The sequence below is a fragment of the Chiloscyllium punctatum genome, chromosome 1, assembly GCF_047496795.1.
Source record: "Chiloscyllium punctatum isolate Juve2018m chromosome 1, sChiPun1.3, whole genome shotgun sequence".
Taxonomy (NCBI): Eukaryota; Metazoa; Chordata; class Chondrichthyes; order Orectolobiformes; family Hemiscylliidae; genus Chiloscyllium; species Chiloscyllium punctatum.
The window spans coordinates 101,568,403-101,640,491 of record NC_092739.1 but is presented as its reverse complement, the minus strand read 5'-3'; the positions used below and the strand labels follow the sequence as shown (position 1 = coordinate 101,640,491).

The window sequence follows — 72,089 nt, the reverse complement described above, 5'->3', positions numbered from 1 at the left end:
TTTTTAAGACAGGTAAATTCTTGTTAAACAAGGATTGAAAGATTTTCAGTTGTTGGCAGGAATGCATATTGATGCATTTGAGGTTATGATCAAATCAGACATGATCTTATTTAATGGGGTTTAGGTTTGCTCGCTGAGCTGTAGGTTTGATATCCAGACGTTTTATTACCTGGCTAGGTAACATCATCAGTGGCGACCTCCAAGTGAAGCAAAGCTGTTGTCTCCTGCTTTCTATTTATATGTTTGTCCAGGATGGGGTTCCTGGGGTTTGTAGTGATGTCATTTCCTGTTCGTTTTCTGAGGGGTTGATAGATGGTATCTAGATCTATGTGTTTGTTTATGGCGTTGTGGTTGGAGTGCCAGGTCTCTCGGAATTCTCCGGCATGTCTTTACTTAGCCTGTCCCAGGTGGTCCCAGTCGAAATGGTGTTTTTTTTCCTCTGTGTGTAGGGCTACGAGGGTGAGAAGGCCGTGTCTTTTTGTGGCTATCTGGTGTTCGTGTATCCTGGTGGCTAACTTTCTTCCTGTTTGTCCTACATAGTGTTTGTGGCAATCCTTGCATGGAATTTTGTAGACGATGTTGGTTTTGTCCATGGGTTGTCCATGAGAGTTTTGGTGGGTTTGTGTGCTACTAGGATTCCGAGGGGTCTTAGTAGTCTGGCTGTCATTTCTGAAACTTCTTTGATGTATGGTAAAGTGGTTAGGGTTTCTGGCTGTGTGTAGTCTGCTTGTCGTGGTTTGGTTTTGAGGAATCTGCGGACTGTATTTTCAACACTCTCAAGCAAAAACTAACAAACTTAAAAGACCCAGTACAACTCATGGACAAAACCAATGTCGTCTACAAAATTCCATGCAAGGACTACCACAAACACTACGTAGGACAAACAGGAAGAAAGTTAGCCACCAGGATACACAAACACCAGCTAGCCGCAAAAAGACACGACCCTCTCTCCCTCGTAGCCCTACACATGGAGGAAAAAAACCACCATTTCGACTGGGACAACACATTTATCCTGGGACAGGCTAAGTAAAGACATGCCAGAGAATTCCTAGAGGCCTGGTACTCCAACCACAACGCCATAAACAAACACTTAGATCTAGATACCATCTATCAACCCCTCAGAAAACAAACAGGAAATGACATTACCACAAACCTAGTAACCCCATCCAGGACATACATATAAATAGAAAGCAGAAGACAACAGCTTCGCTTCACTTGGAGGTCGCCACTGATGATGTTACCTAGCCAGGTAATGAAACGTCTGGATATCAAACTACAGCTCAGCGAGCAAACCTACACCCTAAACCTCAACCTGAGCTACAAACCTTCTCAAACCTTGCATCTTATTTAATAGTGGAGCATGCTCAAAGGACTGATTGGCCTACGCCTGTCATTAATTAATCTGTTCATGTTTGGTGAAATGTAAAATCTTCAATTTGAACAGGAATCATATGCCTTCATGGATTCCATGAAGTTCATAAATATGACAAATTAAACAATTCAGATATAAAGCCAGAATATATGTTTTTTATTCTTCCTTAATTTTGTGCATTGTAATATAAATTGCTTTATCACATTATATATTTCTACAAAATCATAATGTGAAAATTACTGTGTGCAACATTATCATACAAACACTTAATACACTTACATTTTTTTTACTCTGCATTATTTAAACCAGGTGTCAATTTGTTTAAAGGAACCTGATTAAAATGACAAAGAGAAATATTTGAAACAAGTTCAATAACATTCAGATAATTTCACTTCCAACGTTGCTTTACAGTGAGACGTATGGTTTTTGCACCAGGAAGTAAATCATCTTCTTATCGTTTATGTGATTTTACCAAATAAAACCTCTCACATCACTCATGGAACGTTGTATCCTTGGCCAATGAATGAGGAAAGACATAATCATCAGGTGTCTCCAGTTCACTCCTAATTTTCACTATTTAACAGAATCTGAAGACCCAATAACGTTCAATTTAGGTGTCTCATATTATTTTCTTAACAACTCTTAACACCTTTATAACTGAAATCTCCATCAATTGTATGAATAATTCCATTGGTGAGTCAGAAAAATAGCATTTAAATTAATTCAAAGGGGCGCGGATAAACAAAGGCAACATAAATATGGAAAGAATCTGAAGAGTGTTAAAAGTCCTTTCAGCCCATCAGCAGTTTTTGTCTTGGCTGAAGAAGCTTGGGATTAAGAGGTAACTGGAAATGGTGAAGCAAAAGGAGTCTATTGGGTGCTGTGCTGAGAGTCCAATAAATGACACTCACTTGTGCCTCTTTCATTCTGCCCTACTCTATTTACAGCTCATAATATCATCTCTTTTATATTTGGAGGACCACTGGATGACTGCTTTGTGAAACACCTCTGTTCAACCCGTATAAATGACCCTGACCTGCCAGTTGCTTACCATTTCAATTAACCAATGCTGGCACAACCATAGAGGATGCTAGAGAATCTGAACCCTCCCTCTCAGTGTTGGAAAACAGGATATTAATATAATCGCAGAACATGTAACACTTACCTAATCATCTCCTCCACCCTCACTGTCCAAGGTGCCAAACACACCTTCCAGCTGAAGCAGTGTTTCACTTGTGCTTCTTTCAGTTGGCTCTAATGTATTTGTTGTTCACAATATGGTCTTTTCTATATTGGCAAGATCACTGGATGACTGCTTTGTGGAACACCCCTGTTCTATCCATGCAAATGACCCCAACCTGCCAGTTGCTTAGGGGGTGTGATGGATGGTAGTTGCAGGAAGAGAGATAAACTGACGATGCAGTCAGGAAGGTGGGTTACCTCCAGGAAAGGCTGGGAATCTCCTGCAGCTATCCCCATCTCAAACAAATATGCTGTTTTGGAAAATGTATGGGGCGGTGGAGAGTCAGGGGACATAGCACTGACAGCCTGGTTTCTGGTACTGAGTCTGGCTTTAATGTAATGAGGGGTATGCCCGGTTCCAAGCGATTGATTGTGATAGGGAACTCTCTAGTTAGAGGCACAAACAGATGTTTCTGCAGCTGGAAGTAAGACAACAGAATGGTGTGCTGCCTCTCTGGTGCCAGGATCAAGAATAACTCAGAGAGGGTGCAGAATATTCTCAAAAGGAAGTGGGACCAGCAAGAGGTTGTTGTACACATTATAACTAATGACATAGGAAGAGAAAAGTACAAGCTTCTCAGGAGAAAATATAGGAAATTAAACAAGAGTTCAAAAAGGAATTTCCTCGAGGTTAGTAATATCTGGATTATTCCCAGTGCAATGAGCTAATGAGGGTAAGAATAGAAGGAAAGAACAGATGAATACATGGCTGAGGAGCTGGTGCAGGAGAGAATCTCTTCTGGGGTAGAAGTGATCTGTATATAAAGGACAGATTGCACCTGAATTGGAAGAGGAATAATATACTTGCAGATTTGTGTGAATTAGTAAGGAGAGGGAGGAGTGGGACCCAGGGAGATAGCAAATAAATAGACTAGACTGAGACTGGTACAGTTGGGAAAAGGGGCAAGTCAAACAGACAGGGCAGGCAGGAATGAAGTAGAGAATGAGGTAGGACTGATAATTTAATCTGCCATTATTTCAATGCAAGAGGCCTAACAGGGAAAGCATGGTTGGGAACATGGGACTGGGGTACCATAGCAATTATAGAATCATGCCTAGGGATGGACAGGACTGCAGTTTAATTTTCCAGGGTATAGATGCTATAGGAAGGATAAAAAGGGGGGACAAGAGAGGAGACGGAGTGGTATTTTTGATAAGGGATAACATTATGGTTGTACGTAAGGAAGATATTTCTGGGAATACATCCAGAGAAGTTATTTGGGTGGAACTAAGAAAGAAGAAAGGGATGATCACATTATTGGGATTGTACCACAGACCCCGAATAGTCAATGGAAAATTGAGGAATAGATTTGTAAGGAGATCACAGGTATCTGTAAGAATAATAGGGTAGTTATAGTTGGGGATTTTAACTTTCCAAACATAGTCTGAAGTTGCCATAGTGTTAAGGACTTGGATGGAGAGGAATTTGTTAAGCATGTTCAAGCAAATTTTCTGATTCAATATGTGGATGTACCTCCTCGAGAAGGTGCAAAACTTGACCTACTGTAGGGATATAAGGCAGGGCAAGTGATTGAGGTGTCAGTGGGAGGGCACACTGGGGCTAGTGACCATAATTCCATTAGTTTTAAAATAATGATGGAAAAGGATTGGCTGGATTTAAAAGTTAAAGGTCTAAATTAGAGGAAAGCCAATTTTGACAGTTTTAGTCAAGAACTTTCAAAAGCTGATCGCAGATAAAGGGGCGGCTGGAAAATGGGAAACCTTCAAAAATGAAATAATGAGAGTCCAGAGAGTGCTCCTGTTTTTTTTTAATATAGAGATTTTTATTGAAAATTTAACATGTTTTTACACGTTTACAAAAGAAAACTAAAAAAAAACCTCAAGTATAAACATTGATATACAATTAAATCTTAAATAAATAATAACCAAAATCTATCAAACTGAAAAAAAGAAATACCGAGAGAAAAAAAAACTCAACTAACTACTCATCTAGGAGAAAGTAAGGACTGCAGATGCTGGAGATCAGAGCTGAAAATGTGTTGCTGGAAAAGCGCAGCAGGTCAGGCAGCATCCAAGGAACAGGAGAATCGACGTTTCGGGTGATTCTCCTGCTCCTTGGATGCTGCCTGACCTGCTGCGCTTTTCCAGCAACACATGTTCAGCTCTAACTACTCATCTGCAGTCCTCACTTTCTCCTAGATGAGTAGTTAGTTGAGTTTTTTTTTCTCTCGGTATTTCTTTTTTTCAGTTTGATAGATTTTGGTTATTATTTAATCATATGATTAAATCTCTTACATTATTCAAGAGAAAAAAAGAATGACAAGTAACACAGAAATTGAGTCGTGAGATACATGCTCGGAATGTGTGAACATCAGATCATAACAAAACCCGTATTAGTGCGGGATTCCTCTCCCAAAGGGCCCGGGACCAGCCAGGTTCACCCGCTCAATTAAATAAAGGCCCTTGTTAGGATGACCGAAATATCTGTATTTGTGTAATTCAAGAAGGGCTGCCATATTTTATTGAATAATTCGTTTTTTTTGGTGCACCATATTTGTAAGGAAGTCGGGGAATATATTCTGTAATTATTCTGTGCCAATTCGTAGGTCCATGAGGGCCCTCAGCCACCCAGTTTATCAAACTATTTTTCCTTGCACACAAAGAGAGAATGGAAAATAATCTCTTCCCTGTCATAAATTGAGGTGTTCTTTATCCAATAAGTGTGTCTCCTATAGGAGAGCTATATCAACCCTTTCTTTCTTGAGGTTTGATAATATTTTCTTCCTTTTGATTGGTGAATTACTCCCCGTGACATTCCAGGTGCACCATTTAATTGATTGATTAACCATAATCACTGGGCAAGTCCGAGATCCCTCGGGAGAAGAAACCCTTATCCAAAACATCCGGAGCATAGAACATATCAAATTCACAAAAATAAAGGCTCTTTAATACACTCAGATCAATATAATAAAAAACTATTCCTAATAAAAAAAATAAAATGTATTTTAATGAAGATTTTACCCCTTGTTCCTAGGGGGCATCACTTCCTTTCCAAAAGCCCATCATAGCCTCTCTCAACCAGTGCCCCACCCTTGACCCAGGCACCCCACGATAGGATAAAGAAAATTAAAATATACTACTGAGTTAGAATTAACAATGAGTATCCTACCCCCCACCCACCCCCACCCACACAAACACCTGGATATATTTGGTAATGTTAATACCATGTATGAACATATATAACTATAAATTTACAGTCTCAGCAAATAATAATCAAATATAGTAATACAAAATAACAGGGGAAAACAACCCCGCGCCTAAGAACAGAGATAAAATAGGATAAGGTAATTACCTCCCCCCCCCACCTACATTAACTAGACCCCCTGGCCTATATATATATTAAAAAAGGGGAGGAGAAAATCGCTAAGTGAAGAATAAATAAATAAACCCCTCTCCCCACCCCCAGAGATAATATTGAACAATAAGGTAAAGAAAGGGAAAATAAGGGGGTAAACCCGGGTAGGGGAGGGCAAAACAACATCAACTAACTCTTACAATTTATCTAAGAGAGTTCATAAATTCCTTGGCCTTCTCCGGTGATCCGAAGTTATACATGGACCCTTCATGGCTGAAGCGTAGCGTGGCTAGGTAGCGCCAGGAGTACTGAATGTTTAAGTCACTTAAATGCTTCTTCGCTTCGTCAAACGCCTTCCTCTTTCAGACCAAAGCTGGGGAAAAGTCCTGAAATAACATAATCTTGGATCCTTTATAAATCATGGCTTGGGGATCTTTCCCAAGATTTCTGGAAGTTTCCAAGAGCATCTGCCTCTCCTTGTAGCTCTGCAGCCAGAACAGGACCGGGCAGGGGCGCTGGTTCGAGCCGGGCCCACGCACTGCAACCCAGTAGGCCCATTCCACCCTTACCTGGCCTGATCCAGCCTCCAGATTTAACAGCAGTAGAAGCCACTGCTTGAGGAACGCTGTAAGCTGGCCTTCCTCTTCCCGGTTGGGAAGGCCCAGCAAACGAATGTTTTTGCGACGACCTCGATAATCGAGGTCGTCAATGTGATTCTCTAAGGTCCGGACTTGCTGTTCGAGAGTCTGGACCCAATCCACAGCCAATTCTGCTATAGTCTCGGAGGTCGCGGCCTTTAGCTCTGCCCCTCTGACTCAGCGCTCGATTTCCTCGATGTCTCGGTCGTGCTTTTGTAGCGCGGCTAAGAGTGAATTCCATCTGCTCCCGGACTCTTCGATGAAGGCGTCGATCTCCGTGTCAAGTTTGGAGATTATTTCCACGAGGCTTGCCACTGTAGGTAAGTCCCCCGGGTAAGTCCTACAGATGCCTCTGCTGCAGCTGGAGAGAGTGGGGGAGGGCTCCTGCCTGCTGAGAACTGCGGGCTCCTTTCCCCCTAGTCATTTTGACAGGAGACTAGACTGTTTAAATTTAGTACTGAGCAACTAATTACATTAAGTAAAAAGTATTTTAAATGATTTAGTAAGTGTGGTAGAGGCGGGTGGCCCACTTTGCCCAAGTCTTGGGAGGAGCACTACAGACTCAGACTTGCTGAGTCGCCACTATCTTGGATCTCCGAGAGTGTTCCTGTTAAGGTGAAGGTCAAGGCTGGTCGGTGTAGGGAATGCTGGATGACAAGAGGAATTGAGGGTTTATTAAGAATAAGAAGGAAGCATATGTCAGGTATAGGCAGCAGAGATTCAGTCAATCCCAAGAAGTATATAAAGGCAGTTAGAGAATATTTAAAAGGGAAAGCAGGAGGGCAAAAAATGGGACATGAGATAGCTTTGGCAAATAGGGCTAAGGAGGATCCAAAGGGATTCTACAAATACATTAAGGACAAAGGGAGAACTAGGGAGAGAATAGGACCCTTTAAACATCAGCAAGGCCACCTATGTGTAGAAATGCAGGAGATGGGGCAGATACTGAGCAAATATTTTGTATCAGTGTTTACTGTGGAGAAGGAGATAGAAGATAGAGGATGTGGGGAATTAGATGTGAAATCTTGAAAGATGTCCATATTACAGAAGAGGAGATGCTAGAAGCCTTAAAATGCATAAAAATGTATAAAGCTGAGACGTGATCAGGCATCTTTGGGAAACTAGGGAAGTGACTATTGGGCCCCTTGCTGAGACAATTGGATCAAAATTGCCATAGGTGAGGTGCCAGAAGACGGGGGGTTGATTAACGTGATGTCACTATTTAAGAAAGGTGGTAAGGAAAAGCCAGGGAACTATAGACTGGTGAGCCTGACATTGGTTGTTTGACAAGTTGTTTGAGGGAATCCTGAGGGACAGGATTTGCATGTATTAATAAAGGCAAGGACTGCTTAGAGATAGTCAGCATTGCTTTGTGCATGAGAAATCATGTCTCATAAACTTGATTGAGTTTTTTGAAGAAGTAACAAAGAGAATTGATGAGGGCAGAGTGCTAGATGTAATCTATATGCACTTCAGTAGCATTTGACAAGGTTCCTTATGGTAGATTGGTTGCCAACATTATATCAAATGGAATATAGTGCGAACTAGCCATTTGAATACAGAACTGGCTTAAAGTTAGAGACAGAGGGTGGTGGTGGAGGGCTGGTTTTCAGACTGGAGGCCTGTGACCTGTGGTGTGCCACAAGAATTGCTGCTGGGTTCACTACTTGTCATTATTTATATAAATGACTTGGATGTGAACAGGGGAGGTATGGTTAGTAAGTTTGCAGATGACAGCAAAATTGAAGGTGCAGTGGGCAGCAAAGAAGGTTGCCAATAATACAATGGAATCTTGATCAAATGGGCCAATGGGCTGAAGAGTGTCAGATAGTGTTGAATTTACGTAAGTGTGAGGCGCTACATTTTGGAAAGACAAATCAGAGTAGGACTTTTTAACTTAACGGTAAGGTCCTGAGGAATGTTGCTGAACGAAGAGACCTTGGAGTGTAAGTTCATAGTTCCTTGAAAATGGAGTCATTGTAGACAGGATAGTGAAGAAGGTATTTGGTATTCTTTGCTTTATTGAGCAGTGAATTGAGTAGAGGAGTTGGGAGGTCAGATTGCAGCTGTACAGGATATTGGTTAGGCCACTTTTGAAATATTGCATGCAATGCTGGTCTCCCTGCTATAGGAAGGACGTTGTGAAACTTGAAAGGGTTCAGAAAAGATTGACCAGAATATTGCCAGGGTTGGATGATTTGAGAGAGGCTGAATAGGCTGGGGTTATTTTCCCTGGAACATCAGAGGCTGACGGGTGACCTTATAGAGGTTTATAAAATCATGAAGGGCATGGAAATGGTTAATAGCCCGGGTAGGGGAGTTCAAAACTAGAGGACATAGGTTTAAGGTGAGAGGGAAAATGTTTTAAATGGACCTGAAGGGCAACATTTCATGCAGAGGCCATTGTGTGTATGGAATGAGCTGCCAGATGTAGTGGTGGAAGCTGGTACTGTTACAACATTTAAAAGGCATCTGGATTGGTATATGAATAGGAAGTGTTTGGAAGGATTTGGGCCAAATGCTAGCAAATGGGACTCAATTACTTTAGGATATTTGGTCGACATGGACAAGTCAGATCAAAGGGTCTGTTTCTGTGCTTTACCACTCTATGACCAGCGGAGTGTAAATTAAAGACAAGTGTAACCCCATTATTGTCCGGAAATGAAGGGAAGGGGTGACAGCAGATGTGCAGGGGATGGTCTGACATGTTTGAAGCACCTGTCAAATGCAACTGGGTTTGGGGGGGGGGTGTGAGGACTTCTTGATGAACAAAAAAAGGAAATCAAGTCAGAGGCAGCCCAATGGAAGGTGGCGTAATCTGAAAAAGGTTTGGTGCTGGGCCCATTTGTTATCTATATCCATGATTTGGATGAGAATGCACAAGGCATGATTAGTACATTTGCAGATGACACTAAAATAGGTGGCATCGTGGACAGTGAGAAAGGTTATCAGAAAATGCAGCAGGACATTGATCAGCTGGGAAAGTGGACTGAGAAATGGCAAAGGGAGTTTAATACAGATAAGTGTGAGGTCTTGCATTTTGGAAAGTCAAATCAAGATGGGAGTTTCATAGTGAATGGTAGGGCGTTAAGGAGTGTAGTGGAACAGAAGGTTCTTGGAGTTCAGGTGTGAGTTCTCTGAAAGTGGAGTTAGGCAGGATGGTGAAGAAGGCTTTTGGCACACTGACCTTCATCAGTCAGGGCATTGAGTATCAAAGTTGGAAAGTTATGTTGCACTTGTACAGGACATTGGTGAGGCTGCACTTGGAGTATTGTGTTCAGTTTTGGTCACCTTGCTATAGGAAAGATGTTATTAGACTGGATGGAGTGCAGAAGAAATTTATAGGGATGTTGCCAGGACTCAATGGTCTGAGTTATATGGAGAGGTTGGACAAGCTCAGACCTGTTTCTTTAGAGCGTAGACAACTGAGGGGGTGGAGGAAATCTTATAGAAGTGTGTAAGATCATGAGGAGCATGGAAAGCGTGAATGCACTCAGTCTTTTTCCTAGGGTTGGAGAATCGCAAACAAGAGGGCTTCAGTTTAGAGGGGAAAGGATAAACGGGAACTTGATTACAAAGAGGGTGGTTTACATATGGAATGAACTACGGGCAGAAATTGTTGAAGTGTGTACATTAATAACATTTAAAAGGCATTTGGACAAATACATGGTTTGGAAAGGTTTAGAAGGATATGGGCCCAGTGCAGGGAAATGGGATTAGCGTGGATGGACATTTTGGTCAGCATGGATCAGTTTGGGTTAAAGGGCCTGTCTCCATGCTACAGGATTCTATGACTCCATGTGATGGAGACAGAGAAACAAGGAAAATGGAATTGAATCCTTGCAGCAAGCACAGGGTGAGGATATATGTTTGGTGGCTTGCAATGGATATTGATGGAAAGAAACATCATGGGAATGCTGGTATTTATGTTCCACTTGAGACTACTCCCATCTTTTCTCATCTCAATCTAACATTCCAGCTTTCTGTTCCCTTTTTCCTCATATCCGCATCCAATTTCCCCTTAAATACATTTATGCTATATACTTCAATAAAGTGAGTTCCACATTGCGTTTATTTAATTCTTTAATGTGGTATAAGAATTACTCATTATGCCAAAAATTTGTTATTCATCCATAATGCCACTTTTTTTTTTAATCATTGTAGTTATTTGCTGAAGGTACAGTGCAGTTAGGAATGAAGATGTTAACACAGCAACAGTGAAGTAATGGCAATGTCTTTCCAAATGCGATTGTTAACTTGAGTCTCTGGTGATCCCATGTATCTGCTACCCTTATCCTGATCATTGATAGAGGTTTGGAAGCTGCTGTCCAAGGAACTGTGATGAGTTGCTACAGTGCAGCATGCATATGGTGTTTTGCAAATATGAGATGTATAAAACTATTATGTTTGGGATTACGCTTTTCAATTTAGGATAACAGAGAGGGTTAAGGAGTGTTGAGTAACCTGTACTCAATTCTGCAGGCTTCAAGCTTGGGTGGTTTTGTTGTTCGCTGTCAAAGATTGGGGCAGAAGCTGGGGATTACAGTTTGTGACCAGTTTGTTTTACTGGGAAGAAAGTGCAAGGCATTCTCATCTGTCAATAACAATGATCAGGATAACTGGAAAGATTTTGTGTAGTCTGTAAGTCTTCAAGCTTCAGGGACATGTTAGGAATGTCACATTGTGTCCCATCGTGATTCACATTTCACAGACATGAGAGCAGGAGGTTCTGTAGGAAAGTACTGTAGGATTGGGTTCCAGACTTTCCGAAAGATATGCCTAAATTTCACAGACAGTCAATTTTCAAAAGTCCAAGAAAGAGAGAGAGAGAGAGAGAGAGAGATAAAACATTCTCACAGCCAGTTTCTATCATTCGCCACACAAAATGTGAATAGGTACTCATGGTTGGACTGAAAAGATCAAAGTCATGAGGTTTGAAACGTAGTTTCACATTGGCTAGACAGAGGAATCTCTAAAACGAAACCACCCTGTGAATGTCAATTAAGGATTAGAAGTAATCTAGCTGAAAAAGGAGAAACTAAAGCTAAGAATCACTTTGGACTAGTTCCTGATGAATAAATTGCTTACATAAGAGACAGAGTTAAGTACAACTATGGTGGGAGATTTTGGTCATTTTAAAAGTTAAGTGTAGTTTTGATGTTCTGCCTAACAAAATATTGTCCAGTTAATGTTGCTTCTAATGGTTTGTTCAAGTAAAATCTAAAAATTTGTAATCTGGTCACCTAATTTTTTTCAGTTAGTCATTATGAAATCAAATTTAGAAGTTACCCAGATTCTTTCATGTTGTGGGGTCACACTAATCAATGGAAATAAGGAGTTCCAACATATTCCTTATTTTTTTTAGATTTTGAGTAGGTGTTTGAAATTCAGGAAGAGAGTTAATTAGCACAAAAATTCTTGCCTCTGACCTACTCTTGCAGACACAGTAAGTTAGTGCCTCATTCAGCCAAGTTTCCTGTCATTAGTAATCCCAGGATGTTGATGGTAGTGAATTCAGTATAGTAATGCCATAGATTATCAAGGCATGATAGTTAGATTCTCTCTTGTTACCTGTATGGCATGAATGCTGCTTGCTATTTAGCAGTACAAACTTATATGTTATGCTGTATTTGGATATGGACTGATTCAGAATCGAAGGAATCATGACCCACTCATTAAAGACTGTGAAATCATCAGCAAATGTTCCCACTCTAACCTGAAGATAGACGGGAAGTCTTTGATGAAACGGCTGAACCTGGTTGTACTGAGGACACTACTCTGAGAAACACCTCTGGCAATGTCCAGGGTTTGACCTCTAATAATCACATACATGATTCTATTGCAACTGACATAACATTTTCTCCCTAATTCTCTTTGACTTCAAATTTACGAGGATTTCTTGATTGCCAACTTGGTTAAGTGTTGTCTTGATGTCAAGGATTATAACTCTCACCTCAGCTCTTTGTCTACATTTGAACTGAGGCTGTCATTAGGTTTGGAGCCCAAGTTGTCCTGAAAAAACCCAACATGAGCATTGGTGAACAGGTTATTATTGTGGAGCAGTCAGTTGCCAACAACAGTTTGCAATACTTTGCTGATGATTGAAAGTAGATTGATTGGAGGTAATTGGCCAGATTAAATTTGTCCAGTTTCTTGTGAACTGGACAAATGTAGGCAATTTTTTGAAGTTTTTTGGATAGATCCCAGTGCTGTGACAGTATAAACCAGTTTGGCTAGGACTACAGTTAGTTTGGAATCATTTATCTTTAGTGATACTGGAGGAATGTTGTCAGGGGCAATAGCCTTGTTATAGTGGTTTCAGTTGTGTCACGTAGAGTGAATCAAATTAAATGATGTTGAGAACCTGAGGAGAAGATCAAACTGTGCCTTCCACTCAACTGGTGAACTGTTTCAGCTTTTCCTTCTGCATTGATTTGCTGGGTCCCCCATTATTGAGGATGAGTATACCTGCAGAGTTTCATGTTCTAACTGTCAACCTCCATTCAAAATTGATGGTGGCAGGAATCCAGAGCAATTAGTTGATCTATTGGCTGTTGGTTCACTCATTTCTGTCTGTCTCATGTTGTTACATAGATTGGCCGACAGATTGTCCTGTGTTATAGCTTCACCAGGTTGGCTACTAATTTTTAGATCTACATGGTATTGCTCCTGGCATACCCTCTTGCACTCTTCATTGAACCAGGGTTGATCCCTGTGTTTGATGATAATGGTAGAATTGCTGGGTCATTGGGTTATGTATTGTGGATAATTACAATTCTGCTGCTACCGATAGCCCTCAGAGCTTCATGAATGTCAAATCTTAACCTGCTAGATCTGTTTTGAATCTATCACATTTAGCATGATTGAAATGCCACACAACATGCTGGATGATATCCTCAGTATGAAGATAGTGAAGATGACAAATGCTCATAAGTAAACGTCTTTCTCTCAAATCAATGCCATATTGGTCCACAATCATCTCTGATATACAAGCTGCAAATGGGGTGAACATGCACTTCTTGCTTTCTCCAAGGAGACAGAAATGAAGAAGAAACAGCACAATTTGCTCTTTGTCACCACCGTTAGCACAAGCTAAATTACTGACTTTGCATATATTTTGCTGAATACTTGAGATGGAAACTGCATGTGGTGGAACACACAGACCCAGACCCAGCTTGCAATCAGGCTCGAGTAGTACAGGTGCAAGCTGACAAAACTTGAGAAAGCACACAAGTTCTGCTGCAGAGGATTCAGATAAAGACTTTGACAGAGTGCTATCTTTTGTAACACCCAGTACAGCCAGCCACTCAGAGTCCTTGTTCATCTCCTACCAGCTGTCCTCCTCTTTATTGCTTCTGCTCAGTCTCTTTGTCACGCTGCAAGCCAAGAGGTTGAGAAATGACTGCACCCATACATGAGACCATGTGGTCTGAGCAAACCTTTTAAAAGTCAATGCTTTCAGCATGGCTAACACAACTCCCTGCACACTTCAGCAACTTTAAGTAGCAAGAGAAAACACTTGTACATACAGTCATAGAGTCACAGGGATGTACAGCATGGAAACAGACCCTTCGGTCCAACCCGTCCATGCCAACCAGATATCCCAACCCAATCTAGTCCCACCTGCCAGCACCTGGCCCATATCCCTTCAAACCCTTCCTATTCATATACCCATCCAAATGCCTCTTAAATGTTGCAATTGTACCAGCCTCCACCACTTCCTCTGGCAGCTCATTCCATACACGTACCACTCTCTGCGTGAAAAAGTTGCACCTTAGGTCGCTTTTATATCTTTCCCCTCTCACCCTAAACCTATGCCCTCTAGTTCTGGACTCCCCGACCCCAGGGAAAAGACTTTGCCTATTTATCCTATCCACGACCCTCATAATTTTGTAAACCTCTATAAGGTCACCCCTCAGCATCCGACGCTCCAGGGAAAACAGCCCCAGCCTGTTCAGCCTCTCCCTATAGCTCAGATCCTCCAACCCTGGTGACATCCTTGTAAATCTTTTCTGAACCCTTTCAAGTTTCACAACATCTTTCCGATAGGAAGGAGACCAGAATTGCATACAATATTCCAACAGTGGCCTAACCAATGTCCTGTACAGCCACAACATGACCTCCCAACTCCTGTACTCAATACTCTGACCAATAAAGGAAAGCATACCAAACGCCTTCTTCACTATCCTATCTACCTGTGACTCCACTTTCAAGGAGCTATGAACCTGCACTCCAAGGTCTCTTTGTTCAGCACACTCCCTAGGACCTCACCATTGAGTGTATAAGTCCTGCTAAGATTTGCTTTCCCAAAATGCAGCACCTTGCATTTATCTGAATTAAACTCCATCTGCCACTTCTCAGCCCATTGGCCCATCTGGTCCAGATCCTGTTGTAATCTGAGGTAACCCTCTTCGCTGTCCACTACACCTCCAATTTTGGTGTCATCTGCAAACTTACTAAATGTACCGCTTATGCTCACATCCAAATCATTTATGTAAATAACAAAAAGTAGAGGGCCCAGCACTGATCCTTGTACAAACTCAGCAAATGCCAGTAGAGACCAATAAGCAACTAACATGAAAATAGCAGATGATCCATTTGATCTCTTTAATTTGAGACATCCTTCCGGTTGTGGAATGCACTTTCAGGTATGTGGGGTTAAGAGGGGGCATCAGCTGGAGCACTCAGATCAAAAATAGCGCCACTATTGTAAAATCAGCATCACACATTGCCAGTATCATAATCTGTATAATCTGAATATTTCCAATGCTTGCTCCCTACATCCAGACTAATTGGTTTAGCAAAATGTAACTGCTCAACAAGATAGCAGGCAAAAACTGGGGCTTGAAATGTCTGTTGTGGTATCACAAAATTGGATCCTGTGGACCAATTGCTTTTTCTGAAAAAATGGCTTCAAGAATAACCAGGAAAAGCAGGCACTTGAGTATGATACTCGGGGAGATTTTGTGCCCATGATCAATATCAGAGTGTGATTTAGCCTGCTTGAAACATAAGAGGAAACAACTGGAGTAATAAACTTTGTTATACTGGATTAGTGGTGCTGGAAGAGCACAGCAGTTCAGGCAGAATCCAACGAGCAGCGAAATCAACGTTTCGGGCAAAAGGTTGCCCGAAACGTTGATTTCGCTGCTCGTTGGATGCTGCCTGAACTGCTGTGCTCTTCCAGCACCACTAATCCAGTATTTGATTTTCAGCATCTGCAGTCATTGTTTTTACCTAATAAACTTTGTTGTCATTTATAGCAAAGCACTATTAGAACATAGAACACTACAGCACAGGAACATGCCCCTTGGCCCACAATGTCTGTGCTGACCATGGATTATGAGGCAACTTTCCGTAATTCGGAATTAATAACTCAGAATTTACTAATTCAACTAGTTAAAAGGCAAAAACACATGATTCACTTTGTTTACGTAAGAGTCCAGAAGATTCTTAATGTTCCCAAATAAAATTTGAATTGCTTACTGTTTTCCTTTAGTGTTGCATTCACTTGTATTGGATGGCAAATGTAATTGTTTCATAAATGGTTATTCCATATGACAATTTATTAAAACTACTGGATTAAATAGAATAAATCTGAACAATGTAGCCTCTCTGAAGAGCATGTAAAGAGGGAGTTAACAGAAATATTAAAACTATTTTTAAAAATCCAGTGATGTAGACAAGGACATGAGGCACCCTTGAATTAAACCTTAACACAACAAATTTATTGCACTTTTATTGAATATTTTCTTTTATTCTGGGACAGGCACGTACATTCTCATATTATTGAAATAATGTGATGAGAGTTAGCATTTTCCTGAACAATTCATACATGAACCAATCAGTGTAACACAGACATCAAGTCTATCTAATATAAGATTGGGGTGGAATTATTTCCAACTTGACAGTGTAATTGTCCCAGGTAATATAAGGTTACTCGTATGACAGTGTAATTGCTACATGATGATATAAGGTATTTCTGTGTTTCTCCTTAGATTGTGTTTAGTCTAACAGAGTAACAAACTGTATCACTGCCATCATGCTATATTTTGTTCTTCATTACAGGTATCAGAAAGATCTAAAATAAGTTTTAGATTTAAGATAATTTTAAACAAAAATTGTATTATTTCAATGAAAGAAACCGCAATGGAAAGTGAATATGTAAATTTTATAGAAGTTGAATTATAAAAAAACATGCTGGATAAGACAATTACTTATTGTTCATAGAATTTTGTGTCCTTAACTGAGTATTTATTTTGCTGCTCTGTCAGTGGAATGTAGAATCTTCCTCCCTCTGCAAAATATTGATACATTTGATTAACCTAATCAGATTTCTATGAGATACATCTCATACCATATTTTCTAAATTTGTCCAAACTCATAAAACATGATTTCTTATAAAATACTTAACTAATTTACACAAAGAAGTATTATTTACATTTCACAGGAAGGGTCACTGGACCTGAAATGTTAACTCTGATTTGTTTCACAGATGCTGCCAGACCTACTGAATCTTTCCAGTAACTTTTGTTTTTGTTTCTGATTTACAGTATCCACAGTTCTTTTGGATTTTATAAAATATAATTTAAGTTTTATTTGTAATTACTGGATCTTCAATAATTGAATGACAATTAACAATCTGCAAATGTCTCAGTTCCAAAATATGTAACATTTTTATTCAATAAAAGATGGGCTGAGATGGCGAAAGAGAAACATTCCTTCTGATGAAACAGATGTGGGTGAAGGTAGGTGTAGAAATAAGTCATTCATACTTGAAAAGATTTTATAAACTATTCAGAGTTAACCCATTTTATCTACGATTGTAGTCAGGTAATTGCCAGCTTACACAATAGTAGTTCATTCTAATAAAGGTTTACTTTGCCAACTGTTATTCAGTATCTGGGCTGGAATTGTTAATTCATGGACAAAAGTATTAACGCCGTTGGATTCAACTGTACTTCCTCATTCAGTCAAATACTGACCAACATTCATTGTTCAGACTCACCCCTATAAATAACAGCTATTTGTATGAAGTACCAAAAGCTTGTTTCTGCATGTGAAGTCTCTAGGTTATCTTGATTCACCAACTTCAGTGGTATGTGAAATAACGCAAGTTGGGACAAAGGCATATTTTAAGAGTTTGGGTCAAATCTTCCACGAGTGAATTTAGGAACACGTCTACACACAAAGGATGGTAAAAGTTTGGATTTGTTCTGCAAACAATGTGCTAGATCAAGTATTAATTTTGAATCTGTGACAAACATTTTTAAAGCAAAGTCATTAAGGGATATGGGATAAAGGCCAGAATGTATGAAAATGAGACTACTACAGATGCTGGAAATCTGATGCAGTAACAGAAAAAAAATTGGACAAAACTCAGCAGGTTCGGCATCATCCGTGTCAACAGAGAAACAAGGAAAATGGTTCAGGTCTTTATGTGGAATAGTAGAAAGTGAGGACTCCAGATGCTGGAGATCAGGATCGAGAGTGTAGTGCTGGAAAAGCACAGCAGGTCAGGTAGCATTCGAGGAGCAGAATTGGCAATTCGGGCATATGTCCTTCATTAGGAATTTTCATCATCATTCCTGAAGAAGGGCTTATGCCCAAAATGTTGATTCTCATGCTCCTCAGTTGCTGCCTGACCTGCCGTGCTTTTCCAGCACCACAGATCTTTATGTGGAGTTAGGCCAACAGGATGTTATTGAATGACAGAGCAGACTTGATGGGCTAAATTGACTGCATTTTTTATTAAAGTTTAAAAATTTGTTGGAAGATTCAGGACACAAACAAAATAGGTGAGAATATCAAGCTTTTCAATCACAAATAAAATCTAACCTCTTTTTTCATTTCTCTATGGGAAGCCTTAACTGCATCAAAAACTTCAGCCATAGTTATATTGTACGTATTGTACATATATCCTAAAATTACATATTACATAGAATGAAGAACCCTTTTTGCTTACTCATACTGACAAGCCAACTAATTGCTTTATTTTGTAATCATTGGGAAATTATGATATACTCTATGTCAAATTTATTATTGTAAGTCATTCCTCAAATGTGTGAGAAGATTAAGAACAAACATTTGTTACATTTGATCTGGGTATTCCTGCTTTATTTGCTTTCTTTCCTTCCATACTAAAATGGTACTTAAATATGCAGCGAAAAGGAACTACATACAAGATGTACATATATGGACATTGCTGTATTATGAGCAGGATGGGTACAGAGCAAAGCATACATGGAATTTGTTGCAAGAGGACAATGTTCTGTTGCACACTCAATGAGTCGCCTTTGTATGCACAAAGCAAGAATTTTAAAGCACTGCTGGAGCTACTTAAAGCACAGCAGCAGCAATGCACTCCATTAAATTGATTGAATCTTTAATTGTTTGTTGGGATCAGTTGCAACACAAATATGTGCCAGCTTATTATATTTGAAATCTTAAAGGTAATAATTAAAGATCAAGCTAAGCATTGAACATATTTCATAGCCTTTAGAGCTTCATAGTTATTGATAGTAGACTGTGCTGGCTGCTGTATTCATTTTAGAATAACAAATAGCTGATATACAAGGATAAATGGCTATACAGAAAGAAATTGTTTCCAAGGCTTACATGTATTAAAGAGAATGACAAATGCCAAGGCTAAGAATATGGTAAACAAAGACATTTTGCATTTCAACAATTCTGAATATTCAGCATTCTTTAATTGGTTGACATCACAGGGCTTATTTTATGAAATGACTTTTCTGGCGAGGAACCTCACCTGCTGAGAGTTGATCTTTGGAATCCGTGCTGGCCACAATTCTGCTCCAGAAATAAATGCAAAATTGTTGTTAGCACCTGTCAGCATTTCCAACTCAATAAGGACTCACATTGGGCAGAATTTCATATCAGAAGAAAAACTTTGAAACCAGGCTCTATTTCTTTCTATTTTGCAGAAGCAGATCCAGATGTCTCAAGAAATATTGAAACTAGTATTTTTAACTAAATAGGGATAGCAATAAGTTCTGACTGCAAATAATCAGCAATCTGGAAAAAATTGACATAATTTTTTGTGCCCTTTGAAAATGGTCCTGCAAGTGTTGATGGGTGTAAAAGCAATGGGTAAGAATTGGAAAGTAACAAAGATGTTATCACATTAGTCCTGGATTTTGCACAAGACAGAGGGCATAGCAAAATGGATGCGCCACGTGAACAGACAAAATGTTAATTAAACCAATTAAGGGGCCATGAGAAGCTGATTTTGAAGTTATGGCTGGTCCATGGGTGTGTTAGGTTATCGGAGACCTGGCAAGTAAATGAAAGCAACAAATGTGCAGCATTCCAAGAAGGCAGCTCATCACCACCTTTTCAAAGGCACCTACACGTGGGAAATTATTGCTGGCCCAACTAATGCAACCACATCCCATGAATTGATACGTTTTTAAAAACATGACACTGTCTTTGTCTGGCAGCCATTGGGTGAGATTGTGTGCCTTGATGCACAGGATAGATAAGCATTAGCACTGTCCTATTGTCCAAGGGGTTCAGATGCCACAACACTGGGGGAATAAATGCCATCAGAGTATAAACTGGCAACTGGCATTACTGTGAATTAAACAGATGGAGAGGGATATGCATGTTGGAGAAAGCATGACACAAAGTGCAAGATATGAACTGAGCTGCAAAGTTTCCCTGGAATAAAGGCCTGCCAGCAGAGGATGAATTAGCTTCAAATGTCTGCACTGCTGTGCTGTCAGAGATTGTGCCTCTCCCAGCGTCCATCACAGATCTTTGTGCTATGATGGAGGTCTAGCTGAACCCCGTGTCATTGTTGACCACCTGATTCTAATGGCAGTGAAGGTGTTAAAGGTGTTTAACATCTGAGCATCCAGCTCTTGCCAGGCTATGGGGAGTGTTTGGGAAAGGAGAGTTGAAGCTGAAAATCAGCCACAGTCATGCTGAAGTTTTGACTGGTCATATAGACAACTCTTGCTCCTATTTCTTATGCTGTAGTGTTCATGAGTCTATTGGAGGCCTGTGTGAGATCTCTTAGTCTGTGGTATATCAGCTTCTCTTCAGGATGACCATTGATCCAACAATGGTAGAGACACAGTGAGAGAGCCAGGGGATTCTGTGCCATTACTGGATTCCCACTGGTGTGGGGCATTAAAAACAGCATACCTATGATCATCATGATTCCCACAAGCTAGCCATCAACAGAAATAATTCCAATTCCATCAGTGTCCAAATGGTCTACAACTACTGCCAAACATTCTATGGATACAAGAACAAAATATTGCAGATGTGAAAATCTAAAACAAAAACGAAACATTCTGGAAATTTTCAGCAGGTCAGGTGGCCTTTGTGGAGAGAAACTGTTAATGTTTTAGATCAATGAGCTTTCATAAGAACAAAAGAAGGATAGAACTATAATATGTTTCAAACAAATGGGATGGTGAAACTGTAAACAAATGGGAAGGTCTTTGATAGAGTTATACATTATGAGGTCCAACTCTAACCAGATATCCTAAGCTGATCTAGTCCCATTTGCCTGCATTTGGCCCATATCCATCCAAATCCTTCTTATTCATATACCCATCCAAATGCCTTTTAAATGTTGTAATTGTACCAGCCTCCATCACTTCCTCTGGCAGCTCATTGCATACACACACCATTCTCTGCAAGGAAATATTGCCTTTCAGACCCATTTTATATCTTTCCCACCTCACCTTAATTGCCGCCTAGTTTTGGACTCCCTTACCTTAGAGTCACCCTATTCACCCTATTCATGCCCTGCATGATTTTATAAACCTCTATAAGGTTAACACTCAGCCTTCAATGCTCCAGGGAAAATGGCCTCCGCCTATTCAGCCTCTCCCTATAGCTCAAACCCCCCAATCCCAGCAACATCCTTGTAAATCTTTCCTAAACCCTTTCAAGTTTAACAACATCTTTCTTTTAGCAGGGAGACCAGAATTGAATGCAGTCGCCTCATCTTCACCATGGATATCCAATCCCTCTACACCTCCATCCACCATGACCAGGACCTCCAAGGCCTCTGTTTTTTCCTCTCCAGATGTCCCTAACAGTACCCTTCCACCGACACTCTCAATCATTTGGCTGAACTGGTCCTCACCCTTAACAATTTCTCCTTTGAATCCTCCCACTTCCTCCAGACCAAAGGGGTAGCCATGGGCACACGTATGGGCCCCAGCTATGCCCGTCTCTTTGTTGGCTACATAGAGCAGTTGATCTTTCGTAATTACACCGGCACCACTCCCCACCTCTTCCTCCACTACATTGATGACTGCATTGGCGCCACCTCGTGCTCCCGCGAGGAGGTTGAGCGATTCATCAACTTCACCAACACATTCCACCCTGACCTTAAATTTACCTGGACTATCTCTGACACCTCCCTCCCCTTCCTGGACCTCTCCATCTCCATTAATGACGACCGACTTGACGCTGACATGTTTTACAAACCCACTGACTCCCACAGCTACCTGGATTACACCTCTTCCCACCCTATCTCTTGCAAAAATGCCAAACTGTATTCCCAATTCCTCCGCCTCTGCCGGATCTGCTCCCAGGAGGACCAGTTCCACCACAGAACACACCAGATGGCCTCCTTCTTTAGAGATCGCAATTTCCCTTCCCATGTGGTTAAAGATGCCCTCCAATGCATCTCATCTACATCCCGCACCTCCGCCCTCAGACCCCACCCCTCCAACCGTAACAAGGACAGAACGTCCCTGATGCTCACCTTCCACCCAACCAACCTTCGCATAAACCAAATCATCCGCCGACATTTCCACCACCTCTAAACAGACCCCACCACCAGGGATATATTTCCCTCCCCACCCCTTTCCGCCTTCCGCAAAGACTGTTCCCTCCGTGACTACCTGGTCAGGTCCACGCCCCCCTACAACTCACCCTCCCATCCTGGCACTTTCCCCTGCCACCGCAGGAACTGTAAAACCTGTGCCCACACCTCCTCCCTCACCTCTATCCAAGGCCCTAAAGGAGCCTTCCACATCCATCAAAGTTTTACTTGCACATCCACTAATATCATTTATTGTATCTGTTGCTCCCGATGCGGTCTCCTCTACATTGGGGAGACTGGGCGCCTCCTAGCAGAGCGCTTTAGGGAACATCTCCGGGATACCCGCACCAATCAACCACACCACCCCGTGGCCCAACATTTCAACTCCCCCTCCCACTCTGCTGAGGACATGGAGGTCCTGGGCCTCCTTCACCGCTGCTCCCTTACCACCGGACATCTGGAGGAAGAATGCCTCATCTTCCGCCACGGAACACTTCAACACCAGGACATCAATGTGGACTTCAACAGTTTCCTCATTTCCCCTTCCCTCACCTCACCCTAGTTCCAAACTTCCAGGTCAGCACTGTCCCCATGACTTGTCCGGACTTGTCCTACTTGCCTATCTCCTTTTCCACCTATCCAATCCACCCTCTCCTCCCTGACCTATCACCTTCATCCTTCCCCCCACTCACCCATTGTACTCTAAGCTACTTTCTCCCCACCCCCACCCTCCTCTAGCTTATCACTCCATGCTTCGGGCTCACTGCCTTTATTCCTGATGAAGGGCTTTTGCCCGAAATGTTGATTTTGAAGCTCTTTGGATGCTGCCTGAACCGCTGTGCTCTTCCAGCACCAGTAATCCAGAATATTATAAAAGTAGCCTCACTGATGTTCTGTACAGTCGCAACATGACATCCCAACTCCTATACTCAATGCACTGATAGATTGGATGGCAGCAGCAATTAAATTACTAAAAAAAAAATTCCATGATACAAAAATCTAAAGGAGTGGTAATGGATGCAGTAAAAAAAAGAGGTATCCAGGTGAGGAACGTGGCTACCTTCTGGACTCAACATTGAGCTCAATGAGGGAAAAGTGAGGACTGCAGATGCTGGAAATCAGTCTAGATTAGAGTGGTGCTGGAAAAGCACAGCCGGTCAGGCAGCATCCGAGGAGCAGGAAAATTGATATTTTGGGCAAAGGCCCTTCAACAGTCCTTTTCCAGCACCACTCTAATCTAGACATTGAGCTCAATGAGTTTAGATCATAATTCCTGCCTCCATTTAACTTATTTTTCCTTGGTTCGCATTTATCTATTTTTTTATTCAATCATGATTCCCGCAGACATTTTCCCCAAAGGCATTCAAACTTCACCTGAACACATTCCTATTACCACCCAGTCCTGCTGGTTAATGCTTGGAGCCCTAGAAGTAGTCACAACATTTCCACACTCAGGGACTCTGAGATGCCCAAACGTTCCCGCAACAACCTCCTGGTCCCACTGCACCTTCACTATTGGCTTCTGGATGACAACATCTACCTACAACAGAGATTGCTGCTTTCTCCTGTGAGGGCCCAAGGATAAATTCTGAAATCCTCAGCACTGGTGCAGGAACCTCCAGAGTTGGGCTACTTGCAACATTAATCTTACTGATAGAGAGGCTGAGGAGTTGTTGACAAGGAATATCCTGAGAGGAGACTCAGAAACATAAGGCAGCTGCTCCTCATTTCTACCTAGACACACTGTGCCTCCCTATTGACCAAAATAGACCAAAGATATGTTGAAGAGTACATACCTCTCTTCGATCTGAAAACAAGCATTCACTCAATGAGTGTTTTGGGATCTGGAACACAATGTCTGAAAGTGTCATGGAAGCAGGTTCAATATAAGCATTCACAGTGATTCACTGATTATTTAAGTAGAAACAATGAGCAGAGTTATGCAGAAGAAGTGGGAGAATGGCATTAAGTCATGATGCTTATTTTGAGAGCTGGTGGAAACATGTTGAGGTGAATAGTCTCCTTCTGTATCATAGTTATTCTCGTTCTTCTATGGAAAGGTGCTGAAAATACTCAGCCAATTGGATCCTATCTATTGAGATAGAAACCGAGTTAACAAGCATGTACCCTCCATGATGGTGAGTTTGGTGACAGGATCATTGAAACCTGAGATTAAGAGAGATTGGTGGGCTGGCTCCCTGCTAGCTGTCTGTATCCTCGCAGATCAAACCCATGGTCAACAGGCCTGTGGTTGGCTCTGTAGTCTTGCCATCAATTGAGACCTCAATGACAGATAAGAATGACAGATTTCCTTCCCAAAAGGACATTAATGAACCAGATGTGCTTTTTATGATGATTGAAAGCTGCTAACTTTAGGCTAGCATTTTGATGTCAGATTCTTGTTGAATTCAGGTTTCGGCCATTCCCATGCTACACTTGATCATATGTCTTCAGAACATCAGCCTGCTGTTTTAAATTACTAGTTAAGTGACATTACCACTATTCCAACACTTCCACTATTTCACAGCAGGCTTTAGGACTAGGTCTTCTGTAGTAGAAAATAGTTATATCCATAATAGTATTGAAGCCAAGAAAAACAGAATGATGTGAGGAAATCCTGTGCTATATCCTCTATGTAACAAATTTCACATCTTTCTTACTTTCTTCCTTGGTCCTGTTGCCATTTAGTAGGAGAATGGAAGGAAGCACTTTTCCTCTTCAATAATTCATCAAGTCATTTGTTCATTGTATTTGTTGATAAACCAAAAGCCGATACTGCACATGATTCCTATGTTAATCCAAACAAAATATTATCAATGGCAATGCCATCACCAACGGTCTAGTTGGTAGTGATCAGAATAAAGATGCACATATCTTATTGAGATGCTGCAGCCTGTGGAGACAGTTCTTCATTGTCAGAGAGCAAAGCTGTTGGTTATGGATCCTGATACGATGGCATATAAGAACAATTCTCCCATTCCTTCTTTGACATCCTACGTTCAATGGTAACTGTGAGTGAGTTGGTAGCTGACCTACATCTGAGCCAGAAGATTATGGGCTTCTCATTCCATTTGATCATAAAAACATGACAGTGCTGAATGAGTGTTGCATTGTTAGGAGTACTATCTTCAGGTTTAAATGTTAAATTATGAACCATGTGCCCTCTCAAATGCATGTAAAAGATCTCTTGACACTGTGTAAAAAAACGGGTTGGGAAGTAATCCTAATTGTCCCATCATTATGTGAGCCTCAATCAACATCATTAAAAAGATTATATGCTCAATGTCACATTTTGGGAATTGCCATGCAAAAGCTAGCTGCTAAAAGTTAATCAACGTGTCATTTTACCTTTTTATATATCGAAGACTTCTTTCTTTGTATGTTTTCTGGAGCTCATGTGACACAATACTTGAGAAGTACTTCCTTTATGTTGTAACAACATGGCAGTTGCAAAGCAAGTGAAAACGCTCAAATCTTGTGGCTGTAATCATAAAATCATAAATGTGGTTACAACACAGAAGGTGACCATTTTGTGCTTGGTGTCCCGACAAGCTCTCTGAAAGAAAATGTAGCTATCTCCACCTCCCCTCATTTTCCTTGAGGCCTTGTTAATGTTTGCTCTTCAGCTAATTATTTTTTAAAAACCACAATTGAATCTGCCTCCAACAAATCCTCCGGCAATGTATTCCAGGTTCTACCTACAATAGAGTCATAGAGTCATAGAGATGTACAGCATGGAAACAGACCCTTCGGTCCAACCCGTCCATGCCGACCAGATATCCCATCCCAATCTAGTCCCACCTGCCAGCACCTGGCCCATATCCCTCCAAACCCTTCGTATTCATTTACCCATCCAGATGCCTCTTAAATGTTGCAATTGTACCAGCCTCCACCATATCCTCTGGCAGCTCATTCCATACATGTACCACCCTCTGCGTGAAAAGGTTGCCCCTCAGGTCTCTTTTATATCTCTCCCCTCTCACCCTAAACCTATGCCCTCTAGTTCTGGACTCCCTGGCTCTAAGGGAAAAGACTTTGTCTATTTATTCTATCCATGACCCTCATAATTTTGTAAACCTCTACAAGGTCAGCCCTCAGCCTCCGACACTCCAGGGAAAACAGCCCCAGCCTGTTCAGCCTCTCCCTATAGCTCAAATCCTCCAACCCTGGCAACATCCTTGTAAATCTTTTCTGAACCCTTTCAAGTTTCATAACATCTTTCCGATAGGAAGGAGACCAGATTTGCACGCAATATTCCAACAGTAGCCTAACCAATGTCCTGTACAGCCACAACATGACCTCCCAACTCCTGTACTCAATAATCTGACCAATGAAGGAAAGCATACCAAACGCCTTCTTCACTATCCTATCTACCTGCGACTCCACTTTCAACGAGCTATGAACCTGCACTCCAAGGTCTCTTTGTTCAGCAACATTCCCTCATACCTTACCATTAAGTGTATAAGTCCTGCTGAGATTTGCTTTCCCAAAATGCAGCACCTCACATTTATCTGAATTAAACTCCATCTGCCACTTCTCAACCCATTGGCCCATCTGGTCAAGATCCTGTTGTAATCTGAGGTAACCTTCTTTGCTGTCCACTACACCTCCAATTTTGGTGTCATCTGCAAACTTACTAACTTTACCTCTTATGCTCGCATCCAAATCATTTATGTAAATGACAAAAAGTAGAGGACCCAGCACTGATCCTTGTGGCACTCCACTGGTCACAGGCCTCCAGTCTGAAAAACAACCTTCCACCACCACCCTCTGTCTTCTACCTTTGAGCCAGTTCTGTCAAATGGCTAGTTCTCCCTGTATTCCATGAAATCTAACCTTGCTAACAGTTTCCCATGGGGAACCTTGTCAAACTCCTTACTGAAGTCCATATAGATCACATCTACTGCTCTGCCCTCATCAATCTTCTTTGTTACTTCTTCAAAAAACTCAATCAAATTTGTGAGACATGACTTCCCACGCGCAAAGCCATGTTGACTATCCCTAATCAGTCCTTGCCTTTCTGTCAGGATTCTCTCCAACAACTTACCCACCACTGAGGTCAGGCTCACCTGTCTATAGTCACCTGGCTTGTCTTTACCGCCCTTCTTAAACAGTAGCACGTTTGCCAACCTCCAGCCTTCCAGTACAAATGTCTCAGCAAGAGGCCCAGCACTCACTTCTCTAGCTTCCCACAGAGTTCTTGGGTACACCTGATCAGGTCCTGGGGATTTATCCACCTTTAACCATTTCAAGACATCCAGCACTTTCTCCTCTGTAATCTGGACATTTTGCAAGATGTCACCATCTACTTCGCTACAGTCGATATCTTCCATATCCTTTTCCACAGTAAATACTGATGCAAAATATTCATTTAGTATCTCCCCCATTTTCTGTGGCTCCACACAAAGGCCGCCTTGCTGATCTTTGAGGGGCCCTATTCTCTCCCTAGTTACCCTCTTGTCCTTAATATATTTGTAAAAACCCTTTGGATAATAAAAAAAAGTCCTCTTTCACCTGGCCCTTTGTAGGAACACCCAGGTTGCTGCTCAGAAATGGGGTGGCATGGTGGCTAATTGGTTAGCACTGCTGCCTCACAGCACTATGAACTCAGGTTTGATTCCAACCTCGAGCAACTGTCTGTGTGGAGTTTCCACATTCTCCCTCTGTGTGCATGGGTTTCCTCTGGGTAATCCGGTTTCCTCCCACAATCGAAAGATGTGCAGGTTAGTTGAATTGGCCATGCTAGATTGCCTACAGTGTTCAGCGATGTGTTGGTTAGGTGCCTTAGTGAGGGGTAAATATAGGGTAGAGGAATGGGTCTGGGTGGGTTACACTTTGGAGGGTTGGTGTCAACTTGTTGTTACAAATGGCCTATTCCCACACTGTAGGGATTCTAATTTCCAAGATTTTGACAAAGCACTAGTGATGAAACATTAATATGCTTCCAAGTCAGGATGGTGTGTGGCTTGGAAGTGATTGTTTCCACATATCTGCTGCACTTGTTCTTCTAGGTGGAGACCTGGCTGATTTGGACGGTGCTGTCAAAGAGACCTTGATTATTGCTGCTGTGTAAACTGTAGATGGCACTCTCTATGTATCAATGGTAAAGCGAATGGATGTTGATGCTGGTAGATAAGGTGACAATTGAGTGGAATGCTTTGACCTGGATGGTATCAAGCTTCTTAAGTTTTGGTGAGGCTGTACCCATTCAGGTTAGTAGAATGTATTCCATCACACTCATGACTTGTGCACTGTAGATGGTGGACAAACATTGGCAAGAAATTGGTGAGTGGATGATTTAGTTATGTTACTGGTTGAGGGTAACCCTGGCAGGTTGTTTGTGGTGGAGTTCAGTGATGATAATGTTGCAGTATGAAAAGGTCTGATGATTAGATTCTCTCTTGTTGAAGATGAACATAGCCTCACGTACATGGTACAAATATTTCTTCCTACTCTTTAGCCAAGCCAGGATGTTGTCCCTGTCTTACTGCACATGGACATGACCTGCTTCAGAATCTGAGGAGTGGCAAACACTGCTACATATTGTGCGATCATTAATAAATATCACCACTTCTGACCCTATGATGAAATAGCTATGGCGAGGCCTAGGTCATGACTCTGAGGAAATTCTATAGTGACATCCTGTGGGTGAGATAATCAACCATAAACAAATTTGTGCTAGGTATGATTCCTACCAGTGGAGAGTTTTCCCTTTGATTCCAATTGCCTCTGGTTTTGCTTGGGTACCTTGATGCCATACTGAGTCATTCATTGTGTTGATATCATGAATAGTCACTCTCACCTCACCTCTATAGGTCTGTATGTTTGGAGCAAGATATAATGAAATCAGGTGCTGAATGGCCCTGGATGAAACCCAGATTGAGTATCAGCAGCAGGTCATTGCTGAGCAGGTGTAGCTTAATAGAACAGTTGACAAGCTCTTCCACTGATTTGATGATGATTAATAATTGGCTGATCGGCAGTAATTAACTGGATTGGATATGTTCTGTTTTTTTATATACAGAGAAAACCTGGGCAATTTTACAGCGTTGAATAAATGCCATTGTTGTTTCTATACTGAAACAGTCTGACTCAGGATGCCAAACGTTCTGCAGTACCATTGCTAGAATATTGTCAGGGCCCAGAGCCTTGCAGTATTCAGTGCATTCAATAGTTTTTTTGATATCATATGGAGTGAACTAAATCAACTGAAAACTGACATCTGTGACTCCAGACACCTCAGGAGGAGGTGAAGATAAATTATCCACTTGGCACATCTGGCTGAAGATAGATCAAAATGCTTCAGCATTGTTTTCCATGGATTACTGTGTTCTCCCACTGTTGATAAGAAGCCTCCTCCTCTTCTCAATTACTTAATTGGCCACTATCATTTATGCTGGTTGGCAAGACGGGAGAGCTTAGATTTGATAATTTGCTGTTGGAGCATTTAGCCCTGTTTATTGCATGCTGCTTACATTACTTGGCATGCAATAAGCCCTGCATTGTGGCTTCACCAGATTGACACCACATTTTTAGAAGATTCTGCATCTGATGAACCCTTCTGCACTTTCCATTGAACCCAGCAAAATGGAAATAGTATGATAGTGGATATGCTAGGCCTATTTACAAGTTCGCTGATGACACCACCATAGTCGGTCAAATCTCAGATGGCAATGAAACAGACTACAGAAGGGAGATGGAAGCGCTAGAAAAATGGTGCACTTAGAACAACCTAGCTCTCAATGCCAGCAAAACCAAGGAATTCATTATTGACTTTGTCGGGATGTTACCCATGCCCCCCCTACACATTAACAGCACAGAGGTGGAATGAGTGAAGAGTGTCAAGCTCCTGGGAGTAGTCATCCACAACAAGCATTCTTGGACTCTTCATGTGGATGCGTTGGTTACAAAGGCCCAACTATGTCTCCTCTTCCTCAGGCAGCTGAGGAAATGTGGCATCATGGCAAACACCCTTGCCAAATTTTATAGGTGTGGAATCGAGAGCATTCTGTCTGGATGTATCACTACCTGATATGAAACTGTACACAAGATCGAAGATGGTTACAGAGAGTGGTGAACTCAGCCTGGACAAGCACAAAGGCCAACCTCCCATCCATACAATCCATCTACCAGGCCCGCTGTCAAGGAAAGGCTGACTGCATTCTCAATGATCCATCCCACCCTGGCAATGTTTTTCTACAACCTCTACCATCAGGGAGAAGGTACAGAGGCCTGAACACACACACCAGCTGGTTTCGTAATAGTTTCTACCCTACTGTTGTTAGAATGCTGAATGGACTCACAAACTCTGAACATTCGTCTGTACCTGTGTTTTTGTTTTTGTTGCTGTTTACTTATTATTTACTTATGCATGCTACTTAACTGTGCAATCTGCCTGTATTGCTCACATGACAAAGCTTTTCACTGTGCCTCGGTACACGTGAGAATAAATTTAATTCAATTCATTGAGATTTCAGATTGTGGTTGAATGTGATTCTGCTGTTTATGATGGCCCACAGTACGTCACGGGTTTCAAGTTTTGAATTGTTAAATCTATTCAAAATCTATCACATTTAGCACAGAGGAGGAGTCACACAAGATACTATTGGGACATTGTCTCCACAAGTTTGGGTGATGATTATTCCTAACAATGCTGTCATGGACAAATGTATGTGTCATTGGTAAACTGGTCATGTATGTTTTTTTATGTATTTTGTTTTGTTCCCTCATTGTTGACTCAATCTAGCAGCTATATCCTTGAGATTCACCCAGCTTGATCAGAACTGATGCTTGGCAAAGGATATTAGACCCATCCATCCAGGGTATCCTTTGTGCCCTTGTTACACTCTTGCATGGAAAATCACTGATTCGTCAGCTGAGGGGCTGAGGTTTGTTGGTGATTGATAGCAATTAGCAGGAAGTTTCCTTGGTCATGTTTCATCTGATACCATAAGTCTTCATGGCATCCAGAGTCAATGTTGAGAACTCCTTCCTGTGCTTCTGGCAATCTGTCTTACCAGTAGGATAGGATACACCCAATGTTGATGTTGTGGTGTCTGTGGTATCGCTTGTGAAGTCAGGCATCTAAGAGTCAACCACATTACTATTTACCATCCTTACCTAGTTGGACCTACATTCAAGGCAGGACTTGAACGTAGGTCCAACTAGGTATGGATGGCAAATTTTCTTTTCCAAAGGGTTTTAATGGACCAACCAATTCCTTTTAAAATGACAACAGACGATCATAGTCATTATTAAACTAGCATTTAAATCCTTTTTCTTTATTGATTTCAAATATTGCCATCTGCCATGGTAGGATTCAAACCCCTACATCATCAAAATATAGCTAGTGTTCTGGAAAGCCAGTCCACTGACATTGCCGCTGTGCTCCGAAGTTAAAGAATCCAAAAGGTACAAACATTTAAATTCCAGCAGGTGGGTTTGCAACTTAGGAAATGCTGAGAAAAATGTTCAGCTGCCACACGTAGCCCATTTATAAAAATGAAGTACAACATCTTAAATAAGAATTGGAAGAACTATAAAGGCTGTGCAAAATTTTTAAAAATGCATTCTAATGCCTTTTGTGGTGAAATTGTAGTGTCCCTATCTTTGAGCCAGGATACCCAAATCCAAGTCCCACCTACTCCAGATGTGTATAACAATGTCTCTGAACATTGATTAGAAAATATCTACCTTTAGTGTAGATTGTAAGAAAATGAACCAAGCAGCAACAAAACCCCACTTAGTTGCAGGTAAACCTAAATATGTAGAATTCATGAAACAGTTGAATTTTGGGGACAGTTTCATCACTGTCCACTAAAAGCAGATCATTATACCTTTAAGAGATCCCAACTAACCGTCGCTGATCTTAAATATACATTTTAAAGGGAGGTGGCCTTAATACAAAGTAGTTCAAAATCTGAGAAACTAGAACTGTGCATTTATTCTTTACTGTATTTTTATATCAGATGAAGGTTTTTATTTCCAATTCTGTAATCCAGGTGAAAACTATGGACTTGCAACTCATGATTTTACAACAGTTTCCTAACAACCACTGGTGGAACCATTTCTGTTGGTGGGGATTTCGCTCAGTAATATTTAAATAGACAAACGATTGCAAAGAGTTCTGATAGTATGGTAACTGGTCAAAGACACCTCCTCAGTTATATTATCATTACTTACAATATAACTGACTAGAAATTTAACAAAGACTCAACAAACCAGTGCGGAAGATTCATCTAGACTCCAAACGTTTGCTTGTTCTCTGTCTACAGATGCTGCCTGACCAGCTGTGATTTCTTCTCCACATCTGAGAGACCAAACATAAACTTATGGAAAGGTTGGCTGAGCATTTCTGGACCAGCCAGGGCCAACCAGACCTCTCAGCCACTGCCCATTTTAATTCCCCTTCCCACTCCGTTTCCGACGTCACTATCCTTGGCCTCCTCTTTGCCACAAGGAAACAAACTGAAAATTGGAGGAACAACACCTCATCTTCCACTTGGGCAGTTTACAGCCCGGAGGACTCAACGTTGAGTTTTCCGATTTCAGATGACCTCCCTTCCCCCCCCCCCAACTCCCATCTTATCTGTCTTCACCTCTCCCCACTTCACCACTCCGCCCCCGCCTCCCCCTTTTATCTGCAGCTCTCCTTACACCTACATCCAGTGCGGAAGAAGGGTTACACCCGATAAGTGGAGTTCTCCACCTCCTAATGCTGCTTGGATTGCTGTGCTCGTTCTCGCCTCCTGCATGTCCGCTGTGATTTCCAGCATGTTTTTTTTTGGTTTTCCGTTATTTTCCAGCTTCTGCAGTAATTTATTCCTATCTGGAAAGTGGTCTGAGCAGTTCCACGAGACGTGTTATTTCCGTTTTTTAATATTGTCAGGAATATCTTACCATAATGCTTACCAGACAGAAATAAAGCTATAAAACGATGGCAATTATTTTTAAGTGTGTATTTTTTAAAGCAATACCGATATTAATTTCGGCCCTATCAAAAAAAAACACAAATTAAGGTCTCCAAGTAATCTGTTGGATCTCTTCAAACTTTTAAAAGTAATTTCAGTTGCTTCTGCTCAGTTAGAAAGTGCCTGACAGTGTTCTCCTAATAAGAGAGCTCACTTCATAGTGAATTCAACGTTTGGTTGCAGTAGCCAATGCAACTGGGATCAGCGAGCCATACATCGAACACGACCAGGTCGACCTCAGTCCAACAGCTCCAATGGACTGAACTTTTGTCCTGTCCATGTCATTGCATAAGAAAACAACTGACAACTCTTCTGCATCTTAACGATCATGGTTATTGACAAACCTTCCAGCGAAAAGTAACAAGTCTAACTGCTGAAGATTTAAATTGCGAATATTAGATGTCAGATGAAGCCCCCCTCCCATCCCAACCCCAATGAACACTAATTGCTCCAACCTGCAGTTCACATGGTCACGTCTCCGCCTATCTCCCTGGGCCAACGTTAATGTCTATCATACAAATAAGAGTGTCTTAACAAGGGTGAGACCCGGTAGTTGTGACATGCAAACAAGCCTCCTTCCTTTAAGTGAAAAATCTCCAATATCGCCGCGAAAAGAGAGGCCCGCATATTGGACTCATTCCATAGAAGAGCGATTCCATTTGGTTCAATGTGAAATTCTGTTTTTGCCGTGACTGACGTGAATAGTTGAAGAACCTACCAAGATCCCAATCCCTCAACCGGGACCAATATACTTCCATTGCGTTTTATTTCAATTCACTCGTTTAGATCATTTACTGGCTTGACAAGATAAGATCTGGCAGTTTTAGTCATTATTAAAGGTATGTAATTATGTAATCAGTCGCCCTGCGTTTTGGTTAAGTTATTTCGTTGCAGCGCAGAGTCAAGTTACAAGACAGTTGGCATTTACCATATGATGAATCCCGCTATATTTGGATCACATGCACAACGCGAGTTTGCTACTTTAGCCTGACTGAATTGCGGTCGATCTAGTGGGTGTTTCACCAGTGTAATTGAAATTGCAATGACCAGCAGCTAATCAAATGTTGAGAAGTAACGAGTCGTTGTTTATTCTTTCCAAAGCCCACATAGCCTGTTTGTGAGCGTGAATTTTCTGTGAAGTGTATTTCTTGCAAGAATTTTAAATACCACCGAGTAGCGGACATTCTCCTCCCCCACATCCACCTACGCATTTGCAGGTCTGGAATAAATCCTAAAACTTCTATATCAATGTATTTGAAATACGGAAACACAAAGCGAGACTTGATTAAAATGATTTACACAAAGGTGTTCCGTCGGGTGTCCGAATATACAGCGGTAGGCGATAGGGTGGCGATTCAGTATAGCGGGTGTGTTATTTTGGAGCAATTTAGACACATTTAAGCGTCTGAAAAGTAATTTACTACGATTAGCATGGTAATAAATGAGATGGCAGGGTCATTTCTAATCGCCTGGGTAATACTGCAGCCCTTCCCTTCAGTTCGCCTTTGTTCTTTTGTTTAGTTTTTTTTAAGAATATAGATAATATTACCTCATATGTTTCAGCAGCTTTCTAATGGAGCCTCGGCCGATAATTTTATTTTAGACCTCGAACTGCAACATCAAACATATTCAATTTAGAGAAACTACTGTCTCAGTTTCTCGTGTATTATTGGAAAGGCGAATAACAGCGCCAGTGATTGCTGTTGACTCGGCGTGTTCTGCAGAGAAGGACAACAATTTTATGACGGCAAAATCGGACAATAGCGAACGTCCAGCTGTGAGACCCCAATTGTTCTCAAGTTAGTCTCCTTATCGGTTGCTGTTGCTTAATTTAGTGAAATGCATTTATATGTGCAGATGAAGTGAGGGAAGTTTCATACTTTCCGCAATACTGTATTGCATAGAAACAATGCAATCTAAATCACAAATTGGAGTTTGCACATTTACTACTTTATATATTTTTCATATGCAACGTTTAGGGAGATGCAGCACTTCATATATTTTTCCAGTTCTACACGTTACATGGGCAGCTACACTTCTAAACTAGTTTCTTGACTTTGGGCATTCTGTAATCGTGAGGGCTTCATTCTGACGCTGATTTTCCCTCTTTATATTTTAAACGTAAAAGATTAAATCGGCATCGGCCTATTAAACATTCTGCTTTACATGTCAATTGTATAGAGTGGATGTGAAATTTTAAAACATCTTATGACTGAAGTAAAACGTTTCATTTTAACCAGAGTTCGTGTACTTTTCGAATGTTAAATTACTGTATAAAGAAATGTACTAAAGAATTGCTCTATGTAACATTTATTCCGCCTCGTAAGCATTTAACAAAGCTCGTATTTACAGCTCTGATCATAAATTTTGACTAGGATGCAATTCATTCTTATAATCTCATGTAAGTGCAGCCTGCTCAATTTCCCTTGCAGTTTTGTGAAGCAAGTTACTCAGAATAAACACATTAAACAGCATCAAGTCAGAAGGTTAAATAAAGAATGACGAAAACTCACTCTGGACACCTCGTCGTTTGTCCGTGCAGAACACACATAATCTAACCTGAGAATAAGGTTGTTTTAAACACATAAAATATATTATTTTGATGTGAATGATACTTTACAAGATGCCATTTAAGAATTTCTTGTTCTTTTCATTTTGTTTTAATTATTTTCGTTATCAATTCTTGATTTTTTTTGTACAAACATTGCTAGTACAGCAATAAACCAACATTCCATACTGCTGACGCCAAACTGCTTTCTTTTAGATAACAATAGCGTTGAGAAAATGGCATGAAGACCAGCCATGATTTTAAAAGTCTGAATAGGTTCAAGGGGCCGAATGGACTACTTCTGCTTCGATTTCCTGTAAACCTAGATTGGTCAGAATGGCAGTTATCAATCAAGTAAAAAGTCAAGCTTTAAGACCAGTATAAACAAAAGAGACAACTCCCCTTATACACACTTTAAAGATGATCGAATTTTGAATACAACCGTACATGCATTCAGTTTACCACGTTCAGGACGGTTTGAACTTTAAACCAAAAACAGAAACTGTTGGAGAAACTCAGCAGATCTGGTAGCATCTGTGGAGTGAAAACAGAATTAACGTCTCGAGTCCAGTGACCCTTCTGAAGCGTTCTGATGAAATCACTGGACTCGAATCACGAAGTCTGCTTTCTCCCCACAGATCCAGAAAGACCTGCTGAGTTTCTCCAATAATTTCTGTCTTTTTTTGTTTCAGATCTTCAGCATCTTCATCATTATTTTGATGACTTTGGAAATACTAATTCCAGCTAACAAGGGAAACAATAGATTATAGTTCTATATTGGGAATCTGGCGCCGCTGAATTTAGACATGACATTGTAGATATTGAAGTACAGCGCCCCCTTTCACGTTACATTATGGAATGATATTTTCGAGGCTCCGTCAAAATATGTTGATACACCGTATAATTTGTTAATTTTCAATTGGCAGTACTATTAGTTTACAGCATGGTACATAAACTATAATTAACATGCTATTCTAGTAACAGTGTATTCAATAATACCGTTAGGTTTCTATAGTAACATTTAATCTTCCTCAAAAAAACCTTCATATTCTATGGTTCATCATCACGTGGTTGCCCTCCCCCAACGCAGGCAATGTTCAGACATAGCCGGATGGCTCATAAAACCCAGACAAAACATGCTGTACTTCAGCGTGACTGCCCCCACTCGCCCCTCCTCACTACACATACACAGAAACACACTTTACCATCAACTTCAGGTGTCTCTTCATATATCTGTCCTGGCCCCAATATGCCTTCTCAAGTTGAGGTGTTTGTGCCTTTCGGAACATATAGGTCGAAATCAATGTCTGTACGAATCGTGAAGTCGGGGAAGCAAAACTCCGTGTCTCTTAATATAATCAAATGCTTCTGACTATGTGTATTTGATCGCATCTTTGTGACCCGCATATTTCCTACAACCTGTTGCTGTACCATTGGATAAAAGTGTACAATTACCTCCGCAGTAAGTGTTGTCGCTAGTGACGATATGAGTGAATAAGGAAAGTAAATAACAGCCAATTTATTTATTTGTATCTATGTACAACTTGAAGGAACACAGTTAAATCCCGAGAGATATTAGGTTAACAGTGAGAAATATATGAGATCTATCCCACGTACACTTCTACAATTTTGCGCCTAACATCTGTACAAACGTTGATTATTCGGTGCTAGATGCATTTTATAGATATGATGGACGTTTTAAAGTTTGATTCTATTTATGTCAACGTGTTTAATTTGTCTTTAGTTCGTCAAATGGAATTTAGAAAATAGATCAGTTCTATAAACAAGAATGCATCAATTGGCAGGCGCTGAGTAGTATTCGTTCTTTTAATTTAAGTATTAACTGAAATAGATAACTCAAATTCGCAGCATTTACTTTGACCATTACAGTCTCTAAAGATACATGGCTGCTATGTGCTTAGCATCACAGTTTTATTTTAGAGAAAACATGTGCACAGGCACTTAAATACAAAATTAAAGTTTTTTAAAACCGAGAAACGCTGATTGGACTTTAAAATAAAGCCAACAACTGCGGGTGCTGGCAGTCTGATTGGATATAGTATGTAAAATGCCCCCTCAGCTATCTAAAGGGAGATGTGCTGTCTCTTTAAGCAGGTTGCTGCGCTAATGAATTGTATTCTGTTGATTTCAAACTGAGGCTCCAGGCTGCTCTCTTTTCTGTTCGAGGTACAGAACGCTCGCAATAGATTTAGTGCTAATATGGTACATTTGTTCTACACATTCAGCAGTCAAGGTCTGCGAGATTAAAGATCGCCCACCCCTGGAGAATAAAGAAGCCTCCAGGGAATCCAATAAATTTGATGATTGATTTCTCGACTGCATTTTTCCTCCGGAACAGAATTCATACCTCAGCACATTTCCTCTGGATCACTGCTGCAATTTAGTTTACGTTAACTTCCCTCATTCATCTGCCTTCCAAATGCAGCAAAAATTAAAAAGATTTATTGTTGAATTAGCTTCTAGTTGGACTGGACCATACATTTCGAATACAATAGAAAATAGCCTGGAATTAAATCATTACATAGACGACCGTCGTTAATGTCTATTTTAAAGACTTTTTTCTTAGCACTAATTTTATACGTCGATTTAAGTGATACCAACTCCTGTGGGCATTGATAACACACTGATAAACACTCGTGTTCGGACTAGACACACATAATCTGAAAATAGCAATAATGTTGGGGAAGTGCTCTATGTGTCGTCTGCAGTAAGAGAAAGATATCTTTCGCCCACTCGGCTTTTTCATAGAGATACACATCTTTGAGAATATGGCTAATTTCACTCGCCGAGTGAAATTGTGTCTCATTGTGTACTTAAGGTAGAACTAAGGTTGAATATCCATCCCTTTATCTAACGTTGGTGGGGCGGTGGGGTGGGGGTGGAGTTGAGATGTAAGGTCTGTTGTCTACTTATTTGGACAGAGTACAACATAGTTATACTTCATCAAGCTAAACGGCAACTTCAGCTGCACGTCAGCACGGGTGTTTGATCAGTATTCAAAAATCGCTGGAAGTCTTAGTTTGCTAAAATGTCAACAACTAGTGCATTATCAGGGGACCGTATACTTTCCCCCCAAGGAGCTACTGAAAACATTATAGTGCATTATTCCACACACATTCAGTTTAAATTACGTTTTTAAGAAAGTATTTTACTACATAAACAGGGGAATATGTTCACCGTTTCTGGATCAAGGCGTACATTAATACTTACAAATAATCACTCTTGGTGTGCGAACAGTTAAAACTCTTCCCAATCGCGTAAAAAAAAGCTAGTCTGACCCTCTGATGTCATGTGCTGAAAGCCTATTGATCATTTGGTTGTACTCGCGTGATTTGCAATAGCATTCAGAGGTTGAGCAAGGGGACTAACCAATTCTCCTGCCCCTTCCAAAAGAATGAGTAAAATTCAGGTATTCGTTGCATGTTCATTGAAATTGACAGTGGATGGAAGAAAGAAGCGAGAGAAGAGAGAGATCTACTTCCAAATTATACAACGCTTGTCAGAAGAAAGCCGCCTTTATTCTTCACAGGATTGCTGGCGCACTGAAGCCGAGAACTTCACACTTTAATTCCACACCTTCCAACTCCAAGTCCAAATAAATGGATGGTCCGATTTTCAGACAGATCAAAATTAGTGCAATTGCGATGCCTCGCGGGGGAGCTAGCTAGCACGCGAAACCACACATCCAGAGGGACACAGCGATTAATAAACACACACACACTAACCACTGTCTAAGAACATAGTTATTTAGGGTGAACTAAACCTCCATTAAACAAACTATCATTTTCAATATGCGTAGGTTTTAAGCTGCAACGGCTATTTCTGTTCTGTCTGAGACGCACTTACAGGACTTAATTAAACAGAAGGAAAGCAGATTTTATTATTCTCCCGAACCTGCACACCATAGAGCCTTATGTTCGAGGGAAGTACCAAGTGCAAATCTTTTTTTAATTTTATATGCAAAAATGCGAGTAACCACAAGAAAAAAAAGATAACCAGACTTAGAAGTCAGAAGGAAACGCAAATATGAACGGGATTTTGTTTCTAAACAATGCTAACCACGTATATATATTTGGCCGGGCCTTACATGAAAGATTACCGTGTTTGAAACTTGGCCCATTACTCCTCCCTTCCTGAAATCCAAGCAAATAAGCGAAAAGAACTGGTTGATATTGCGAGGTCTGCCATTCCCAAATGTAAAACCATAGTATGCTTGACTTCCAACAGTCATTTTCAATGTTTATGCTCCATTTAGAGATTAATTAGGCACATGTGCAAAAGTAGAATTATTCAACGAAGTACTTCTGTGTAGACTTTAAAAGGGGCCACACATTAAGTTTTTTTTTGTCAATCGAATGTAAGAGAATAAATTCGAACGGGGTGCTTACACTGAAGTGAGTAGTGTCACTGTAAAATAATTGTAAGAAAATTATATTCATTATTGACAGTGGAAAGATTGGGGTCATCTCCGCACCCTCAGCTGAGGTACAGTATTAGATGGTTGTTAATGCGATCGATCTGGACCTACCAGCTACAAGCATCATTGGGCATCGATCGAGAGGATTCATCTGCGTGTATTTGCATTTGTGTAAATAGGTGACTATCCCAGAAGTTGTTTGCCTGTGAGGCCTTGCTCGTTACTGTATGACACGTTACTGACACGTTTTTGAATACGTTCGCTGGATGAAATGTTCACGCTACAATCATGAGACTCGTGCTTTCTTTAAACATTTCATTTACGTGCTTTCATTTAAGTTACATCCATAGCACATGCATCACTCATTGCTGTGTTAAGTGGTCTTTATAGTCAGAAACGAAGGCACATATTTGACACAGGACCATATCATACGGTGATGCCCACACCCCACATCCACCCACCCCCCCCCAACACACACACACACACACACACAGACAACGGGCGCAATTTTGGCGCTAGCACATACTCGGCCAGATTTTGTGCAAATTACCCAGCATGATCGTGAAACAATCTACTATTTCATTAAAACACAGACCGCTTATCAAAACAGATATGGGGGCACGTAGAACCTTGCCTACATTAGCTCAACAACTAGATTTCTAGGATATTTTAGGGCAGGGTCGATCCCAGCGTGCAGCAGTACATCACGGCACGTTTAAAGCCAATAACGTGTCATTGACGGACCCTCCTTACTATCACCTCACTGGTGAAATATGCGCCCCAAAGTTGTTTGCCCAACTGGAAATTGTGGAAACGTTTACAATAATTTAAATCATGAATAGCGTTCGTGTCTAAATTCATGCCTAAAATGTATCAGCTATTATCAAAACATGCATTACTGAAGTCTAAAAACTGTTATCTGATGTAAAAGGTATTGCCACCGTAAAAGCTCCCTCTTTCCCCTGTGAACGATTGCATTATGTGATTATATGAACAGGGTGGTTGAAAGTTAGTCCTGGTACAATTATTAGAATAGTCTATTCAGATCAGGCTAAATAACATTAAGGCACTCAGCATCTCAAACCATTCTGTACTACAGCTTTAAGAATATATTTAAGGTATATATCGTTAATTATTCAGACAGATTTAGTTCTCAAGTTTATTAATTTACTAAATGAAATTAAATTGGTAGAAAACACATTAAAATTAGAATTTATCCAACAATGGAATTTAATGAATGTGCTTCGCAATTTCTTGGTAGCGGTTTGAGGCTGTCGGTGGAGTAACATTTTTATTCAAAATTTAAAGATCGGTAAATTCCTGTGCAAATGGGTGAGGAGGAAATGCTAACCTTATCCTAACGGTGGATTTTGCAAAAAGGATATAAAAGTGATATGTCCCCTTAGAACAATCTGAGGGAGCTCCTAGTGTCCGAGTACTTTCAGAAATCCTTTGGTCTTTATCTTGCCAATTTGCAAATTTAGCGATGATTGACTGTGCTACAGTATTGGTGTATAACGTCATGACAGAAGACCATTGGCGCTTTCCTAAACTGCGTAAGGCAAATGACACCAAGGTGCGTGTTGTATGGCTCAGAATAATATCATTCCAAACTAATACTTGGCAGTGACACTGTCAGATCCTCTGATACTATCGTCAGGTATACTGCAGTTATGTTGTGAATGACCTGATCCCCACACATATAGTCTACATACATTTTGTGGCACTCAAAGAACCGAAAATGGACATAAAACTAAATTCTCCTTTCGTTTGATATTCCCTGACGACGTGCTCCTTTTGCTTATTTTTGAAGAACTTAATTTGCTTAATGAACAATAGTAACAAACAACTCCCCTTTTTTAATTCTGACCGATTGGCTTTGAATAGCTAACTGATCTGAAATGGACAAGTAGACCATTGGGAAAGTGAGACTGATTTAAAGCACAGGCTTTTTCGGGCAATTTGCTGTTATGTGACAGTGGACAAACTGTTCGGATGCTTTGTTTTCTTCCTCACTGAGCTGTGGCCTGTCACTATAGGTTTCCGCTAAACCACGTGTTTATTTGTCAGTTTAGGACTATTATCAGCAATTATTCTTTGTAATTACGTATTAGGTTTACGCACAGCTGAAACACGGAAAAGCCCATTGCTTTCACCCGCTCGTGTTACCCACGTGTGTTCCCCCGAATCGCTAGCTCATATCCAAAAAGCCTCGTGTAATTAAGTTGATTTTAATGTGCATTGTTGATATTATATAAAAGGCAATCAGAGGGACAGCTCGTTAGAAGTGTTTATATTTCCAGGGTACAGGATGCACAGATAGGCAGTTCATAGTCCAGCAGTCTAGCCTCTCAATGCTTTCAGCTCAGTATTTCTGCCGGTCTAGCTGCGGAGAGTTTTAAACTGCTCTGATTGCTGACAGGATTTCGAACCTTGTCGTTCTTCGCTCACGGACTGCCAGTCTGTCTCGCACATTAGATCACACACACACACACACAAAGTGTGCACGCGGAGCAACCTTAGCAGAAGCGGCATGTGGCCTCACAAGCCAAGTATGAGAGGTGCTGGAGTAAATGATCCTGATTCGGGTCTGATAAAGAAAGTGGACTGACTTAGGTGCTTGCATAAGCCAGCGTAAATTTGTTCGAAACAAAACGGATGATTTGAGGGGATAAAGTATTCTCTAATATTAGAGAGGGTGTAGCACATTCCAAACTGCAGAGTATTACAGCTGTCCAGTGGGTTTACAGGGTTTCGGTCATACTTCCGGCCTCTGGGTATTTGGTTGGGATGGACAAATACACAGATCCCCGCCTAGGAGAGAGCATTTTAAAACAAGCGTGTTGAAAATGTTAAAAAAAAAGCGCTGGTTATGGTCTGAAGACGTAGGAGTGTTTAGCTATAGAACACTGTTTCAGCTTTTGTATGAATTTTGAATAGCTAAACCGCGGATATCAGTAAATTACTTATTCATATATTCAGACTCAATGGTACCCTTGGTATCCCTTCAATCAAACGTGCTCTTATCGAGGTGTTTTATGCGGATCCCAGGAGTGAGTTTAAAAGCTAAAATTTCTACACCTTTCTATTTTGGAAGCAGCGTTTCTCTTGCAAAGTACTTTCCCATTATTTTATTGCTTCATATTAAACCGTATTTTCGCCTTTTAACAGATACTACAACGAGTATGGTGAAGGAGAAATGCCGTTTGATACCCATTTTCTTACCTTCGTATTTTTGCAATTTTCTTGCACGTGGCACTGAACACAGATGGGAAAGTCTAGGACGTGCAAATTCGAGAGAATTGATCCGGTCTGATGTTGCACATCCCATTCCTGTCCCGAAATACTCAGCATAACCTTCCTTCTCCAGGGGAAGCAAAATACTAAGACAATGGATTAGCTACACTGAGTGTCTCACTATAAACTTGTACCGTGGAAAACCCTGATATAACAAGATGCATATGTTGCCCCTTGTATTTATTTATTCAAGGAAGAGATAGTCGTAAAACAGTCAATTGAAACAGCATGTTATTGTTTCAGTTTAAACCCGTCTGCTTTGGCAGGGGTATCTCAAGAGTCCCTCTGCCGCTCACTGACCTTGCCCTGTGTTTCACTAACCACCCCAACCGAACGCGATTTTTGAGAGGGAGGGGTTGCAGCGAATTTATGGTTGCTGTATTCAAGATCCTACCTTCAACCCTGGAAACACGCTTCTGAAAAGCGTGCGCCAAAACAAAAAAACAAAATTCCCATATCTCACAGAGATCTTACACTGGAAAACTGTACTGTAGAATTGGTCTTCCTCCTAAGTTTGCATTCCAGTCCCCCATAATTGTGGGGTATGTTGTGGGAAGGGAGAGGGAGGGGGAGGGGGAGAGGGAGGGGGAGGGGGGCGAGAGTTTCATCCTGCTGTTGAAACGAGTGGAAAATAACCACAAGGAGGTCGGATCTCTGAGAAGGCTTCTACTCCCAGAGACACGGAAACTAGCGCACTCCTCCCTCCACCCCAACGCAAGTTGCCATCTACAGGTGCTGTGCTGTGCTGTACGCTGGAAGCGGGGTGGGGGCGGAACCTGGACAGAACGGGGACTTTCATAGAACGGGGGCGGTGGGACTGTGAGAGTAAGAGATAGAAAGGATACAAAAGGGAACAGAGCCAGAGTACATGGGGGGGGAGAGAGAGAGAGAGATAATTAAAAGCGCTGGGAGGGGAAGAGATGGAAGTTGAGGCACAGAAGGAGAAAGCTGGAGGGCCCAATGGTTATGCCATAGCTGCTGCTGTTGGAGCCTGGAGCCTGGCGAGTCGACATTCGGAGGCTCTGAGGCACAGACAATGCAAACAGCTGGTGCTGCCCAGGGTCGAGACGGGGACCAATCAGCGGGAAGTGAGGTTTTGGGGCGGGGGGGGTGGTCGGAGACGGCGTGCGTCTGACGTCAGGCGCGCTCGACGTCAGGCCAATGGCGAGGGGCTGGAGGAAACGCAGCCAGAGTGGCTGAGAGATAAGGAGCAGTGAGCATGAGCGGCTGGACTGCGCGCACTGCCTCTCTGCACAAGCCCATCCCCAGTGGCTAGCTATAACGAGCCGCAACGTCCGCAACTCTTCTCAGCCAGCCCTACTCTGTGGATATAACCAAGGGCTCCTCTGGAACTCCCCAACAACCCCCCCCCCCCCCCCAACCACCTCCCCACCCGCCCATCACCAGCCCCCACCACCTCCACTACCAACAACTCCTTTTAAAAAGCAACTCAAAGGGAAAAAATAACCAACATCAAAAAGTTTTGCATAATAGCAAGAAATGGGAGACATGGGAGATCCACCCAAAAGTAAGTTTTCTTCATTGCTGTTGCCTTTCGAAGATCGGATTCAGGTGCAAGTCAACTCATATCACTTTATTCCGTTGCTCTTGACCGTTCTAGCACTGGAGTTTATTTCGTGTTTTGCACAGGACTGGTCTTCTAGTTCAGCTAAACGATGAAAAGGCTTGCATTATTGTAAACTATATGTCCACTCCTAGCGAGACGTGTGAACAAAATAGCTCTGTAGCAGAGTAGAGTTGAAGTGAAACCGTACGAAACAGTTTTTGAGCATGTGGCTTGCTTCTTTCAGAGCCCTGTCAGATGTATCACTGATGCATACATCTGATTGCCCAGGATCTCTGCTCCAATTTGATGCTGCAAAGTATTTGCATTTTATTTGCAAAATTCTGTTTTGAAAGTATAGATGCATGGACTTATACCTGAATGTTTCATTTTTAAGTTTCACATTTTTTAAGTTGTGTGTGCTTTTAAAAATTCTGTTTAAAAAAAAACCCAGGAATTCAGAAACCTGCCCCGGTTCGCGTTTTTGCTGAAAATGCTAAGATGAAATTGAAAGTGCAGTTCCTGACTGAGAGTAAGTCGATTTGGTAATGCAATGTGCGTTTATCTATATTCCAGATAGTGTAATCTTTACTTGCAACGTGATCTAGCGCAGCTTGGAACATATCCTCAGGTCTATCCAGTAAATGTAACAGCAGTATCAAAACTATAGTCAAATAGATTTCCTGTAGAAGAGGCCCATCTTTGGAAGTTTTTTACGACGCTATTTTTCATATCAATTTACAGAAAAACGCCTTATTTCACTGTGTGTCGGCTGTGGGAATCAGATTCATGACCAGTATATTCTTCGAGTTTCTCCGGATCTGGAATGGCATGCGGCTTGTCTGAAATGTGCAGAGTGTAATCAGTATTTGGACGAAACGTGTACCTGCTTCGTTAGGGATGGAAAAACGTACTGCAAGAGAGACTATATTCGGTGAGTAAAGATTTGGATAACGTTTTTTTTAAATCATACCCCATTCCATTAAACTGCGCTGCGCTGTCTCTAAATGACGCCTCCTCCCCCCACCCCCAACTTCCAATATTAACCCTTCAATGGCTTTATTCCTACCTGTTTGGCCTTATCTTATCTCAACTGGCGGGTAGACGAGATCAAATTGCCCATTATTTGGCAGCGAACAATGCACATATTTAGATAATTGTGACTGCTTCCTTTAGTAGGCACTGAATCTGTGTACTCAGGATGTATGAATCTTGTCGCTCCTAGATCTACTATCCATGAATCTGGGTGTTTTAAAAAAAGCGTTTATCACCGAATTAAATGTTTACGAGAGACAGCAATTCGTTACAAAGCCATTACCGTCATCAGTTTAAGTTTGTGTATTTCCCACCGTTTGTAATTGTGGATAGAAATAAGGCATTAGCGTCGAAATGTAAATCAGCTGCAATAAGCTGTGCCAATTGGAGAATTATTGTAGCACAATTGAATATTTTACAATGCAGTATAGCTTTTTTTGAATACTGTCATAACTTTCAGTGCCATATGTTCAAGCTCTTATGCTGATTTTAAAACGCTTTATATAATTTTCTACTGAACGGAGGGGATCAAGTTTAACACGGAGGCTGCTACAATACATTGAAAAACAAATTAAAATGCACTGTCACTGGTTGGAACATTGACCCTTAAAATGACGAGTTTGAGAATAAATGTTCTAAAATGACACTTTTAGTTTTAATTAAAGAACATTTTTACTTTAGACTTTTAGAAAAAGAAAACCTATTTTTACAATATCAAATGGGTCTACAACATGTACAAGGATTAATATATGAATATGAATACATACTATCTGAAAATTTGTCACTAAACCTCACAGTTTTACCAATGGGCAATGTACCAACTCATTGTATGTTTGACTATCATGAAGTACATGGTTCAATTTTTTAAAATAGCTTTAATATTGTGTCGAATCGCTTCACGGTTTAGTGACCGTGAGAATTAAACTGTTCGGAAATATAGTTTGTCTTCCATTTAATAGGAAGAATAATTTGGTTTAATTTATATTTTTCTGCAGTATGACAACTTGCAGAGCCAACTCACAAGTCATTCGGTTGTTTTTTTGGGTCTAGGATGACTTTAGTTCTTTGTATCAAAAGCCTGTGACAAACTGGGTGTCACTTTTGATCCTTTAGTAAATGTCTTTATCTCTGATTTGCAGATTATACGGAACTAAGTGTGCAAAGTGTAATATAGGATTCAGTAAGAATGACTTTGTGATGAGAGCTCGCAGTAAGGTGTATCACATCGACTGTTTCCGCTGTGTGGCGTGCAGTCGTCAGCTCATCCCCGGTGATGAATTCGCATTGCGGGAAGACGGACTCTTCTGCCGGGCTGATCACGATGTTGTAGAGCGAGCCTCAGTCGGCCCAGATCCCCTCAGTCCTATGCACGGCAACAGACCCCTACAGATGGCGGGTATGTACACCTTCAAAACTTGGGTTTATTTGTGAGTCCGCCCATACGTCATCTAAAGCAAACAACTATTTTATGTTGAATCCAACTACAACGAAACATTTTGAACATTGTTCTAAATGTGTAAACTATGTACAGCCGCAACCAGATTCACGTTGGAAAGTTTATATTTCCGAGTGTTTTACAGAGACGTTTCACTGGGGAACCGGAATGCATGGTTTGAATCTTGACAATGGAGCTGTGCACAGGCGGAGCTCCAAGTGCATGTTTTACATGTGCCGTGCATTTTGAACCTGGTTGTATACGTTAAATTTAAAGGTATTCAGGATAAATTACAAACAAATGCAGGGATTATGAATCTGAGCACACTGTCCCTCTTTGACTCTCTGACTATGACTGAGCTAGTTTAAAAAGTTTTGGGGGAAGAACAGTCTCCGTTTACCTTGTGATTCAAGTTGAACTGTTTTAATTATTCGAGATTCAAATTTTGAAGAAGCCTGGTTTCACTTAGAAATGCTTGTATTGCTACTGAAGCGAGTTAATCTGAAACCATCTTTATACAAACTAGTTTTGGAAAAAAATTCTGTGAATCTGAATTGGAGAGTTCAACATGAGTGCAGCTAAAGTATCATGGAAGAAGTATTTTGCAGTGACAGCGTGTTATGTTCATGTAGAATGTATTAGTACGACTTGCTATTTTTCTTATGGACCTCACAATATTAATCATGGATTTTGAGGGACATTTGAAGATGTCTATAATCCGAATATGTTTAAGAAGTCTTGGTAATTTCATATATCAGTTGCTATCACTCAGCGATTATTTCGTGTAGTCTTTTAAAACTAGCTTGGGCTTTGGAACGTGCTTTTAAGAAAAAGTCCACGCGCTAAAAATAATTGAAACATACAGCCTTTATTACAATGCACTGCATTCCGAAAGAGAATCGATTTGAAATCTGCATAATGATACGTTTGAAGATTTTTCAAGTAGCGTCTGTCGCCTTTGATGTTTCATTCCAGTGTAAATATTAGATCTTAATGTTACACAGCGATACTGCTGGATTTCTTATTGCTCCTTACATGAGGGTGTATTTTAGAGGTGACCAGAATTGCAAATGTACATGCTATGCAAATATAACGTTGGTCAAAAAAACGTGTTTGGCATTAAATATCAAATTGCATTCCACCGATAATGTTGGATTGTATTTTTCACAACATGAGATGATTTTGTTTTACAAAGTTTAAAGAGATACTGCCCCTACTCATAGGGTAACACACTCATCATTTTATACAACGTTATCTTTTTATATTAAAAACACACCAAATGCCATGCGGTAATTTATTTTCATAAAAGTAAGACTATTTTGTTTTATGACTGACTAATGACTACTAAACACTGTACTGCTGCAATACAAATTTTTTTTCTAATGAGTTCCATTGAGACTTCTTTCACAGAAAACAATATTTCAGGGGAACATAATTGTGGGCAGCTTTTGGAAAATCTAATTTTACCTGCTGCACGGTTCACTGAACCTTTCATAAACACATCAAACGCTGTAATTCTCTGATCACACCCTTGAAACTTTGCGGGAGCCCCGTTTATCACATCACATATCTGACTGCCTAGAGAGTGGAGTCTGATTCTGTTCAGTGCAAAACCAAACTGCTGCAATATAAAAAGTTGTTCAACAGCGGCGATTACAGCACAAGCGACAAGCCGTTAACTGCTTGTCTTCCCCTACAAACCACTTATTTATATCAGCAATGGACTTCTTTCAGAAATGTATGCGTATGGATTTGACTGTAATTAGTATACAGATAACTAGAGAATGCTTTTATTCTATTGAAGCCGAACCTGAAACATTGTCCCATAAACATTTGTTTCTGTTTTATTTAAATGTAATTGATATGTCAGATACTGTAATATAAACATCGTATACAAGAGATATTGATTGATTTGTTTTGGCTTTTCGATCTCATGCAGTTAAACCAGTTTAGGACATTATGTCGTACAGCTCGAAGATCGCTTATAACTAAATTTTATTGTCACTTCAACCCCTACACTTCATTCAAGATTAGATGCTCTGACAAACTCCAAATGCGTTAATTTTCTACTGGCTTTTTTTCCTCCTGTTCCAAGCCGGTCCACCAAGTGCTATCAATATGACTTCAAGATGGTTTTAAAGTGTAATGCCATTGCCAGAACAAATATGAGACCATGCACTATTGCCCATCTCGCTGTTCAGCAAACTAAGGATGTATTGCCTGTTTTTACAGCAGAGCCCATTTCTGCCCGACAACCCGCGTTGAGGCCGCACGTTCACAAACAACCCGAGAAGACGACTCGGGTGCGGACAGTTCTGAACGAGAAGCAGCTTCATACGTTACGGACTTGCTATGCAGCCAACCCCAGGCCCGATGCGCTCATGAAGGAACAGCTGGTAGAAATGACAGGCTTGAGCCCCCGTGTCATTAGAGTCTGGTTTCAAAACAAGCGTTGCAAGGACAAGAAAAAGAGCATCCTCATGAAACAACTGCAACAGCAACAGCCCAACGACAAAACAGTAAGTTATTTTAGTCACTCTAAACTTTCATGGAAACTTTGACAGAAGACCTGACTATTTCTGTGCTAATAGATTCACAGTATTGCTAGTAATACACCATGTTACAAACACCAGTTTTTCTTCATAATGAGTTGGAATTCTAGTCACAGAAATGCTGTCATATCTTTAATTTCAAATCCAATTATGTTTGAATTTAATTCTCCTTTTAATTTATGTTTTACGGGTTTTTTTATGTTCAGTCCGAATGACTTCATAATGCATAATGCACAAATTAATAGTACTTTTTTTGAAGTGATGAATGGTTAGTTTTCTTCCCCCCCCCCCCCCCATATTGAAATATTGGATAGGTTAATTAGTATACAATTATTAGAAGTTTCGCATTGATTTTGGATTGCCTTAGATTTAGAACATCCCTCTTTACCCTTTGCATCTCTTGCCTTAACAAGAACATATTTTGTGGTGAAGAAACCTCATATGGTTTCAACCTTCGAAGCCACCTTCATATAAATAAATTACCAATTTTTGGCCTGTACTGTGATGACATTGGGTGTAATGGCTTTTCGGTATCATTTGCATTGTAGTTCATGTATGATATTGCAATGAGCTGTTTTACTGTTGAAGCGTACTGAATTGGTTCAATAAGATACCACTAAGCATATTGGGAAACCTAGATTATATACTGCATTTTTGCCATGTCACAGAAAGTGCCATACATAATTTTGAGAAGTGTTATCATGGCAAGGTGTCTGAAACAGGTGACTGTTGAGTTTTATGCTTTGCTCAAATAATAAGGTAAATTAATGAATATGTGCTTTTATATATAAAATAAGTAAGGATTGTTCCTTTGTTTCTGGAGAATATCCAGGGGATGACAGGGACCCCAATGGTGGCTGCCAGTCCTGAGAGACATGACAGCAGTTTGCAAGCCAATCCAGTGGAGGTGCAGAGTTACCAGCCACCTTGGAAAGTTTTGAGTGACTTCGCTTTGCAGAGTGATATAGAACAGCCTGCATTTCAGCAACTGGTGAGTGCCAGCAACATGCAGAACACCATCACCACTACCACAATACAGACTGCACCAGAAATCACTGCAATCAGGGGATCTGCAACACACCAATCCATATATAGACAATTCATGGATATAAAAATTGCAGAATCCCTCTTTTGCCAGCCTTAGTATTTTCATTTTGACGACCATCAAGAATGTAGAAGGTTAAAAACAATCTGTAATGTTTACTCAAGCTTTCTCCCATATTCAAATATAGTTTGTGTTTAACATTTTACACTGATGGCTTTTTGTCTGAACCATGCACTTCTATTTATTTCAAGTGTTGTCAAACAAGCATTTTAAATCACATATTTCAAATTTGAAACACTACTAATTATTTAACTTTAAAGGGTAGGTGGAAAGGAGAACCTACAGTATTGCAGGCAGGACACATGAATGATGAGATAAACAGATTTGAACTTCAATAAAAATGAAACAAAATGGATGTTGTTGCTATATTCTCCTCAACTTTAGGTTAAGTGTTCACAAAATTGGTTGGATTGATATTAAGGAAGTCTCTTCCACTATTTTTTTAAGTAAAGATTACCTGTGAAGAATGGAGCTGAAGGTTCTTTATTGCACCTAACTCTTTTGTAAAGGTAAATATAAAGAATCCAGCTTTATATGATCGCAGTGATAGTGCAATATTGTCACTGAATAATTAGCCACATTTTAAAATAATTCAGAATGTGCTACACTGGCTATTTTATATTTTGTAAAGTACTGCTACCCCCAGTTGCTATACTGAATTGGAGTACAGCCTAAATTGTGCTTCCCTTTAGCACTTAACATACAACATGTTTGGATTACATAAGTAAATATGTTGGTAAAGAGGGGTCTGCAAAATGCATGTAATGTATAATAAAATTAATAAGCTTTGTAAACTCATTCAACTTAACTCTTTGAGGCCAGTGCTGAATCCTTTACAGGAATCCCAAAACACATTATGGAAAATGTCCTGCCTTTCTTGTTTGGAGTTCACTGCACTTTCATGTCATTTATTTAGTTAATGACAGGAAATTTTCTCCTTCTTCAATGAGCAAAGAAAGTGCAGTACTCAAGGGGCTAAATCCATATGTAATGTTTTATTATATATAATAAACTTCCACAATATATATCAATTCATTATGTACCTTTGGAAAAATATGTACAATTTTACACCATTAAATGTTGCACTGAGAAATGTAACTAGCCCTATTGTGCTTTGCTAGGAGACCTTGATTTTGCCATTGTTTTCAACTTAGATACATAGCACTTTAAAGGTAACTTAGCAAAAAGCCCTTTCTGTTTATTGTAATTTGATTGTTATTAATGACAAAATTAATGCAACTCATTGTAAAACTGTAGTTAAAATGGTCAAAAATATATTTTTAATGAATGTTATTTTTGGATATGCGCGACTTTGGATTGATATCAACATTTTAAAGAGGCCAGCGATCATTGATTTGCTATGATTTTTACAGGTTAATTTTTCAGAGGGAGGGCCAGGTTCTAACTCCACTGGAAGTGAAGTAGCGTCCATGTCCTCCCAACTCCCTGACACACCAAACAGCATGGTAGCAAGTCCTATAGAGGCATGAGGATCCTGGACTCTCAGTGCAGCCCTACAGAGAGCCATGAGGAACCCTGGACCCTCAAAACTCTCTGGCCCACACTTTTTTTTAAAAAAAGTTCATGCAACCTGGTCCATGTCTGATCAGAAAGCAGCCATCATCCGTTTGCACGAAGTCTCTGTGTTCAAACAACTAATGTTGTACCCTGACAACACTGTGACGACAATCAGACACTAAAGCGGGATCTGGCTACAAGTGCAAATAGAAGAGACACTCCAGACATCCGGGACTTCATTCAAAAACATTTTTGAAGCTATAGAAAAGGATGTATGTTCAAAATCCTGAAAGATGTGATTTGAAAGTCTTGCACACATAAACAGAAGATGATCCAATGGAGAGATTATAGTCCCAACATTTTCAATGGTGCTGCCTAGAAAGGACATCAGTGGGTCAGCTTTGCCAAAACAAAAATCCAGAAGAGTCCAATACATCTGCAAAAGGTGGACTGGAAAGACAATCGTGACATGCAGAATGTACCACAGCCTAAGTAGTTCAGTGACTGTCCTAAAGGATCAGTTCTGAAAGGTATAGTTGCATTTTTGCAATGCTTTTAGTTGACCTATATTTAAGGACTATTGGATCCTAGATCATTAGCATGTAGCTGGTTCGTGAGATTACAGTCCCTGCAATGAAAGTATGAAGGCAACTACTGATATTTCATTTTTTTTATTTTTTATTAAAAAGCTCAAGCATTGCAACAAGGTATACCTCTTTTCGCCACAGCTTCGTGGGATTTGTGTGTGAACTCGTGTCCGTCCAGAATTGTCCCAAAGATGTGTATACTTCTAGGTTAAAACAGTTACCAACAACAGTTTTAGCTCTGGAAAGAAACATTTTGTTTGTTCTTGTACTGCAAAATTATAAATAATTTATTATTTATTGTCAACAGACTTGCCACTTTTCATGTCTTTTTGACATTTTATGTTTGCTGAAGTAAAACATGTACTGTGGTCTTTGGAAATCCTGTCTAATTTTATGTGTCCTGTCTTTTCTTGAAGATTATGTAAAATAAAAAAAACGCCATATGTAGAAATATATCTTCAAGATTATTTCACTAATAAAATATTTGAGATAACAGAAAGATGACATGAGCCTTTTGCAGATTAAGCCATTACATTTTGTTAAATTAGCTTAGGACATTGACTGCTTTTTTTCAGAGCATTTTTAAAAATTGCTTCAGTCAAAAACAGGACCTTAGGACTTTTGTGCCTGACTGATTTTAAATAGGAGAATTTTAATCACTATTCCTTTTAAAGACTCACAGCAAAAATATTTACTTTGACTACACTTGTCTTACTATATAACAGCAGAGGGAATGTCTACTATAGCCTTAAAATACATTTCATTTAATGAACAGGTAATGACTGATAAACAGTGCTGCTTAACTTTTTTTCGTTTTAAATTATTATTGAAAAATATTTCTCACACTTTTCCTTTTGCAATTCATCGTTCTGCTAGTATATTATCGGTCGCTGACTGAGCTGGATTTTAGCCTGTTTACTTCAGCTCAAATGTCTGGAGACCAGTGCTGGCAAGTTTATGACTATGTGTAAACTTGGCCTGCAAGGTTTGAAAAGTGCCGATATTGGCTGATAAAGGGTCTGGAGCTCCACCGATATGATTCCTTAGAAGGATATGATATGTCTAACAAAAGGAAATTTGGCATTCGGTGCTGCTCGTGTATTGTCTTTTTCTCTCTCTGCATACCGCTAAACATTTCTTAACCAAACCAATTGGATAGGAATCACCTCTGCAGATATCGGCAACAGACCGTTTAAAAAAAACCTTCCCGCGGCCTGCAATTCTTTTAAATAAACAAACAATCCTCTTTCCTTTAACTCCAACCCCCCCCCCCCCCCCCTACACACACACACACACGCAACTGCCGCCATTTATTTTGTGTTTGTGTGAATAGTTGTATCTCGGAAATATGGGTTTCTTTACTGTGTGAATCTACAGATTGATACGAACTCTGTTTTATCTGTAGGATGGTACAGAGATTCTTGTTGAGCGAAGTCTTTAACAGACTGTTATCTTTAATATTTCTGTGAACACATGGTTGTAATGGCATCAGTTACTAGGAAACAGCAGAGCCATTGGGAACTTACATCCGTTCTCATCACTGCAGTATCTCCCAACTGCTGGGGTCAATTGATTTTTATCAAGAGTCTGGCAACTTCCTTTCCTAAAAAAAAACAATCAATCATGTAAGTCATGATTTAAATTCACAAAGATTATCACTTAGCTCTTCACATAATTTATAGGTATTACACATCTAGATGCTGATTGCTAAAATGTTAATTTAGTATCTAGTACCAAAATAAATTTTGACACTAAATAGTTCCCAAATTTGTGTTACAAACTCTCAGAGACACAAAGGTTTCCATTCTTTTCATTGATCAAAATCGTTGGTTTGCATTTGCCAGTTCGACATCGCAGCTACGCGGTATGTCAGGGGTAGACAGATTCAGGAGTGGATAGGCACTCAGTTAAAATCTATCAGTATGATTTAGAATTCGATACTCGACTGAATCAATCTAATGAGCCATCAAAATGGACAATTCCTTCGCTACCCATCCGGTCTGTGCTTATCTTCTTGACCTTCTTTGTCCACTTGCTTTGCGCTCTGCAGTATTTTCAATTTAACTTCGCGGTTGAGATCTCATTAAATGCCAGGCCCACCTTCTTTGCTCCAATAGTTTCATTTACTTTCAACCATAATATAATGAAGTCCGGCCACATCAGAGTGACGCTGTTGTAAATAAGAAGAAATTGCTAGACTACCTTTTGGTCGGCAGTGATGAACGTTCAGAAGTCATTGTTGAATCGAGGGATAACGAGAGCGAGATAAGGAAAACAGATCCCTTTAAGGCCCGCGGGAGCAAGAGACTCCAATAAATTCAGCAGACTTTACTGGATTGATTAGATTCGGCTTGCTAAAAGCAATGCAATGTTTCATATTGTAGACCGTAGTACAGATTGTATTATCCAACAACATCCGAAAACTCATTCCAGAGTTGTTACAAAGCAAAAGTAAATCTGCTTCTCTCCTGAACTGCGATATTCTAATCTTTGTGGTCGCGTTCTCCACACACACATTCAATTGTGTTTTTCTTGTATTGTATACATATACAAAAATTAATAAGCAATTGTTCCTACTCTTTTTTGATTGCGAGAGGGAGCGATTTAAATTGATTTTAGCCTTTTAGTTTCCATTACGGACATTTAATATAAATCTTCTCAAAGATTTACTATAGGTTTTTGCAAGTACTGGGCAACTTGACACCTTTGTAAAGAGCTTCAATAAGCTTAAGAGTACAACTCAGCGAATGAATGCGATCTGAAAGCAATTCGTTTATTAATGTACATTCTCTTTAGAAATATACATGGACTGATGCTTGATGAAAAAAAAGTTTTCTTTTTAAATTTGTAAGTAAGTTGAACTAACTTCGTGGCCAATGGGAACTTGCCTGCGTTTTTCTGCCGGAGGTTCCTGTTCTGTGTTGTTTGTCCTGATAGTGGGACAAGCCACTGAATGACAATGTTTGAGTTCAGGCGCCACAAAAACAAACTTTACAGCGTGCTGTCCGAGTACTTGATGGACGAGCCCTCTACATGTTACACAGTATATGAGGCTTCCGAACCAAAAGAAAACTACAAGGTGAAACAAGGAGAGTATTTATTTTCAATTTCCACGTGCTTCAATTATTTTTTTGCTGTAATTCGTCTTCACTGAAGCATTTTACGTCCCCTTCCACTTTCGGCTGTGAACCGCAAATCGTGTTCTTTTGAAGTCACCCCTTTGCGAATGTGATCTCTGTTATGTTTACTTACAAAAAAGACATACCCAGCTATTTAATGTAACTGGAAAATATGTAATGATTATCCTTTATGCAACTAAAACATAATTATGTGTTGAACATTTTTAAGTAACGTTTTTGACAGATAATGACAGATATTCAAATGAGATGGTAAACTGTAAGATATTTCTCTGAAGCATCAAACACCAACCGTGTATCTCACAGTAACATTGCTGTTGACTTTGCTCATCTACAAAATGTTCACAAGCTTTTTTTGCCTATATGGAGCTTGCAGAATGCTGATTGTAATAAAATAATTGTTTTGTAATAACGTTACACCTTCCGAGAAATCAAAATGGTCAAATTATCTTCGAAATATATTAGAACAAACGTCAGTAAAGTAAATTGTTATTTATATCTTGACATCGATTGGTTGGGGACCATTAACTTTAGAATGATGTGTCTTCCCTAAAATCGCCTTTTCTTAAGACTGTGAAACTGCTAATTGTATTCGTAGCCTAAGGGTTTTCTATATATTTAGGGAGATCTTACAGAAGGGAAAACAACATTTAAATCCGCCTAGTGACATATTCAGCCTCGAGGGACCACACTGCACCTCGGAAAAGGAAGATGATGTATTTTGTTTCTTGTTACCATTTTTTTTTCAGACTGTGCATGTGAGGCTGGAAGTGGAGGTGGGGGCGGGAGTGGTGGGAAGCGGGGAAGGGAGTTGCGACGGAGGTCGATGGGGTGGGGGTGGGGGGCGGGATTGCTGGTGGGTGGTGGGTTGAGGTGGCGCGGATCACGTTTGAAACAGGTTGGTGTATCTTTAAGCCTAATCAAAACAAGTTTGACTTGTGAGGTCCTGACGTCTAGACAGAACTGGACTCTCGGCGGCTCCTTATCTCAGAACGGAATCAGTTCACAGAGGTTCTCAATGCCCAGAGCTAGGAGCTGGCATTCCGGAACAAGCGGACCCACAGCTCACACGGACACAGCCACCAGACTGTTGTCAATGGCAGACTTTTACATCGCGAGAATAGTATTCACTTTGCTAACCCTTTCATCGTGTTCTGATCAGTCGACATAAAACATGCAATCCTGGGAGTATAAACCTCAATATTCTGCTCTCTTTTCCTCAGGGCCCACTGGAAGATCCAGGAGCACATTTGAATTTTATTTCCTGTGCTACCAAGTGGCTTTTATATATTTGACTTCATTTACAAGATGGATAGCCAAGAAATATATTTATAGTGGCATGCAATCAGAACATGTAGGAAAATATTTAAAATAAATAAGACTGGTTTATCTTAGAGGTTGCAGTTTACGAGGTACCACACCATGACCATTTAAGTAATGATTTTCGGTTCACTTTAATTTGCTTATTTTGACTAAACTAGCCACGTTGTTAGGAGTGTCATGACACACATTGTATCATCAACACATACCAGCTGCCTTAGACCGGGACAGCTGCTGAGTACTTCTGATTGAAACAATGTCCAGGATTGTAAAGTAATAGGTACTACGAGTCTTTTGAAAGTTGGAGTGGGGTTGGGAGGTTGGGGAATGGATGAGCAGGAGGGGTCCGTGTCATCTTCTCAAAATGCCTGTTTATAGTTCTGCTGAACAATAAGTTGGTGATATCCAACGTTTGAACACTTGGCTTTTCCCATTCTAACCTTAAAGGTGAGATTAATCCGGCAAAGTATCATATGCGGCTCTTTATCACAAAGCTTTTTACAAATTAGGCATTTTTGAAAAATAAAGTAAATGTTAAGGTTTCTTGGTGAAACTTACCTATATTTCTTTAGCCCTTTGGGATCACCTTGAACTCTACCCAAAAGTTTTATAAAGGAAAATATGTAAAATAGTGAGACCTTTTCAAACATCACAAAAATGGATTGGATATATTTTTTTCTTTACAGCCTTTCCTGCTATACATTAAGAAACATTATTATTGCTTTGACAAACTCATGTTTTAATATTGAATGTGCGTCGTGTCTGTTGGGGGAGAGTTGTCAGTTTAGCATCGAAATACTAGTAACACCGACCACGGTGATACAGAGTATTGCAAGTGGCAACGCATTAGATGTTCTTTATTAAGAGCATAGACCAGGGAGAGGAGATGGTTGACCGTTTATGTACAGGACATAATTAGCTGTTTTTGCAACATTAGCAGGTCCAGCTCGTTAGGCTGTTGGTTGTAAAAAAAAGTCTCTTGCTGAGTTGATTATAGCAGACCTGATCAAAAGCTGGGTAAAATCAGGACAGTCCAGTGTAACTTGTAACTGTCTCAGGGCATTCCCTCGCCCCAGCATTAGCCTGAATATGAACCTTATTCTTGAGCATGCTTATCAATGTTGCGTAAACGTTTACGAATATGTTGTTGCCCCGGGGCCCACAGTGCTGGTTTTTCCCTTGAGTATTTTTCCCTAACCCTGACTCTTTCTGTCGGGTTACCTGGTGATTATTTTGTTATGTCAGGAATACAATGTGTTATGTGATGGAAGCAGGATAGAGCCAACAGGTACAGAGATGCAATCCAGGCGCGGAAGGGACACTGACCTCTCCCCAGCCAGCGTTAATCGGGAGCTTGTGCACACACACACACTGAGACTTACAGACACACCAACCCTGTGCCGGTGCCTGTGGCCTCAGCACTTAAGGTGAAATGAAGCAGAAATCAAAAATACAGCGAATAGATTTCGCTTGTAAACTCGGTATTTATCAGTCGAGTTGTCAGCGTCAAGCAGTCGGGTAAAAAAGGAACAGTGGGAAGCGATCTAATGGAAAAGGCAAGGATTCAAGATGCTGGAAATCTAAAATTGGGATGATCTACTGGGATTGGCTGAAGTATGGCGGACATTTCCCGGAGCACCTCGCTGTGAGACATTTTTAAACAAGAGAGGGACAAACATCTATAAATGTAAATAAACAACCAGGAGCATTGTACAGACCAATCCCATATCTACCATCATCACATCCTAAACCCTAGCCACCCACCCCCTCCAAAAAAAAAGACTGTACGATCGGGTGTCTCTGACTAGAATGGCACATATTATTTTCTTTATCGACGGTTAACTCTCTTTACCGGGAGTTTGGCCAAGGACAGATATTCATTTGTTATTACGGTCGTCTGAAATCGTGGCTGGGGATACTATCTATGTCTACAGACAATTCCTGCGCCAGTACCCCCCCCGCCCTCCCCCTTTCCTCAGTCAGGGAGTCAGGTTTTACGTTTGTTACCGTTGGTATGCTTTGAGGTTGACTATTCACTATCCTTTTAAAAGTGCTGTATGAGCGAAATCGTCGGATGAACCTACCCTTTTTAATGGGTGACGTTTGCCAGTGTGAAACGTGCAGGCCAGGGCGGTCCAAGCGTACGGCTGAAATAAAATAAACGCTGTTCCAAGCAATCTAGGGCAAATTCAACAGGGGTTTTTGAAATTACACCTAACACAGCAAATGAACAAAGCCGTAAGACAGCCGGAGTATTATATAAGCAGTTCTTTCAAAAAGTTACAAAGCAAACCTATATTGATGTTTTATCGCACAAAGTCAGCAAACATTATTCTTTATGGCCTCGTCAATCATCAGCGCTATTTTAACATCACTTAATGATAGCGCCTCACGCATTAAATATAGAACAGCGCATGTAAGACAAACTCCCTGTGTCATATGAATGGATTACTTAAGTAGGCAATGCCAGCTCAAATGATATTGGGTAAGAAAACTTCGTTTTCCAGGCAGTCATCCCACTTTTATATTTCAGGTCAAGGCAGTATAACTGGAACTTCCAATATGGAAGGAACACTGAACACTTTAAAGCAATGCTGACTGGAGAGAGCGTACATTCGAGATGTCAGCTGGCATGTTACTGACTACGAAACATAATCAGTTCTGATGTGAGGTACGTACTTCAAACTTAATTACGAGCCACAACCTAAATACTGGGATCCTGGCAACCTGAGGGAAGAACAGGAAGTACTGAGAACACTCAGCAGTGTCTGTGGAAAGGGGAGACTGTGAGAGGTCATTAAGCTGAAACAGGAAAGCTGTTTCTCTGTCCGAAGGCAGAGCTTGTCCTCGCCTTCCACCCCATCAGCTTTCACATGCACACGATCACGCACCAGCCCTCACCAAACACATCTTCCCCTCCTCTGTCAACATTCAGTGTTCTCCGTGATACCCGGGTCTGCTTCTCTTTTAGCTCCATCACTGGTAAAAACAATGACTGCAGATGCTGGAAACCAGATTCTGGATTAGTGGTGCTGGAAGAGCACAGCAGTTCAGGCAGCATCCGAGGAGCTTCGAAATCGACGTTTCGGGCAAAAGCCCTTCATCAGGAAACCTTTGCCAAGTCAAATACCTATTCAATTACAGGAGCTGAAGCATCTTTCCTTTCACCTTCTCCTTCCTTATTGTCCAAGGCCACCAAGACTCTTTTATGGAATCATAGAGCATGGAAACAGACCATTCGATCTAACTCGTCCATGTCCTAAACTGAAGTAGCCCAATTTGCCTGCCTTTAGCCCACATCCCTCTAAAAGTTTCACTATTCATGTAACTGTCCAAATGTTTTTTAAATGTTGTTCCACGTGGAGTAGTGATTGACTTGTACTTCTCTATTTTTTGTTTGATTGGTTCACGAGATCTAAGCGATTTGGTTCTGTCAGAATTGATTGACCAATCCCAAATGATCTTGAGAAGATGGTGATGAGATGCCTCATTGAGCTGCTGTGGTCCCTGTGATCATAGTTACACTCAAGAACTCAGCAAAAAGAAACAAAGAACTGCTGATGCTGGAAAACAGAAACAAAAACAGAAATTGCTGGGGAAAAAAGTACTCAGCAGGACTGGTAATATCTGCGGAGAGAAATCAGAGATAAAAATTCGGAACCTGTGACGCTTTTTCAGTTCTTCAGATTCCTCGATTCTGCTTTCTCTCCGCAGATGCTGCCAGACCTACTGAGTTTTTCCAGCAATATCTGTGTATGTTACGCTCAAGTGCTGTAAGGAAGGAAGTTTCAGAATACAGTGTTCACTGCTCACAAGTCTCCTTTACACTGTGGAGACCAAATGCGGATTTCTGCAATCCCTCTGCTCAGTCCACCAGCAAGACGTGGAGCTCTCACACTTTATATTTCTCTCTTAGGTTTGTCTCAGCGTTCCAGCAAGGCTCAACTCAAACTGAAGGAACAGTACATCATCTTCTATTAAAGCACTTTCTCTCCTTCTGGACTTCACACTGAATTTAACCGCTTCTTGCTGCCAATGCTATTTGGTGTCTTTTTTTTAAACTGAGGGACATACTGCTTATGGACAGAGGTGTTCATTATTCCGCCATTAACAGTTACTTCGGACCAATGTTCTGTTTCTTTATCATAATTATTGCCATTCTCCCTCGTTTCTCCTGAACATCTTTGTGATGTAACCTCCCTCACTATCCAGTCTATCCAAGGTTCTCGTTTTTGTTCTTCTTCCCCTCCCTCGTCCAAACAATGTGAAACGCATCAAATTTCTACTTCCCTCCAGTTCTGAAGAATTCTTTTCGACTTGAAATGCGAACTCTGCTTCTCTCTCCAAAGATACTGCGAGACATGACGAGTGTTTCCGATACTAGTTTTTTTTTCCTGTTAGAATTCCACCACCAACAGTATTTTGCTCCTATTTATTATTCCGCTGTTCAAGCTGCGGGTTATTTTCAGGATTTTTTGTTTGTTTTTACTCTCTAGCCAATCCAATTCCTTTGCATCATTAAGAGGCATTTAATATAACCTATGTTTCTACTGTACTACTTGACACAAGATCAGGGATAAAGTGTCGCTACTTCCTTGATTACACAGAGCAAATAGGAAGTATTTAAAAATAGTCAATCATTGTTCAGGTAACTTGGTCTTCCTCGTGTTACATTGCGTCCCAACACTACGCTAGTCACTCGAAATATTGCGATATAAAATAAAGGGGCTGGAAAGATTTGTGCAAGACATACTGAAGCTGTTAAGAGTGTCAAAGAACGAGACTGCAACAGAAATAGAACCTCCTATATTTATCGCCTTGGGAAAATAATTGCTCTCTGAAGATGCTTAAGAGCATAGGCTGCTCGCTGTATTACTGTATTGCCACTCAGGAGAGTTGAACAGCTACTTTACATGATGACTTCTGTCCCATTGGATCAGCTTTCACAAGCTGTCATTATAGACTTCATACCAGAATAAATAGGTAAGATAATTGTCATCACTGGAAGCAGATCGGTATACACCGAAGGCGCACTGCAACACATTGAGATGTCAAGTATACTTAAGGTCTCAAATTGTAACTTAATTGAAAATCTCCGATATTCTGCAATGTTTTGCAATTATTTCTAAAATAATAAACGCTAAATTCATGACTCAAATTGATAATGATATTTAATACATGTTTAGAACAATATGTTGTCCGTGGAACGAGAATTTAAGCAATCACCAACTGAGAAAATCACTTCAGATGGATCACCTTTTCGGTTTTCAAATCCATAAATGGTTCTACAGACCATTCTGACGCCCATCAGCAGAGCAGGCACATGTATGTTGAAAGAATCCTAACATGAATTCTGTAATGCACTCGCAATTGGCATTATCCAACATACAGAATCTGGATTACTCTGGTGCGGTTGAAACCCTTGATCCTTGTGGATTTCATGAGCAGCCAATAGAGCCCCTTGGGTTCCAATCCCTTTGAGTCAGCTATTGCGGATCCCTCGTCTCCGATCAACCTCGACCGGGATCTGCAAGAGCAGGAAAAGCACTCCGCCCGGAGGTCGGTGGCTATGTTGGAACTGTTTCGGAGATTCCCTTTACCGTCTAAAGGTTCCTGCACTCCTTCAACTCCAGCATGTGAATCACAACAACTGAAGGCGCATTGTGTCATTGGTTACCAATTAAACATTTTCCTCAAATTATACTTTATTCATAAAATTTCAAAAGCACATGGTCGTTGAAATTTGACATTACGTAAGATGCAAACCAAATGTGAATGTTACTACATTTACAATGTTCATTACATGTGGAACCTACAACAGAAGGTTTTTTTTAAGTAAACTTCAAACCTGAGTGTACGATGGGTTGAAATACCTTCGAAGGTAGGCGTTCCCTATCTCAACACCAGTTAGAGGACTAAATGCCATACTGTTGCCCTTTGATGTAATTGAGATGTTTTTAAGCGCAAATGTATTTGTAATAACATCAAACGCAGTGCAATGTGTACCTGAAAGCAGAAAGGTTAACAAATAAAATGACGTCTTATAACAAATATTACAATAAATAAATACAAAACAGATGAAACTATGGTCTAGCAAGATTTATTAACATAAATGCCATGTAGCAATTATGCAAAATAACCACAATATTTTACTTGAGAGTCATGTTTGATTGCATAAGTTAGTGTAATTAAAAGGTAAATTACGGTAATTAAAGAGTCCATGTACTATGATGGTGAAACATCCAAGACATACTTTTTGTAGAGTCAAAGGCATTCCTCTGCCTCAGTTGATGAGAAAGAAAGTAAACAGGTCAAGCTGTGCTTATTGAAGTGGTGCAGCATCATTAGCAAGCTGAAATACTGAACTCAAGGAACAGAATTTTACTTCTGCGCCTTATCTCTCATCCTCGCCTGAATGTATGGAACAGTTCTGGCATAACCTCCCTGCTGTTAAATTCCATGCCTTGGCTCATAAAGCAAGTTTACCATTTGCCTCCTTAACCACTTTATCCACCTGTCCTGATACCTTAAGGGACTGATGTGCATATATACCAAGATCCCGTTGATCCTCTGCATTTCTCAGGAATCTACAGTTCATGAACATTCCTTTTCCTTGTCTTGCCGAAATGCATAACCTCACATTTATCTGGATTGGATTCCATTTGCCAGTGATCAACCCATCTGACCAGCCCATCTATATCTTTCTGTATTCTAAGACTGCCTTCTTCACTGTTTACCACTCTACCAACTTTTGCATTATCTGTGAACTTACTGATCAACCCTCCAACATTTATGTCTATATTTAGCATACATTCAACAAACAGTGAGGGTCACAATGTTTACTGTTTTGGGACCCCACTGGATGCATACTTCCAGTGGAAGAGCACCCCTCAGTCATCACCCTCTGCTTCCTGCAACTCAGCAAACTGTTGATCTAATTTGCCAAATTTCCTTGGATCTCATGAGCCCTTACTGTTGTTATTAGTCTCCCATGAGGGACATTATCAAAAGCCTTGCTGAAGTCCTGAAGAAGGTCTTATGCCCGAAACATCGATTCTCCTGCTCCTTGGATGATGCCTGACCTTCTGCGCTTTTCCAGCAACACATCTTTCAGCTCTGAAGTCCAAGTAGATAACATCAAAAGTACTGCCCTTATCTGCAAACTTGATCACCTCTTTGAAAAATTCAGTCAAGTTGGTTGGACACAAACTTCCCTTAACAAAATGACATTCACTGTTCTTTATTAATCTCTGCTCTCCAAATAAAGATTAATTGTGTGCCTCAGAATTGCTTCCAATAGTTTCCCCATCACTGAGGTTAGATTGATGTCCTATAGTTTCCTGGTTTAGCTCTTTCTCTCTTCTTGAATAGCAGTACCAGTTTGGCTATCCTCTAGTCCTCTGGCACCTCTCCTGTGGCCAGAGAGGAATTGAAAATGTTTGCAACTGTCATGCTATTTCCTCCCTTGCCTCATTCAACAAGCAGGGATGCAATTCATCCAGCCCTAGATAGTTAACTACTTTTAAGCCTGCCAGACTACTCAGAATCTCCTCTCTATCTTTGATATTATCTTATATATATCATAAACATTCTCCCCGGTTTCTAAACTCAGATTGTCCCTCTCACTAGTGAACACCAATCCAAAATATTCATTTAGAACTCCACTTGCATCCTCTGGGTTCATGGACCAATTACTACTATAGTCTTTAATGAGTCCTATTCATGATTCTTTTATCCTTAATATACCTGTAAACAATTTAGGATTTTTCTTTACTTAATCTGCCAATATCCTTTCATATCCCATTTCAGCTTTCTTAATCTCCATTTTAAGTTCCCTCTTACCCATTCAACATTTCTCTATAGCTTCTAAAATCTCAGTATCTGCCATAAATCTCACTTTTTTTGCTTAATCCAGTGCTGCATATCCCTTGATATCCAGGGTTCACAGGATTTGATGGTCTCATCCACTGTCTGTTTCAAGCTAATAGAGTTACGATTGTTGTCTGCAAGATGCTATCCCACTGATACTTCAACCACTTACTCAGCTTTGTTGTCTAAAATTAAGTCTAGGACCACCCCCTCTCTTGTAGGGCCTTCTATATATTGGCTTAAAAAGTTTCTGGGATGCATTTGAAAAATTCTGCTCCCTCCAAACCTTTCACAAAATGATTATTCTAGTTAATGTTGAGAAAATTGAAATTCCTTACTATCATGAACCAATTACTTTTACATTTCTAAATTCAGTAAATTAAGTCTGGAACGTCCCTGGAAGTATGATTAAATATTGCATTTTCTGATATATTTCTTCATTTTGCTGGGTTGGAATTTAACTCCAGTGGAAAGCTAAGTAAAATATATAATATATATCATAAAATCTCACACTGTTTGCCCAATGTATTTATAAATTGTGATACCATATATGCTATTTGTCTGTTGTGGTATTGATGGGGACATTTTGAAACTTATTGCATTCAAACCACCACTTTGATTTGTAACCTCCCAGCATATGATTAAAATTTATGATGTACTGTTTTATTTCCATGTAAGTACAGCTGAGCATCATAATTTAACTTCTGCAAAGCCTTTTTCTACTGAAATGCAGTTTTATATGTATGATGAATTGAATGCTGTGAAATGGAGAAGAGAAAATGCATTCAAAACTTTGAATCTAATAATTGTATTTCTTGTTGCAGATGTTAAAATTAACTGAAACCAAGAGAATTCTAACCATTCCAAACCACTTATACTTCACAAACATATCTGAAACTTCATGCTTTGTTGCTGAAAGGTACTTAGTTCAAACATAGTATATAAGAAAGAAGGACAACAATTTAAAACAATACTTGAAGTTGGATGAATGATAAATATAATGTTACAGTCATATGGCTATTTTATACATTACAACAGTGACTATTTTTCATTAGCTGTAAAGCACCAGATTGTCAAATAGTTACAGCTCTTTCTATATACCTCTTACAGAAACAAATAGTTCACAATAATCCAAACAGGGTCTTTCCAATTCTGCTTGCATCTTTTAATGCCTGTCCAAATATTAGCTTCCAGAGCTAACAATGGTTTGCAACTACCTCCCAATCTATCACTGACATTAAGCAAATTGGTCTATAGTTCCTGACCTGTTCTATCTGCTGTTTAACAGAAGGACCATTCTACTAGTTTCCCCAGTTCTCCGGATTTATTTCTTTTAGTGCTATATTTTATATTTGTGTAATTGAGACTCTGCTGTCTTTCACATGCACAAAAGCTGAGAAAGGTGCTTCTAAATTCAAACTTTTTCTTTCTGTGTGGTATGGTATAAAACATGATTTGGAGATGCCGGTGTTGGATTGGGGTTTACAAAGTTAAAAATCACACAACACCAGGTTATAGTCCAACAAGTTTATTTGGAAGCACTGACTTTCGGAGCGCTGCTCCTTCAACCACCTGATGAAGGAGCAGTGCTCGAGAAGCTAGTCCTTCCAAATAAATCTGTTGGACTATAACCTGGTGTTGTGTGATTTTTAACAGTATTAAACATATTTGTTATGGTATCAGAGGTGGGCACATATAGTCATGCTGTCTATTTGTGTAGTTGTTTAATGGGGAAAAGCAGAGCTCACTGTTTATACATTTAAGAAATGTGGAGCTGTGATCACTAAATTGTAAATGCCAGCTAAATATCAATTGAAAGTCAATAACTAACTGAATAATTAGTTATTTATTTTCTTTAAAAATTGAAAAAAGAAAGACAAGGGCAGCTAATTCTTTAATGAAAGGCAATGAGGAATGATTTACACTTACAATGTGATTTTCATAACTTCAAGATATCTCAAAGCAGTTTATTGTGCATGAAGTATTTTTGATGTGCAGTTGTTGTTACGATGTAAGAAATGTCACAGTTAGTATGTATCCTATAAACATGAGTGAGAGAATGTGTACATATTCTGTTTTAATTACATTAGTTGGAGGATAGATATGGTCTGGAGAACGTATCCATTTCTGCTCTATTTCAAAATTGTGTCATAAGATCTTTTATGGCTATGTCTATGCTCAACCTTCATACACTATCCTACAATACTGACCCACTATATTAACAGTTCAGAACATCGTTTTTGGCTGAATTGTGCACTTCACAATGCAATGCACTGGTGACAAATGCACAAGTTACACAGAACACATCATTGAACAGACTCTGAATAGGATCCATTTGTGCGGACCTTAACTGATGAAAATTTTATGCTGCATTCAATACAATATTCTTCAGTCTTGGACACTCTTTATGATTTGTGATGCAGAATGATGCTAACAATGTGGGTTCAATTTCTATACCAGTTGAGGTCACCACAAAGGCCCTGACTTCTCATCCTTTTCCTTTTGACTGAGACATGATGATCTTTTGGTTACACCTACCACCCATCATTTCTCTCCAATGAGAGAACAGCCCATGGTCCTCTTCAACAACTTTCAGCTCTCATTAAGTGGGTAATATTAATTGCTTCACAGGAAGAGTATTTTGGGATTCTCCTTTATATTGAAGTTTATGTTCTTGGAAGATATTGCAATTAACAATTTCTCTTTGTTGTGAGTTAAAGTTGTGGACGTGCATGGCCGTAACACATGAGTAGACATAAGTGAAAGGAAGGTTTTAAAAACATGATTCAAAGATTGTGCATGTTGATATTAGATGAGTAAAACGATTAAACTTAGAATTGCTGCTCCCTAGAATTCTGAAGCATTCTAAACTAGGTAAAAATTGATAATAATTTTTGCCTTCTTACCAGAAGTAGAATATTGGTATAGAATTTGTAACAGCAAGCCTTGAAGTGACACCTAGTATTGTTTAATGCTATATACGTCCATGAAAGCATTAAAAAAAAAAGCCACACTGGATATAATAACCTATGTAGAATTTACATATAGAAACAAGCTATGTGACGCAATATCCATGTACATGACATGACCTTCATCTCCCTTCTTGATATATCCTCCTACTTTTTTCTCCATTCTGTTCCATACTTCATAGCTTTCCTTTCAATGCTATTCACCTTGGCCATTCCCATGTGGTAACAAATTTTACATTCTTTCATTACATTCTGTTTAAAGAAGTTTCTGCCCAATTCTTATTTGGATTTTTTTCCATCAGAACTAATGAAAAGTCATCATCCCAAATGTTTAACTCTCTCTACAGATGCTGCCTGATTTTAGTGATCCCATCGTTTTCAGTGTTTATTTCTGATTTTTTGCTGTATTACTTGGGTCGAAATTATGAACAGTCAGAAACAGAACATGCTTCCAGGGGTAGCTTCCTTGCCCTCTAACAGTAGTTTTATCATTGAATATATCATGAAACATGGTATTATTGGATCTTGTTACAAAGACAATGTTACAATTATGTGGCATTTTTATTTTCATATTGATTGGGTTAATCAAAATGGCAAGAATGTGTCTAGAGGATAATCTCGTAGGAAGTTTTAATAATATTTTCTTGGAGCTATACATTGTAGAACTGAGTAGGATGAAACAATCTTAGATCTAGTATTGAGTAATGAGGCAGAGTTAATTAGTAATTCCATAACAAAAGATCCATTGATGAATCGTGATTACTGTGCCATTGAATTCTGTGCTAATTTTAAATGTGATATAAGGGCTACGGGGGGAACGCTGGCAAGTGGAGCTGAAATGCGCATCAGCCATGATTGAATGGCGGAGTGGACTCGATGGGCCGAATGGCCTTACTTCCACTCCTATGTCTTATGGTCTTATGGTCTAATCTAATCTAATCGTGGGCGGCACGGTGGCACAGTGGTTAGCACTGCTGCCTCACAGCGCCTGAGACCCGGGTTCAATTCCCGCCTCAGGCGACTGACTGTGTGGAGTTTGCACGTTCTCCCCGTGTCTGCGTGGGTTTCCTCCGGGTGCTCCGGTTTCCTCCCACAGTCCAAAGATGTGCAGGCCAGGTGAATTGGCCATGCTAAATTGCCCATAGTGTTAGGTAAGGGGTAAATGTAGATGTAGGGGTATGGGTGGGTTACGCTTCGGTGGGGCGGTGTGGACTTGTTGGGCAGAAGGGCCTGTTTCCACACTGTAAGTAATCTAATCTAATCTAATCTAATCAAACAAGAATGGTAAACTTGAAGTAAACTAGTGGCATAGGTATGAGGTTTAAAAAACTGGCTAAGGTTGATCATATCTAAAGATGAAAAGATATGGTGATAACTAAACAATGGGAAACTGTCTGACAAAAATATATTCCATTAGAAATAAAACTCATTAAGGAAGTTCCTACAGTACCTGATTCATGAAGTTAAGGATAATATTAAATTAAAAGAAAAGATCTATAATATTCCAAAAAAAAGATGAAGTCTGAGGATTATGAATATCAGCAAAGGATCAGCAAAAAGTTGACAATGAGGGAAAAAAATAGAATATGACAAATAGAATAGAAACTGGCCAGAAATATAAAAAAAGAGCTTGCAAATCATACTGTGATGAAATAAAAAAGGAAGTAAATGACTAAAGTAAATGTTGGTCGCTTAGAAGTAGGAACAGGAGAAACTTTCTTAGGGAATGAAGAAATGGAGTGGGGATTGAACAAATATTTTGTTCCTGTCTTCACAGTAGAAGATATGAATTTCAAACCAGAAATGCAAGGTAATCCAAGATCTAAAATTAATGAGGAAATGAAAGTAATTACTATTACCAGAGGAAAACAAAACCTTCAGTGTAGATCAGAGTAACTTTTTATTTGCCATTTCTACCATATACAACCTATATAGTAAAAAGGAGACAGTGTTCCTCCAGGACCGAGGGTGGTACATGGACAGCACAAACTACACAATCACAATTTGGAGGTGCCGGTGTTGGACTGGGGTTTACAAAGTTAAAAATCACACAACACCAGGTTATAGACCAACAGGTTTAATTGGAAGCACGCTAGCTTTCGGAGCATTGCTCCTTATCATCACCTGATGAAGGAGCGATGCTCTGAAAGCTGGTGTGCTTCCAATTAACCCTGTTGGACTATAACCTGGGGTTGTGTGATTTTTAACTTTGTACACAATCACACACAGCATAAAGTGCATAAGAAGTGCAAAACAAGCAAGTTGCAGTGTAATAGAAGAATGATAAATAACAGGCATTTTTCTAGCAGCAATTAATCCCTGGGACGTGATGGCTGATATTCTAAAGTTTGAAAATAAATAATTATGAACATAGTAGATGTGCTGGCTATGATTTCCAAAGTGCCTTAGAGTTGGGAATGCTCCCATCAGATTGGGAATTGGCAAATGTAACAATGTTTCATCGAAAGGAAGGAGAGAGGAACCAGGGAATGTTTAACAAAGACTGAACAAAGTACTTCAAAAATTATCAATGAATAGAACATATCAACATGGTTTTATGAAAGGGAAGTCCTATTCGATATATTTATTATTGATTCGAGGGATATGGAGAGAAAGCGGGACTCTGACATTGAGACATAGGATCAGCATGATCATATTGAAAGGTGGAGCAGGCTCAAAGCACTGAATGGCGTACTCCTGGTTCTCATTTTTATGTGTCCATTACAGTTTTATTTGGTTAAATTGTGTAATAAATAAAATGGATTAATGAATGAATAGAAAAGTACAAACACCTGCATTAGTTTGGGTAATGACTGTCAATGCCTTACAAGACGGCTTAATGTGGGATCTGAACACAGTGGTCATGACTGATGCCCTACCAGAGAACATGGAGACAGTGCAGATCCCAGTTCACCAGCAGTGAGTTCAATCATGAGCTCTACTCTTGAGAACTGTGATGAATAAAGGGATGTGGTGGCCTCCTGAAGGTGAATGATGGATATACAGAGAAATGCTTGGAGTCTGCCTGAAAGCCTGCAGCTAAGTTTAGGTTACACATGGGAAACTGGTAGCGACTTGGAAAAGAGTTTAGCAGAGAACTTGCAACATGACGTGGAAGTGTTCAGAAAATTTGTTCAACAGTTATGAGTGTTGCTGGCTGGTACAGCATTTATTGCACAGCCCCAATTGCTCTTGAACTAATTGCTTGCTAGGCCATTTCAGAGGGCAGATAAAAGTTAGCCACATTGTTGTGAGTGTGGAGTCGCATGTAAACAAAAGCCAGGTAAGGATGGTGGATTTCCTTCCCTCAATAGCGTTAGTGAGTCAGATGTTTCTCTTCACAGCAATTGACAACCTAAATTGGCA

The 72,089-nt window shown here is 40.2% G+C and overlaps 1 protein-coding gene and 1 long non-coding RNA gene across 7 annotated transcripts; one reads left to right on the top strand and one right to left on the bottom strand.

Annotated features, from left to right (window-relative positions):
- Window positions 1–16,346: 16,346 nt before the first annotated feature.
- LOC140477900 (uncharacterized) lies at window positions 16,347–44,149 on the bottom strand. Its single transcript, XR_011960768.1, has 4 exons — window positions 43,561–44,149; window positions 25,728–25,860; window positions 19,338–19,378; window positions 16,347–16,865 (listed from the first exon to the last, which is right to left on the bottom strand). It is a non-coding gene; the product is annotated as an uncharacterized lncRNA (long non-coding RNA).
- Window positions 44,150–44,790: 641 nt separating this feature from the next.
- Window positions 44,791–53,879, top strand: LOC140477833 (insulin gene enhancer protein ISL-1). Of its 6 annotated transcripts, none has more exons than XM_072571637.1 (6): window positions 44,802–45,160; window positions 45,941–46,130; window positions 47,371–47,627; window positions 49,899–50,185; window positions 51,042–51,209; window positions 52,697–53,879. In XM_072571637.1, the coding sequence occupies exons 1-6, from the start codon at window positions 45,133–45,135 to the stop codon at window positions 52,811–52,813; spliced, it is 1,047 nt and encodes a 348-aa protein (XP_072427738.1). In that variant the 5' UTR covers window positions 44,802–45,132; the 3' UTR covers window positions 52,814–53,879. The 6 variants fall into 6 exon arrangements, with proteins under 6 accessions (XP_072427735.1, XP_072427738.1, XP_072427736.1 ...); XM_072571638.1 differs by lacking the exon at window positions 44,802–45,160 and adding an exon at window positions 45,216–45,728 and having other exon boundaries at window positions 49,902–50,185; XM_072571636.1 differs by lacking the exon at window positions 44,802–45,160 and adding an exon at window positions 45,220–45,728.
- The last annotated feature ends 18,210 nt before the right edge of the window (window positions 53,880–72,089 follow it).

Excerpts from the sequence above, each read along its gene's own strand:
- LOC140477833 (XM_072571633.1), top strand. The coding sequence starts at position 45,698 with ATGAAATTGAAAGTGCAGTTCCTGACTGAGA. Across the intron at positions 46,131-47,370 it reads TGCAAGAGAGACTATATTCG|ATTATACGGAACTAAGTGTG; the intron begins GTGAGTAAAGAT and ends TCTGATTTGCAG. Across the intron at positions 47,628-49,898 it reads CAGACCCCTACAGATGGCGG|CAGAGCCCATTTCTGCCCGA; the intron begins GTATGTACACCT and ends CTGTTTTTACAG.